At 33.1% G+C, this 71,900-nt stretch overlaps 6 protein-coding genes and 1 non-coding gene across 11 annotated transcripts; 4 read left to right on the top strand and 3 right to left on the bottom strand.

Moving 5' to 3' along the window:
* Window positions 1-1,611: 1,611 nt before the first annotated feature.
* LOC133695672 (disease resistance protein RPV1-like) lies at window positions 1,612-5,429 on the top strand (the record flags this gene model as incomplete). The annotated part of the gene is made up of 6 exons (XM_062117595.1): window positions 1,612-2,102; window positions 2,231-3,329; window positions 3,431-3,700; window positions 3,805-3,926; window positions 3,978-4,563; window positions 4,839-5,429. Coding segments are annotated over exons 1-6 (3,159 nt in total), but the record flags the coding sequence as incomplete, so codon positions are not given.
* Window positions 5,430-7,510: 2,081 nt separating this feature from the next.
* LOC133696514 (major allergen Pru ar 1-like) lies at window positions 7,511-8,343 on the bottom strand. The gene is made up of 2 exons (XM_062118724.1): window positions 8,033-8,343; window positions 7,511-7,933 (listed from the first exon to the last, which is right to left on the bottom strand). The coding sequence occupies exons 1-2, from the start codon at window positions 8,214-8,216 to the stop codon at window positions 7,641-7,643; spliced, it is 477 nt and encodes a 158-aa protein (XP_061974708.1). The 5' UTR covers window positions 8,217-8,343; the 3' UTR covers window positions 7,511-7,640.
* A 22,072-nt stretch (window positions 8,344-30,415) lies between these two features.
* On the top strand, window positions 30,416-34,910 carry LOC133697003 (uncharacterized). Of its 3 annotated transcripts, none has more exons than XM_062119321.1 (5): window positions 30,416-30,932; window positions 31,584-31,798; window positions 33,487-33,772; window positions 33,875-34,052; window positions 34,146-34,910. In XM_062119321.1, exons 1-5 carry the CDS (start codon window positions 30,639-30,641, stop codon window positions 34,403-34,405), a joined length of 1,233 nt encoding a protein of 410 aa, XP_061975305.1. In that variant the 5' UTR covers window positions 30,416-30,638; the 3' UTR covers window positions 34,406-34,910. The 3 variants fall into 3 exon arrangements, with proteins under 3 accessions (XP_061975305.1, XP_061975304.1, XP_061975302.1); XM_062119320.1 differs by having other exon boundaries at window positions 31,581-31,798; window positions 33,490-33,772; XM_062119318.1 differs by having other exon boundaries at window positions 31,581-31,798.
* A 945-nt stretch (window positions 34,911-35,855) lies between these two features.
* Window positions 35,856-38,577, bottom strand: LOC133697004 (protein DEHYDRATION-INDUCED 19 homolog 4-like). Its single transcript, XM_062119322.1, has 5 exons — window positions 38,357-38,577; window positions 38,128-38,261; window positions 37,685-37,762; window positions 36,995-37,257; window positions 35,856-36,143 (listed from the first exon to the last, which is right to left on the bottom strand). Exons 1-5 carry the CDS (start codon window positions 38,418-38,420, stop codon window positions 36,035-36,037), a joined length of 648 nt encoding a protein of 215 aa, XP_061975306.1. The 5' UTR covers window positions 38,421-38,577; the 3' UTR covers window positions 35,856-36,034.
* A 2,693-nt stretch (window positions 38,578-41,270) lies between these two features.
* TRNAT-AGU (transfer RNA threonine (anticodon AGU)) lies at window positions 41,271-41,344 on the top strand. Its single transcript has one exon. It is a non-coding gene; the product is annotated as a tRNA-Thr (tRNA).
* An 8,908-nt stretch (window positions 41,345-50,252) lies between these two features.
* On the top strand, window positions 50,253-54,388 carry LOC133697267 (two-component response regulator ARR2-like). 3 transcript variants are annotated; one of them, XM_062119731.1, is made up of 6 exons: window positions 50,253-50,681; window positions 51,128-51,280; window positions 51,383-51,766; window positions 52,151-52,227; window positions 52,377-53,561; window positions 53,672-54,388. In XM_062119731.1, exons 1-6 carry the CDS (start codon window positions 50,525-50,527, stop codon window positions 53,753-53,755), a joined length of 2,040 nt encoding a protein of 679 aa, XP_061975715.1. In that variant the 5' UTR covers window positions 50,253-50,524; the 3' UTR covers window positions 53,756-54,388. The 3 variants fall into 3 exon arrangements, with proteins under 3 accessions (XP_061975715.1, XP_061975716.1, XP_061975714.1); XM_062119732.1 differs by having other exon boundaries at window positions 50,254-50,681; window positions 53,681-54,388; XM_062119730.1 differs by having other exon boundaries at window positions 50,255-50,681; window positions 53,669-54,388.
* A 1,106-nt stretch (window positions 54,389-55,494) lies between these two features.
* Window positions 55,495-58,667, bottom strand: LOC133697268 (COBRA-like protein 7). Its single transcript, XM_062119733.1, has 2 exons — window positions 57,949-58,667; window positions 55,495-57,168 (listed from the first exon to the last, which is right to left on the bottom strand). The coding sequence occupies exons 1-2, from the start codon at window positions 58,478-58,480 to the stop codon at window positions 55,748-55,750; spliced, it is 1,953 nt and encodes a 650-aa protein (XP_061975717.1). The 5' UTR covers window positions 58,481-58,667; the 3' UTR covers window positions 55,495-55,747.
* Window positions 58,668-71,900: the final 13,233 nt, after the last annotated feature.

Raw genomic sequence — 71,900 nt, 5'->3', positions numbered from 1 at the left:
CTTTTATATGTTGCCGACTGGGTAGAAGCAAAATAGAAAAAAAAAAGAAAAAGCAAGAGAGAAAGAGAGAAAAGTAAGGGAAAAACATAAAAAAAAATTCCAAGGAAAAAAATAAGAAAAGTGAGAGAATAACCTTATAAACTTACAAAGTTCAATTTATAAAATACTAATCTAAGGAAGAATCAAGTGAAGGAAAAAGGAATTGAGAGAGGAAAAAAATTTAATTACTTTGTTTTTCAATTGACATAAGATTGTTATTTTATCCCGGATGAGAGATTGTTACAATATCGATTCAAATTCGATTATAGATGAATTATATTCCACAAAATATCGAATGATGTAACTTTAATAGTGAGTTTATTTTTAGTTTCACTTTAATTTTATATACTTTCAAAATTATTTTTTAATATTTTGGGTAGTGTATTTGAATTAAACGTTACTGTTAACTTTAAAAATTCATATACATGAGTTAATAATTTATTATTAAAAAAATTTATATATTTATTTAATAGCCTAGTGCAGGAAAAATTCATGGCTTCACCCTTGCATAGAGTGATTCACAGTGTAAACACTAAATAAAAACCTTTTAAAATAACCTAAATAACACTTTGTAATTTGGAGGATAGGAAATGTTTGTGTCAGGAGCTTATTATACTAAAATCATCAAAATATCAAAGTCTATTTCCTAATACTATTTCTACAGTTTATATATATATATATATATATATATATATATATATAAACAACTAAATAGAAAAATTATAATTTTTTAAATAGTAAAACTACAAAAGCCTGATAATATAGAATAAAAAATAAAATAGAAATTTAATCAATAATAATTTCTCATCTTCAATAGAAATTTGAGTTTATCATTCAGGTAAGACAAACCCTGTATTTTAAAATACTATTGCCAAAAGATCCTTTTATATATGGACCAAGACAACAGCATCATTCCAATTTTAGTAGCTGTTTTGTATAAATTCTAAAGTTAAGGGTTCTTTTGTGCTTGGTAAAATACCTCACACTAAAGTTAATAAATACTAACACAAGAAACAACCATAGTTAATAAATAATAGCATGCACGAAACTTGATGAAAGCCGGTCAGTTTTAATTTTTTTAATATTTAACTTTTTTTGTTGAAGTTTTAATATTTAACTTTCTCTTATTTGCTTCTTTCTCGTTTTAGTTTCTTGTCTTGCTCATAACGATAACTTGAAAGCCTTACGTTCAGATAGATAATATCATTGACCAGTTCACCCTATATCATTCTATTTAATTTAGAAATGCAGAAAGAAAAACGCAAGCAATCCAAAGATGAAGAAAACGATTCATCCTCGTGAAAGAGAAGAAAAGCTGACCTCAGTAAGCCTGTCAGTTTTGTCTCCACATGTAAGGCAGATGCGTGTGTCTATATATATGTAGGAACTGCTGGTTTGATTTGAATATATTATTTGATTAGTCTGATCATAGGATAGGTTGAGTCTACTACTACTTCTGCCTTGCTTTGACTCGAAATTCTGGTGCTTTCTCCTGCAAATGAATAGAAATCATATCCTTTCTCTTTCATTGTCCCATTGGTAAATCATTGTCCCTTAATTTCTGCAGCTGCCATGACAGAGCCAGAGTCTTCTCGATCGAGACCAGAAGGGGCCTATGATGTCTTCTTGAGTTTTAAAGGAGAAGATACTCGCAAGACATTTACAGATCATCTCTATACTGCCTTAGTCCAAGCAGGAATCCACACTTTTCGAGATGATGATGAACTTCCGAGGGGAGAAGAAATCCCCGATCATCTCCTCAGGGCAATTCAAGAATCAAAGATATCCATAGTTGTTTTCTCAAAAGGATATGCTTCTTCTAGATGGTGTCTCAATGAACTTGTAGAGATTCTTAAGTGCAAAAATGGGAAAACGGGTCAGATTGTTCTTCCTATATTTTATGACATTGATCCTTCAGATGTGAGAAAACAGAATGACAGTTTTGCAGAAGCATATATTAAACATGAAAAGCGTTTTGAAGAGAAGTTGGTGAAGGAGTGGAGAAAAGCTCTTGAGGAGGCTGGAAATCTATCTGGATGGAATCTCGATGATATGGCAAATGGGTATGCCTTTTTTCTCTAAGATTCACTTGCACACATTTATAGAGTCATTATACTTTACATTTTTCAATGTGAAACAATAAAATACTTAATTGACTCGCTATCAATGACTTGCTTTTGTCTATGAGCAGGCATGAAGCAAAATTTATCAAAGAGATTATCAAGGATGTGTTGAATAAATTAGATCCCAGGTACTTATATGTTCCTGAGCACCTAGTAGGTATGGATCGGCGTGCTCACAATATTTTTTACTTTCTAAGTACTGCAAGAGATGATGTACGCATTGCGGGCATACATGGGATGCCAGGAATAGGAAAGACGACTATAGCAAAAGTCGTATTTAATCAACTCTGCTATGGATTCGAGGGAAGCTGTTTTCTTTTGAATATCAATGAAACATCAAAACAATTTAATGGTCTGGCTCTTTTACAAAAGCAGCTTCTTCACGATATTTTAAAACAGGATGCTGCAAACATCAATTGTGATGATAGAGGAAAGGTTCTGATCAAAGAACGACTTTGTCTCAAAAGAGTTCTTGTTGTTGCTGATGATGTGGCTCGTCAGGACCAGCTAAATGCTTTGATGGGAGAGCGAAGTTGGTTTGGTCCCGGAAGTAGAGTAATTATTACAACAAGAGATTCAAATCTTCTTCGTAAAGCGGATCGAACATATCAAATTGAAGAATTGACAAGAGATCAGTCCCTTCAGCTTTTCAGCTGGCATGCCTTTAAGGACACCAAGCCAGCAGAAGATTATATTGAGCTTTCGAAGAATGTAGTTGATTACTGTGGAGGACTTCCTTTAGCTCTCGAGGTTATAGGAGCTTGTCTTTCCGGGGAAGAAAAATATATATGGAAAAGTGAAATTGACAAATTGAGAAGAATTCCAAAACACGATATTCAAGGAAAGCTTAGAATAAGTTTTGACGCACTGGACGGTGAAGAACTACAAAATGCATTCCTTGATATTGCATGCTTCTTTATTGATATAAAGAAAGAGTATGTCGCAAAAGTGCTAGGAGCCCGTTGCGGTTACGATCCAGAAGTTGATTTGGAAACTCTCCGTAAAAGGTCTCTGATTAAAGTTAATTCCATTGGGGAGATAACCATGCATGATCTATTACGAGACATGGGAAGGGAGGTCGTTCGTGAATCGTCTCCAAAAGAACCTGGAAAGAGGACCAGAATTTGGAATCAAGAGGATGCATGGAATGTACTTGAGCAGCAGAAGGTAGGAGCTCAATGCGTACACGAAAGCATAGTCATGTGTATTTTCTAGTCAAACTTATTACAAATAATTGTATGAAAGTTGTATTGATTTTCTTTTTTTAGGGTACGGATGTTGTAGAGGGTCTAGCACTCAGAGCATCAGAAGCTAAATCAATTAGCGCCGGATCATTTGCAAAAATGAAAAGCTTAAATTTACTCCAAATCAATGGAGTACATCTCATCGGATCCTTCAAATTGCTTTCTAAAGAGTTGATGTGGATTTATTGGCTTCAATGTCCTTTGGATTATTTACCATCTGATTTTACCTTTTACAATCTAGCTGTTCTTGATATGCAGTATAGTAACCTCAAAGAACTATGGAAGGGAGAAAAGGTGCGAAACATGTTACAATCCCCAAAATTTCTCTGATATGTAATTTACATGTTATAACTTCTTATGATTAATATTTTTCATTATTTTGCTCTCTATTATGACAGATTCTCAATAAGCTAAAAATCATTAATCTCAGTCATTCTCAGAATCTTATTAAAACACCAAACTTGCACAGTTCAAGTCTAGAGAAACTAATTCTAGAAGGTTGCTCGAGTTTAGTTGAGGTGCATCAATCAATTGAAAATTTGACGAGCCTCGTTTTCTTGAATCTAAAAAGATGTTGGAGTCTGAAGATTCTTCCTGAAAGCATTGGCAATGTAAAGTCTCTTGAGAGTTTGAATATTTCTGGATGTTCACAACTTGAGAAATTACCAGAACGCATGGGTGATATGGAATTCTTAACTGAGCTGCTAGCGGATGAGATTGAAAATGAGCAATTTCTCTCTTTAATTGGACAATTAAAGTATGTCAGAAGGTTATCATTGTGTGGATACAGTTTCCGCCAGGACTCACCATCACCTATATCCTGGGTTTCCCAAATTTCATCATGGCTTTCACCGTCGTCTACATCAATTTCTTCTTTTATTTCAGCTTTCGTCGATTGGAGATCAGTGAAAAGTCTTAAACTTCCTGATGGTGGTTTGTCTGATCGCGCAACTAACCGTGTTGATTTTAGAGGTTTGTCCGCTCTAGAAGTATTGGATCTATCAGGAAACAAATTATCTAGCCTGCCTTATGGGATCGGCTTCCTTGCCAAGCTAGAGACATTGATTGTTCAGGGATGCAAATATCTTGTATCAATCCTAGATCTTCCCTCAAATTTAGACCATTTGATTGCGAATGGTTGCAGATCATTGGAAAGAGTAAGAATACCAATCGAGTCAAAAAAAGAACTAGATATAGAACTATCTTATTGTTATTTATTAGAAGAGATTCAAGACATCGAAGGTCAAAGTAATATTTCCTGGACTATTTGGGTTGATTACCGCAGTCATTCACCAAATAAATTACAGAAGAGCGTTGTTGAGGTACTATTTCTTTCAGTCTCTCTTGCACAAAAATAAACACACACAATTGACACATACATTAATTAATGTCTAAAATTTCAGCATTTCTTGAAATCAATATCTATATACAGGCATTGTGCAGCGGTCGTTGCCGGTATTTTATTTACTCAATTCCTGGTGAGATGCCAAATTGGTTGAGCCACCTTGGAGAAGGATGTTCATTGTCATTCCATATACCTCCAGTCTTCCAAGGCTTAGTTGTTTGGTTTGTCTGTTCACTTGAGAAGGAAGATTATTATTACTTACAGACTGACATTATTATTATTATAAGAAATAAAAGCAACGGTATTCAATTGTTTGAAGATGATCGAACACCAGAAACTGGGGGATTGATGAGATACTTAAGTAGAAGTGAAATGGCAATGGAAGATTACCGTGGAGATGACGGATTGGAACTATACATATATTCAGAGCCAACAAAGATTAAAGAATGTGGGGTCCATGTGATCGCAAGGAAATCAGATTCATTTGAAGAGTCAGAAGTGGGAAGAGATACGGTGATGCCTTCACCACCGCCATATCATCTGCTTCCTCATCCCCTTTGTGGTTCAATTACAGCGTCTACACCTAAGCAATGGAGTGACTATTTATTTCCGAAGCTGCAAAAACATAACCTCCATTTAAGGCTTGATGGTAAAAACAAATATTTCCTTATTTTATTCCATTTAATTTATGAGATTAAATATTATCTTTAATAATTTTATAGTTGAGAATAATTAGAAGGTTTAACCTATTGGTTAACCAACCTTTTATATATATATATATATATATATATATATATAAAAGACAATATATAATAGTAATGGTGGAAGTTACAATATAAAAATATGACTATAATATTTTTTATATAATATGCTTACAATATTTTCTATATAGGTATATTCTATAATATTCATTATTATTATTATTATTTAATTTTAAAAAATAAATATCATCTTTAATAATATTTTTTTATTAAATATTTAGAGTATGTTTGATTTTATTGTTTATTTTTTTTATTTTATGATAATATTTTTATTATTAAATTTAAAAAATTAAATGTTTTATAATTAAATCTATCGAATCTCACTTAATTAATTAAATCATTATTTTATTGATATCAACTTATGAGTCTTTTAAGTCAAAAGAATAGTAGGAAGAGCTAAAATTAGCAAGGAATATTTAAAGTCTATTTGATTTTATTGTTTATTCTTTGATTTCATGATAAAAATTTTAAATTTTGAAAATCAAAAATTTTAAATAGTAGGAAGAGCAATAGGTCAGCAATTGATGCGAGAGCCTTAAAAGATAAATCATTGATTATTTACCGAGAGATGCCTGAAGTTACTCTAGATAAATATTGGACCTTTCAGATTTCTTTCTACAACTTATCCATGATATAATTTATATTTTCAAGTTACAACTTATATTTTCAAGTTACAACTTTTGACTAATACTTTTTCATTCTTTTTATCACTTCTCGATATACTCAACAAAAGATGAAAATCCTTGATCTTAGTTAGAAATAAATTGGTTTTTCAAGAAGATATTATTGATTGACATACGGTATTTGAGTTAGTTCTTCACCTTTTAGTGTTATAGCTCAAGACAATTGATAAAAACTACCTATACATAAAAAAAGGTACTTGTTGAGAGGTTCAAAAGGCATTTTAATTGGTATAATAAGTAAAGTCTTGTTAGTTTTGGCTATAAGTTCTTTCTATATATTACTGCATGATTTTTAATATTTTTAACTTTTTTGTTTTTTGCATATACAACTTTTGTTTTTAAACTCTAGTTTGTCATTAGTTTTATAACACGGATTAATAATAAATCTTTGACTATTATTAAAAAAAAAAGAACATTGTTAAAAAATCAAACTTGCATAGTTCAAATCTAAAAAAACTCGTGCTTGAAGGGTGCTCAAGTTTAACTTAGTGATAACACCCATGATGAACTTGGAGTTGTCAAAACAATCGAATGGAGAGAAATGAAATGGGAAGACGGTGAAAAGACTGATTTTGTCGAGCCTTTGTGTAGGAGAAATGTGACAACAATATATGAAGCCTAAAACTTTTCTTACTGTGGAAATATCGTTGTTTTCTAAGTTAGAAGCCGGCAGAAATACCAATGAAATGGTTTTGTATTTTACCAATAACATGTCATTCAATTAAAAAGATTCTTAAGAACCAAACAACTGGAAAAAGTTCACATTGTCTTCTAAATACACACTATTTATTAAACATGACATTTTAGTAAGTCAGAAGCTATGAATTTGCATGGTGTGATTTACATCTTGTTCAATGTAAAACAGCATTATCATTGAATGTTGATCAACAGGCCCCAAGTTCACATGAAGAAACTGAGTAGAGTAGCATGCCAATTCAAATTGTTGCTATATATATGTGCAAAGAAATATCAAGGTTATCGTATCATATGAAGAAAAGGGGCAGATAATGCATTGGCTCAACATCAAACAGACTTTCCTAGAGGTAAATCTTCATTGGCCTTGAATACTCCCATCCCATGGACATTTTTTTTGTTAGCCTTAATTTCCTCTGCTTTGCTTCTCTATATCATTTGCTATTGTACAAAACTACAGAATTCGCTCATGCATATTCAACAGCAGCCGGATTTATTAATGGTCAAACTTCTGCCATTGGTATCTAGCAGTTCGCTTTTGGCTGCTTTAAAATGATAGTTCTATGCAGTTATATAATAAAATACAGGGGGGAGGGGGGGCAATCAGCCCATCACACATTAATTTTAGATATAAAATCAGACAGCAAGAGATGTGATTACAACAATAAATAACTTATTCATCTTACAGAAGTTACAGGGACCCGAAAATCTTGCCCAGAAAACCCTTATTTCTTTGACTTGAACAGGCTAATTTAAGCATCAGGATTTGCCAAAAGGTAGGCTTCAATGGCCTTGAAGAGTCCCATTTGCTTTTCTTTAAAAGCGTCTATTTCCTCTTCATTGACCTTAATATCACCAATAGTGTAGTACTTGCTGCTGCCCTTGCAGATGGATCCTCCATCAGGCGAGGCCTCAAATTTAACCACATTGGACACTTTCTCAAATTCACTCCCCAAGACATCACCTTCTATCATAGTGTATTCATAAATGCAGTTCTCCTTGTCTATCACATCAATCCTCTCCTTCACATACTTGTATCCAGTACCTGTAAGGATTAATTTACAGCACTTTTGTTAGTCCTTCTGGTTCATATGAAAGACACCACTATTAAAAACTAAAGATTATAGTTAGTTTTGTAACTGACCTTCACCAAAATTAACTTGCTTGATGGATCCAGGCCCTCCATCTCCTTCAAGAAGGGCTAAACTCTCAATAACCCCTGGCACAGCCTTAGGAATGAGATGGTTACCATCAAGGACAAAAGCCTTGAATATTTTGGCTGGAGGGATTGATAAAGCTATCTCTTTTTCACAAGTGATGACACCCATTATTCACCTGGACTTTGAAAATGAGCCAATAAAGAGAAAAAATAAATTGAAGATAATGTGAGAAGCAGAGCTGGTACTTATAGATTAGATGGTGTTAACATCACCTATAACACTAAATAAGTGCACGATTATTATGTGAAGGGCTAAGAAAGTGAGTATTTTAAGCAAAATATCATTATGATGTGAAATTCGAGGATTTTATTGATGTTTTAAACTTACCTAACGAGTTCTTGTCGTGTTGTGATGGTTTTCATGGTGGTTCATGCACCATTGAACATGTACAAAGTACAAAGATACACGTGTTTGTGCTTGAAGCAGAAAAACTGTCTGCAGCACGAGAAATAAATAATATCAGATATAATGCTCGCGCACTATCACAGGCTTTTGATATACTTATGTGTTGTCATAAATTTATAAAAAAACATTAAAAAAATTATATTGTAAAATATTGTCTCAATCTACAATATTTTTAAAAAAAACTACAAAAATAATTTTAGAAAAAAAACATTAAAAACAAACGAAAAGAAAAAAAACTATGTAGAGAAACACTGTAGCAATTTATAGCGTTTTGTGAGGAAATATACAGTTGTAATTCTCAACTAGCTCAATATTAAAAAAAAATTGACAAAGACAATTTTGAAAAAAAATCATAACAAAAAAACCATGTGAAGAATGATTGTAGCAATCCACAATGTTTTAAAGAAAAAAAATATAAAGCTAAATTCTCAACCACCTTAATATTAAAAAAATAGAAGCAACAAAGGCAATTTTAAAAAAATCATATAAAAAAAACAAAATAAAACAAAATAAAAAATACTCATGTAGGGAAACACAATAACAATCCATGATTTTTTGTGAGGAAAGCTACAGTTGTAATTTTCAACCAGCTCAATATTAAAAAAATAAAATCGACAAAAATAATTTTGAAAAAAATCATAAAAAAAAACATAAAAACCATGTGGGGAAACACTATACCAATCCACAATGTTTTAAAGAAGAAAACTACAAAGCTAAATTCTTAATCATCTCGATATTAAAAAAATAAATTCGACAAAGATAATTTTAGAAAAAAACATGTGAAAAAATATTGTAGCAAAACAAAAACCATATGGGGAAACACTATAACAATCAACAATATTTCAAAAAAAAAACTATAAATCTAAATTTTCAACCAGTTCAATAGTAAAAAAAAAATCAACAAAGATAAAAAAAAAACACACACAAAAAAATGAAAAAAAAGATAATTTTGGGAAAAAAATTAAAAAAAATATGTGGGGAAAGCTACAGTACTTTCCCCATACGTTTTAGAGTATTAGTTAATAAATTAAATTGTATCACTCATAACTTATTTGTAAATTATTCCTTAAATTTTATCTTTTTTCCTTCCCCATAAAAAAATAAATAATAAATAATGTAAAACCCGGGAAAAATAATAAATAAATAAAAGTGAAAGAATTCATGCATATGATTAAATAAAAACAGAAATTCAAAAATTTTTGAATATAAATTTCCGGGCGAAATAATTCGAGACATTATAATAAACCCGGTACTGTTGAGGGTTAGATTTAATTGAAGAGAATAATGCACTTAAAGGAAAAGGGGGGTCTAAATGCAAATAAGGGAAAATATAGAGTATAAATACTCTCTCCTCACCAAGACAATCGGTAGGAACCATAAGGAGAGAAAATAGGGAGTTTTATACCCATTCTCGAGAAATCAAGAGAGAGACACTAAAATTTCAAGAACCCATCCAAGATTAAGAGCTTAAAGATGGGATAAACACTTGAGAGCAAAGGATTACCAAGAAATTGAACAAGAAGAAAAGACAGGAGGGAAATTGAACAAGAAGAAAAGAAAGGAGGGAGTTGAAAATCTTCAACTGGTTGAAGATCAAAATCTTAATTTGTACCGGGTAAGGTATTCTAAACATGATCTTAAAAAAATTCATTTTTAAATTCGATGAAGAATTAATGCCTTGATATTGAATCATAGGTTAGGGTTCTTAGACTTAAATTGGGGAAAAAGTACTTATTGTTGAGATTAAGTTAATTCATGTGTGTGGTACGTAGTTTATGAAAGTATTGTGTGAAGGGGAGGGGGAGACGAATCTGGACAGACTTGTCTCCTAACTTTCGATGAGATTTCGGGTAGGAGGATGAGGGGATTAGGATCGGGTTCCCCATAGAAATTGTAGATTTGAATGTTAGCTAACTAAGGAAACTGGTCTTGCTCAATTTGGAAATATAGAACTCCAGTTATGGGTTACCAATTGAGATTGAGTCGTGACTGATTATGTAAGGCAGTAGGACTAATTAGTAAATGAACAATTTTGACTATCTTGGAGACAAAATTGGGTTCTCCTCCCTTAAAGAACTAGTAGCATTGTGTCTTAACTTTCTAACGAGATCAATCTCAGTTAAAATGGAGTTTTAGAACTTTAGATATAGTTAAAAATCTGATGAGTGTTCAGACAGTAACAGTTGGAAATTGGACAGTAACAGTTCAAAGTCAAACAGTAACAGTTCAAAGTCAAACAGTAACGGTTGGAAAAGTCAAACAGTAACAATAGGAAAAGTCAAACAGTAACAGTTCAAAGTCAGACAGTAACAGTTGAAAATTGGACAGTAACAGTTGGAAATTAGACAGTAACAGTTGGAAATTGGACAGTAACGGTTCAAAGTTAGACAGTAACAGTAGACTTTCATGTGAATACTATAAATAAGAATATAAAAGAATTGAGTCATACGAACACTTGTATATTGAGATATTAACTCTGAAAATATACATGATATATGTATGTATGTTATTATGAGGAAATGAACATGCATAGAAAGTAACATATGAGTAATGGATGAATATGAATTCTCTATAATATCGGCTTGAAAGAATCATAACAAAAAAAAAATCTTCCTTGTGATTCAGGAGGAGCAACCAGGATTGGATCTTCTGTTAAGGGAGGTCGCGAGACAGGCGAAGCAGGTGTGTGATTTTCCCTCCTATTTGCACTTATACAATTTAGAATCCTTCTGGTGAATGCAATTATAATAAATATCGTGTTCAATGTAAATAAAGCCTAGTGTATTTACAAGATTAGCTTCGGCTAATGGCATCCGTGATAGGATTGCCGGGATATGATTTACAGGATTGCCGGGATATGATTTACACGATTAGCTTCGGCTAATGGCATCCGTGATAGGATTGTCGGGAAATGATTTACATGATTTGCTTCGGCTAATGGCATCCGTGATAGGATTGCCGGAATATGATTTACAGGATTAAACCTTGCAATGTCACCCAGTTTATGCAAGTAAATAAGATTATTCAATTAAGAATATACAAATGAGTGTTAATTGGGTTTAAAAGATTTACAAGCAAAATATAAGTTTTTGTTAGAGTTCTCATGGAGTCGATAGAAAGCTAATACTTCATTCGTATTCATTACATGAGCATACATATATTCTTTATCAACATAATGGTATGTTTATTTATGTTACAGGTCCATCAAACATCCAGGAAGATCATTAGTTTAGGACTCTACTTTGTGAAACTTATGTAAATATTTAACTTGAAACAAAAAGGAATTAACGTGTTTAGGTAGTATACTTTTGTGCAAACCTTGATGTATTTATAAAGGTTCAGCTTAGCATGTAGTATCTTAGTTATCGTGTAATCAACCCTTTTGAAATATTTAAGAACACTTCTTATTTTGTAAATACTTTCTTTGCATGTTAGTACTCCTTTTCCTTTAAATTTTATAATATAATGTGTTGGACTATGTTCATATTGAACTTACTCGTAGGATATATATATATATATTATGTGGATTGTATGAGGTGTGGCATTATGAGGTTTGATATAAGGTCTGGAATTAAGGGACCTTGTGATGATGGGTTGATTGAGTCAACTGATAGTAGTCGATAACTTGGGATGTCCTAAATGCAAACGAAACTCTGACGATTTTTGAAAAAAAAAATTACCCTCAAATAAAGAGGATATATTGGAATCTTTTAACATTGATCGAGTCGTACAGTCGGACAATTACAAATAATAATAGCTAGAAGACTGGCAATGTGGCAAAAACGGGTTGAATCGGATTTCATAAATATAAAAAATCAAGTTGCAATTTTGAATAGAGTTGGGAGCCTAATTGTATCCTATTATACTCAAAATTAGAGAGACAGTGTAGATTCAAATGTAAAATTAAATCATTATTTGATGAATTTGCATAAAAATTAAGTCTAAGGATATAATTCAATTTTTAATATGCCAATTTGATTTAATTATGGGCCAAATTAAAAGTTCAATTATGTTTAAGAATTAATTTGGGTCCAATTAAAGGATTTAATGAGATGCAAAGACTTATTTATACTTTAAATAGGTCAAATTAATTTTATTAGGAGCTTAAATGGTGAAAATTTAAGTTTGGGAGCTCAATTTGGGCTTAATTGTGATGGGCTTAATTGTGAAGATTGAAATTTTAAGAGACCAAATTTAATTTTTATAAAGTAAGTTGGTTGAAATCAGGGGTAAAATCACAAAAAATTATAAGTTTGGGGTCAATTAAAGGCTAAATTGAAGAAATTCACAACTAAGAACTTTTTAGCAAAAGGTGTCGAACCCTAGGGACCCAATTGGTTGAAATCAGGGGTGAAATTGAAGAGAATTGAAAGTTTGATAGTCGATTGAGGGTCAAATTGCATAAATCAGATGCCAATGACCAAAATAAAAAAGGCGCTAAAATCCATGGCTAACATTAAAGTTTGACAAGGGCAAAATTTCACAAAATTAAAAGTCTGAAGTCAATCAGTGATGTAATTGAGAAAAATCACAAATCAATGGACTAAATTGAACTTTACCAAAACGGCGTCGTTTTGGTTACTGTTCATCTTCATCTTCATTTTGCTTGAAAAAACTGTCCAGGAGACTACTTTTAAGAGGCATTTAATGCTTCTTCTCTTTATCAAATTTGACAAAACATAAACCAAAATGATAGCCTAACATTTGACTACACCCTGGTATAGTCCTTCATGGCTGATTGACACCACAGACGCGATGGTGCTACCCTAAAGAGGCCAACTCAGGCAATCTTGAGTTGTTAAAATCTGATAGTTCATGATGGCAACTTTGAACTTACGGTTGGGATCCTTCCAGTTCGAATCAAGAGCCAAGATTTGGCACTAGTGAAGACAAAATATCCCTCTTTCATCCCTCTATAAATAGAAGTGGATTCCATGTCCGGAGGAGGAAGAAATGAGAGCCCAAATATGGTAAAAAAAAATCAACCCTCATCCCAGGTTATTCTCACCAGTCAACCTTTTTTTTCTCTCCGTTGTTTTCTCCAACCACCACCACCTCTGCACCATCATGATTGTCAGCTCCTCCTCTAACAAATGCCAACCTCCACCATCATGCACAACTAGCAACACCACCTAACTCCGGTAACTTTCTTCTTCTTTCTTCTTTCTTCTTTCTTCTTTCTTCTTTTCCCCCCCTACTTCTGCAGGTGTTGCATGTAGAATTCATTCTGCATGCAACAGCAAAGTTAATTAATATAGTTGTTGGTCCGGGCCTAGGATAAACCCGTTTTGGCCTAACCCAGGCCCTAAAAAATAAAAAGTTCAGGTTTGTTGGGCTACTTGTCAGCCCAACCTAACCCGATTGGGTTCAGCCTAGATGGCTGGGTTGAGTTTAGCCCAATATATATAATAAAATATTAAAATAAAAACTTTAAATTTTTCAAAGGGCATTTGAAAAATATTTATGGTTCCCCGCATGTTTTCTAATAATTTTGCATACTATCGAGTTATATATTTACATTGTAAGATACAGATCCAATATTAAAATACTCGATTTTCTCCCAAAAGTTTCTTAAAAAATAAAAATTGAAAAAAAAATAAAAAAATTAAATTAATTTCCTCTTTCAAAAAAAATATTTTGTTTTCATGTATACGACCAAATCTTAGAAGGTTTTTCATGCATATTTTCTAAAAGATAAAAATCACATTTTTATCATGTTTTAAAAAATACAAAAATAAATATCGTAACCAGTTTATTATTATTCATTAGGGTTTGGTCAAAATATCAAAAATCCTTCAACAATTATTTTGCTTAACTAATACTTGGGGTATAAAATTACATTGTAAAGTATGCCCTCGGGTATTAAAAATACAAAGTACAAAGTAAATGCAATGCTAAAATTTAAAACCTTAGAACAGTTAGGATTTAACCCGATAAGGTAAAAACTTCCTCACGAAGGGAAGATTTGTCTTGAACCTTAGACGAGACCAACAAATAGAAACTTGACCTAGAAAAACAATCAAGCAACAATGTAGCTTACCTCAGGTAGGGTACACTGGGGGTGATGTGTCTTTTCCTTGCATAACCAATCTTTTACTCAAACTCTCGCAGACCATGGGTTTCCTAGTAACCCTAAATACTAGGTAGCGACTCATGAATCTTATAATCTTAATTTTATGATTATATCCAAAACCCATCTTCACACATATCTCAGGAGGCGGGCCCGTCATGCGCGTCCATCGACAACTAACATTGTAATTTTATTAAAAATATGGCTTAATTTAAAACTGAGTGTATGTTTTAAAGAAGATGTAGAGGGAGTGTTTCAATGTAAATTCACCTCAATATTATTACTATGATTTGGTGTCTAATTTATACAGATTTTATACTCTAATTGAGGAATTACAGTAGGTTAAATATAGAAGAATACAAGTTTGTTGGCTAGAATTATGCAACTCAGATTATGGTAATCAATAGTACTAGTTTTGGTAAGAATTTACATGATTGTAGGCTAAGAATCTTGTGGATTTGCTTGAAAGTAATCTGCCTCGATACACCCCCTTAAAATTGAGCTGCTATCAACAAAGGCAATTTTGCCTCTGATTAGTTCTATTCATTGCCGAGAAATATGCTTTGTCAATCAATTTGGCATCTAGTCTTAAGTGTGTATATGTCTAACTTGAAGAGTGCCTCTTGGAACCAAATCGCGGACAAAATAGAGATCAACTTGGATATGCTTCATCCTTGAATGTTGAACAGGATTGAAACTCAGGTGTGTAGCTCTAAGATTGTCATATAGCAGTAATGGATGGGAGTGGAACTTGAAGTGTAGTTCTTAAAGAAGGGAATGTATCCACATAGTTTCAGAGGTTGTAGTAGCAAGGACCCTATACTTAGCTTCAGTTGATGACTATGCCACAGCACGTTGTTTCTTTGAGCTTCATGAGATTGGATTAGAACCTAGAAAGCTGATGTAAACGAAGTGGAGGTTTAATCATCAAGGTTGCTTGCCCAGTCAACATAGAAAAAAATGGTAAGGCTGGGATATATCTTGCGAGTTAGCTTAAGACCATGAAATATGGTTTGCTTCAAATGGCACAACATTCTCTTAGTTGTTATTCAGTGGGTTTGAGTTGGTTTGTGCATGAATTGGGACATCTTATTCGTGATGAATGACATGTCTAGTCGAGTAAGGGAGAGGTATTGAAGGCTTCCCAAAACCATTCTGTATTCAATGCCATCAAAGGAAGCAATACCATCATGGAGCTTGAAAAGCAAGCTTGTGGAAAGAGGAGTACAAATTTCTTTAGCACCATTCATCTTTATATTATGCAATAAATCATGAATGTACTTATGTTGGGATAAGAATATGTCATCCTGAGTGGGTAAGACTTCCACTCCTAAGAAATAATGTAATGTACCGATATCTTTCAATGAAAATTTCCAGCCAAGTTGGTCAATAATGGAACACATAAATTGTGAGATATTGCCAATGATAACAAGGTCATCCATATATATTAGAGAGTAGTATATAGTGTTATTATGAGAATAAACAAACAAAAGAGGAATTTACTTTTGAATTAGCAAAACTAAATTGACGCAGAGTAGTTTTTAGAGCTAAATACCATGTTGAGGGGCTTGTTTAAAACCATAAATAGCTTTGTTGTGTTCACAAACATGGTTAGGTTTAGATAAATCCTTAAATCCTGGTGGTTGCAACATTTAAATTATCTCACTAAGTTTCCCATGTAGAAAAGCATTGTTCATGTCCATTTGACAAAAATCCTATCCATTCATCACAACAATTGACAAAAAAATCTAATTATAACTAGTTTAATGACAGGACTAAAGGTCTCCTTGTAATCAACTCTCAATTGTTGGTGGTAGCCTTTAGCTATAAGTCTAGCATTAAACATATCCAATGACCTACCAGTTTTGCGTTTCACCCTTAGAAACCATTTACAACTAACTAGATGGCAATTATTTGGTGGGGAGACTAATTCCCAAGTCTTATATCGCATAAGGGTAGTGAGCTCGTGAGAACACTAGTGAGGTTCAAAGACAGCTTGACTCACACATGTGGGTTAAATGATCTCAGGTGAGGGATGTTTGGTGATAGAATGCAATTGTTTAGGCTTGTAGATTTGGTTAATGGACCGAGTGGTCATGTTGTAGGGTTTTAAAGGTGGAATGGTATTGAGGTTGTGTGGGATGATGGGGAGGAGGGTATAAATAATATGTTGAACTATTACCAAGGTTTGAAGATGGGATGATGGTAAAATTCTGATTCGGTAATAAAACAAGATAAGTAGGGTGTGGAGGCCCTGAAGGTGTAGCATGGGAACCCAAATTCAATGGACAAGATAAATCAAAAAATAAAAAGATACAAGGAGAACTTAGAGTTGTAATGACAGTGGTGGCAAAATTTGTCGAAGGCACTGATGGCGAAGAGAGCATCATGGGTGGCACAAGGACAGGAGGTGTGTATAAAGTCTAAGAGAGAATTAAGGGAGGGTAGTGACCTGGAGAGGAATGGGCTTTGGTTAATAGGTTTTAGGCCTCATCAAATAGAACATATCGTGAAGTATAGACACAACGTGTTTTTGGATCAAAGCACCAGTATGCATTTTAAGATAAGGAATAGCCTAGAAAGATGCAGGGATTGGATTTGGGCTTTATCTTATGTTTTTTGTATGGTTTAGTAAGAGGATAGCATAGTTAGCCAAATTTTCTCAATTTGAGATAATTTGGCTTCTAGTCATAAAGAGTTTGGTATGGGGATTTATTTTGGAGTAACGAAGTGGGTTGATGATTTATAAGATACATGATCGTTTTAAAGGCATGTAGCCAATAAGAGAGAGGTAAATGGCATCATGAAGTAATATGAGATCGGTTTTCATAAGATGACAATGATGTCGTTCAAAGATGCCCTTTTATTAAGGTATGTGTGGAGTGGTAATAAAATGACTAATACCAAGTTGAGAGAGAAAATATTTTAAGCTCACATGTTCACCCCTATTATCTTAGTATATGGTTTTAATTTTGCATTGGAACCGGTTTTCTACTAGTTTTTAAATTATGGAAAAATTATCATAATCCTGACCTTTGTTTCCATGGAATAAAACCATATGTATTTAGTGTGATGGTCAATAAAAAGTAGATAATAATGAGAACCATCGAGACCAACACAATGAACAGGATCCCAAATATTTATATAAGTGAGTTCAAAAGGTGCATTGCTTGAGAGACTAGTGAAACCAAATGGAAGTTTATGAGCTTTATTGATTGAACATGAGGAACATAAAAAAGACTATTTGTTTGGTGTGACCAAAAGTGAAAAATTATGAACAACGTTGTGAACAATATTTTAGGACGGATGACCAAGATGTTTATGCCACTCATCGATAAAGGTTCTTTCGTGAACGTTAGCAACCATTTAAAGGGAAAATGCCACCAATGATTCCGAGAAGACATAAACATCATTTTTATATTCACCTTTTACTAGAGTCTCCCATGATATCTTGTCCTTCAGAAGAAAAAAAAAAGTGAAACTTAATCAATGCATTATTTTGTGATGTAAAGTGATGCATAGAAATAAGATTTTTGTAAAGATTTGGGACACATAGTGTATCTTTGAGAATGAAAGTTTTTTTAGGTGATTTTAGAGCTAAAGATCATATGTGTGAGACAGTTAAACTTGAACCATCACTAAGCATAACTTTATTAGTAGCATCATATTCTGAATGAATGGATAGATTATTAAGATCACTAATGATGTTGTGGGACACTGCGGAATCCATGAGCCATTTATTGTCTGTGACATTTGAAAGAATATGGAATTCTGTAATTTGTATTGATGTCAAAGAAACTGTAATGTATAAGCTTTCTACATATTGCAAATTATATTCTAAGTAAATAGGAAATCTATTCTAAGTAAGTCAATCACAATAGCTGTGATTGACTCAATCTTAGCTAATTACTGGAAATCTACTAATTATAATAGCTGACCAATTTCTTTCCTTAAACACTCCCCCTCAAATTGGAGTGTGAATGTCTATTACACCCAACTTGCCAAGATGGGATTGGAACAAGGGTACAGGCAACAGCTTAATGAAAATATCAGCAACTTGATATTTTGTTTGCACATGAGCTGTTTGGATTTCTTCATTTTGAATTTTCTTACGAATAGTATGCCAATCCAATTCAATGTGCTTGGTTCGTTCATGATAAATTGGGTTGGTTGTAATGTAAAGGGTTGCCTTGCGCCCTTGGCTTCATGTCTTGGAGATCTTTGTCATGGAAAACTGCTGAAGAAAAGACGTCGCGTAACTGCGTAGTTGCCTGGCCCTCATGGGCGGGAGAAGCAACAATGGAACGAAGTTCAGTGTCACAAAGTAAGGTGGTTGGTTGGCGATGCTCCACTTGTAGGTCCTGTAAAAGGTATCGCAACCAAGTGAGTTCACAAGTGGTAGTTGTCATGGAGCGATACTCAACTTCTGTAGATGACCTTGAAACAGTAACTTGCTTCTTATTTTTCCATGATATAAATGACCTACTAAGAAAGATACAGTATCTAGTAACCGAGCTCATTGGAAAAGGACATCATGCCTAGTTCACATCACAATATACAGTCAAGTGCAGTGGCCCATTCGAAGAGAATAATAACCTTTGGTTAGAAGCTCCTTTGAGGTAGTGAAGGAGCCGACATGCTGTGTTAAAAAAGTGCTTTCTAGGGCTTATGCATAAACTGACTAAGTGTATTTATTGCATATATGATTTCCAGTCTTGTTATTGTCAAATAGATTAATCTTCCAATAAGTCTTCGATAACGAGTAGGATCTTTAAGAGGGTCACTTCCAGTAGGCATGAGGGCAACATTGGCTTCCATAGGAATTTTTTCAGGCTTAGCACCAAGTTCGCATCTTCCAAGATATCTGGTGTATACTTCTGTTGACAAAAAGAAATGCCAGACTTGGACCATGTAATTTCAACTCCAATAAAGTACTATAAAGGTCCAAGGTCTTCGATTTTGAAACAGGTGTTGAAAAAATGTTTAAGGTCTTGTATGGCATTATTGTCATTTCCAGTTATTATCATATCATCAATATATAACAATATAATAGTGAAAGAGTGATCATGTCTTTGTGTAAACATAAAATCATCTGCTTTGGATTGAAAGAAACTAATATTCTGTATAGTAGATAAAAACTTACAGAACCAGCTTCGAGACACCTGTTTGAGACCATATAAAGATTTATGAAGATGACACACGGTATGCTCCATCTGTCGTCGATACCCTAATATAGATTTCTACATGAAGGTCACCATGAAGAAAAGCATTGTGCACGTCCATCTGATGAAGCAGCCAATTACCGACAGATGCAAGAGTTAGAAGACAGCGGACAATGATAAGTTTGGCAACATGAGCAAATGTCTCAGTATAATCAATGCCTTCACATTAGGTGAATCCTTAGACGACCAAGTGAGCTTTGTATCTCTTAATGAAACTGTCATAATTGTATTTAATTTTGAAAACCCATATACATCCAATCAGACGATAACCAACGAGTAATGGAACTAAAGACCAAGTGTTGTTCTCCTTCAAAGCTATAATTTCAGAATTCATGGCCTTAATCCAGTATGGGTTATGTCGTGCCTCCTCATAAATGTAGGGTTCAACCAATTGAGAGATATTGTTAACAAAAATTCTATGATGCTCAGAAAAATTAGAGTGAGATACATATCGAGTAATGGGGTAGCAAGTGTCAGACGTGATTGGGAAAAGAGCGTCAAAAGCAAGCAGGGTAGCATGGTTAGTAATCTTTGAAGTGGGAAGGGGGTTTGGTAGGGCGGGTGGATTTGCGAATAAGTGGAGGGTGGATGTCCATGGAAAGTGAGGAGGGAATAAGGGGAAGATGTGATATGATGGGTGGAGACGACGACTCTGAGGCATCAAAGGATGAAGAAGGGGTGTTGTCTATTGCCACATCAGAGGGATGTGGGGAGGTAGTTGGCGAATCAGAGATGGTGAGGTCTGGAGTTGCTTGGGTCTGGGGATCATGGGCTGGATGGGGATGGTGGGCCAAATAGGGTTTTGGTAGAGATAATGGGTCATGGGATGAAGTGGGTAGGACAATAGTGTCATCTTGATTTTTGAATAGGGATGTAGAAATAGGAATATATTTTTGTGAAAAACCACATCTCGAGAGGAAAGAATTTTTTTGTGTACTAAGATCATAAAGACGATAACTCTTTTGACCAAATGGATAACCAAAGAAAACATATCGATGAGCTCGTGCATCAAACTTATGTTTAGGAAGAAGATTGGTAGCATAACACAAACAACCAAAAACCCGTAAATTAGAATAATCAGGAAATTTGTTGTGTAAGAGTTCATATGGTGATTTGTGTTTGATTAAGGGTGTAAAGAGGTTATTTATGAGATAGCATGCAGTTTGTAAACTTTCCCCCAAAAAACATAAAGGAATGTTGGCCTGGAAATGGAGTGCTCTGCCCACATTTAAAAGATGTCGATATTTCTCCTCAACGATGCCATTTTGTTAGGGTGTATATAGACATGAGTGTTGGAAAAGGGTGCCTTTGTTTCTACAAAAGGATTACAGAGATAGAAATTTTCTCCCATTATCGGCACACAAGGTTTTGACAGGAAGATTGAATTGGGTTTGGACCCAAGAGCAAATTGATTTTATCACCCCTTGTTTCTCCGATTTAAAATTTAAGAGATGGATCCATGTAAATCGGGTAAAATCATCCATAATAATTAGAAAATATCATCCACCAGTGTGAGTGTGAATTTTATATGACCTCTAAATGTCACAATGAATTAAATCAAAAGGTGCATTGGATGACATTGAAGTCTGTCGCAGGGTGCGTGAGTGCTGACGCGACGTCGTCTGGCGACGGCGGAGGCTCCTGTCGTGCCTCTTGTTGTGAGGTATGGTGTGTTAGGAAGGTTTTGTGGGTTTAATCATAAAGTTATGATTAATTTTAGGAGTCGCCACCTAATATTATGGTCACTAGGAACCTATGGTCTGCGAGAGTCTAGATAAGGGACTAGTTGTGCAAGGGGAAGACGCATCACCCCTAGTGCACCCTACCTAAGGTAAGCTGCATTGTTGTTTGATTGTTTTTTTCTAAGTCGGGTTTCTATTCGTTGGTCTTTTCTAAGGTTTAAGGCATATCTCTCTTCATGAGAGAGTCTCTACCTTATCAGGTTAAATCCTAACCATTCTAAAGTCTGAATTTTAGCATTGCATTTTTACACCTTATATCTTTAATGCTTGAGGGTGTACTTTATCATGTAATTTTACACCCCACAAATATTAAAGTCTACATCTGGATCCTAAAAATATATTGGAAAAAGAGTTTTGACATGTTGGCCAAATCATAGTGGATAATCATAAACTGATTATGATATCTATTTTTGGATTTTTTAAATAAAAAAACATGAAAAAGATGCAATTTTTTTTTTGAAAAATATGCTTGGAAAAATTTTAGGATTTGGTCGTATGCAACAAAAAAAATTTTCTTTTTGAAAATGTTTTGAAATATTTTTATTTTTATTTTTATTTTGAGATATTCCGGAGAAAATCGGGTATTTTAATACTGGATTTGTATTTTACAGTGTAAATATACAACCCGATATTATGCAAAATTGATAGAAAAATATGCGAGAAAAATCACAAATTATTTTTAAATGATTTTTGAAATTTTTAGATTTTTTTATTTAAAAAAATAAGGGTCGGGCCTGATCCAGCCCAGCCATTTAGGTGGGGCCAAAACTGGCCCGACCTGAGGCCGAAGTTAATTAATCAGCCTCTGCATGCATAAATGAATTCTGCATGCAGCGACCTCGATGAAGAAAGAGGCAAAACGGGGAGGAGAAAGTTGCCTAGCTTGGGGGTTATGGATGTGCTGAGGATGTCTGGCCGGTGGCTCAGGAGGCGTCGGCTGAGGTGATGGTGGCCGGAGTCGGCTATGGGAGGAAGAAGAAAACATTGCAGAGGAGAGAGAAAGGCTAGAAGGAGAAGAGGGAGAAAGTCACGATGGCTGTTTGGTGGCCGGTTGGTGGTTGTGCTGGCTTCCTATGGTGGAGCTGGTGTTCGGGGTAGGAATGGTGGTGGCCGAAGGCCACGGTGGAGAGAGAGGGAAGAAGGAACGTCTTGTAGAGGAGAGAAAGAGTTCACAGTGGCTTATTACAGACACAGTGGTGGCTGGCCAGTGGTCTTGGCAACGCTTGGTGGTGCTGGTTGCTCAAGACGGAGCTGGAGGAAGAAATGGTGACGGCGTTGGTTTCTTGTGGCGGAGGAAGAAAGAAGAAGAAGCAGAAGAAGAAAATCTGCAGCAGGGAAAGGGAGGAAGGCTGGTTTTTTGTCTTACTTTGGACCCGATTTTATCCTCCCTCAGGTCATCAATGGAGCCTCTATTTATAGACGGTGGAAGAGGGTAATCTTGTCTACACCAGGGTAAAATTTCAACCCTTGATTCTTTTGGAAAGGATCCCAACCATTGGCTCAAAGTAGGCATGGTGCACTGTCAAATCTGCAGAAAAAACTACTTGAGTTGGCATATTTAGGCCGGAGCCAGCGCTGATGGGTTGTCAATCAGATTGAACTATTCACATGACGATGTAGAGGAACTGCAGAGGATCATTTTCGTGCAAGTTTGGTTAAATTTGGTGGACGTTAGTTGCATTAAATGCACCTGCAAACTAGGTAACCGGACCAGCTTTACCTAGGTAAAAGAAGAAGACAATGAACAGTGACCAGACGACTCGTCGTCTGGTTCTTTTTTTTCTCAAAACGACGCCATTTTGGGTTTGAATTAGGGATTTAAACTGATTTTCAATTTAGTCCTCCAGCTTTCAATTTCTTTCAATTGAACCCCTAATTGTCCCTAAACTTTTGATTTGATGCAATTAAGTCCCTGATGAACTTCAATTGGAACCCCGAAGTTACGTGCATTTTACAATATAGTCCTTGGTCTCAGATTTTCTCAATTTAACCCCTAATTGACCATTAAACTTTCAATTTCTTCAATTTCACCCCCGGGTTTTGTCAATTTCACCCCTATAGTTTGGCACCTTTTACATAAACATCCTTGGCTGTCAATTTCTTCAATTTAACCCCTAATTGACCCCAAAAGTTCAATTTTCTTGCAATTTGACCCCTAATTTCAATCAATTAACTTAGTAAAAATTAAATTTGGTCTCTTAAAATTCCAATCTCCTCAATTAAGCCCAAATTAGGCTCCCAAACTTAAGTTTTCACCAATTAAGCCCCAAATAAAATTAATTTGACCCATTTAAAGTATAATTAAGTCCTTGCACTTAATTAAATCCTTCAATTGGATCCAAATTAATTCTTAAACATAATTAAAATTTATTTTGGCCCGTGATTAAATCAAATTGGCCTATTAAAAATTTAATTATGTCATTGGACTTAATTTTTATGCAAATTCGTCCAATAATCATTTAATTGAACCTTGAATTTGCATCTTTTCCCCATTCTTGGGCATAATGGGGTACAATTAGGCCTTGAATTTTCTCTAAAAAATTGCAGCTTGATTCCCTGACCTGCTTTCTCCATGTTGCTAGCCTTTATTTTATTTTTTTATTTTTATTTTGAAAAAAAATAAATTTTGATGAATAACCCAGAATTGGGTTATGACAAAGTCGATGGAGAGAAAAATAAGCGAGTTTGTTTTGCTAAAGGAAAAATATCATAAACATGATTTAGATCACAGATAATTTCTGAAATTTTATTGGAAAGGAATTGAATAGGTGCGTTGGATGGGTGCCCCAGATGTTAATGTTAGAGATGGGAGGTGTGGTGAATATGATGTGTTAAATATGGATTTTGGGTAGCTTTAAGGTAGTAGAGCCTATTAAAATGCTTGCCCAAGCCAATCATCCTCCCCGTGTTCACGTCTTGCACAATATAAAACTTATCAAAGAAAATCACAATACACTTCAATCCTCATGTCAATTTTCTCATAGGTAATAAGTTCATATTGAATTGTGGTACATAAAGAACACCATCAAAAGTTAAGGCTTCATACAATTTAATAGACCCAATATTTTTTATTATTGTTTTTACTTCATGGGGTTAACCAACAAAATCATGTTGAGTATTGATCGTGTTGTGTGTAGGTGCAAAACAAGAAATATGATTTGAGGCTCCACTGTCCATTATCCAATATGATTTGATTATGGGTTATGTTATGAAACATTGCAGATGGATGTAATAATACTTGTTGCATTTACAAGTGGAAAATTACCAAGTTGATTGTGCAAAAGAGCGATCAATTTATTGTATTCTTTGGTAGTGAAAGTTGGGCTTTCGTTGGATTTGTTGTCATGTTCTGGAATTGGATCTTTTTCGGCAGTGTAGGCAGCAAGCCTTTTGTTTTTGGGCTTGATATTTTTGCCATGCAATTTGTGGTCCACAAGAAAACCATTGAGATAATAGCAACTTTCAATTGTGTGAGTGTCTTCATCGCAATAAGAACACTTCAGAGACCTCCTTGAGTTGGAGTTGTGCTTACCATCCCCAACACCAGGGGGTTTCGCCGTCGCTGAGTTGCTAAAGCTTTGCCACCCTTGGTGGTTGTATAATGACCGGTTTGCATAACATGGGATCCGATCTGATAGTTTTCCACGTCTATTTGCTGCTCGCGTTGGAGGATCAAGCCATAAACACGACGTGTGTCGAGGATCGACAACATCATCATAATCGACCCACATACAATTGAATAAGGTTTGTTAAGACCCATTAAAAATTGCATAACTCTCCCCTTCTCTTCTCTTAAAGCATGTGTTTTGGAACCCTCGCAAGTGCAGATGATGGGTTCATGATAGGAATCTAATTCATCCTATAGGGCCTTGAGTTTGGTGTAATATTCTGAAATCATAAGGTGCCCTTGTCGATGTTCAGCAATTTCTTGGTGGATTTGGAAAATCCTGGAATCGTTGCTTTGTAAGAACCGATCCTTTAAATCATTCCATACCATGGATGCACTTGTGCAGTAAAGCACACTGCTTGCGATATCAGGATGTAATGATTGTAGAATCCACGAAAACACTATGTCGTTGCATCTCTACCAAATAACATATTTGGCATCGGTGCTTGCTGAGGATTTGATGGTTCAGTCAATGAATCCTAGTTTGTTTTTAGCACTTAAAACAATTCGCATCGAACGACTCTATTGACCATAATTATGTCCTTTGAAAGGCTTGGAAATGAGAATAAGGTCGAGTGAGTCTGAATGGTGTAGGGTGAGTGGGTCGAATATGTTGATTTTAGATTCAAATGATTTTTATAACCTATGTTGGTGATTTGTGTTGGTTGGTTATTTATGGTGGTGGAAAACGTTTGGGCAGAGTCACTAATATTAGTGCTCTGATACCATTAAAGAATATGAAATTCTATGGTTTGTATTGATGTGAAAGAGACTGTAATGTGCAAGCTTTTATAAAGATTGCAAATTATATTCTAAGTAAATAAAAAATCTATTCTAAGTAAATCACAATAGCTGTGATTGACTCAATCTCAGCTAATTATTGGAAATCTACTAATTACAATAGGTGACCAATTTATCTCCTTTAACATGAGGTGGATGTGCAATTAGCAGTGACGGCATGAGACTTCAGTTGGGGACACAATTTGGTCGTGATTTGGTCACGTGACCAATTTGGTCACAGAATTAACATTTGGGTTGGTGTCATTTTTTATTATTATTGGGTTGGCCCAATCTTTTGTATTGAGACCTTAAGTCTCTATTTTGGCCCTGATTATGTAAGGACCAAAAAGGCTTGCCATTATCCTTCTGGTATGAACTCTTAAAAGAGGTCCTGCAGTTGGTGTAGTTTGCCATCACCATAAGTTGTTGGGTGGTGGTTTGTAGTCGTCGAAGATAACTATCATGACCCACTAAAAGGTCATAGAGTTCTTCGAAAGACAACGATTTTCCCCTCTTACGAATTGATGCAGTTATGTCCCTGAAATCAAAACTCAAACCATTAAGAATGTAAAGGGTTAGATCATCATCAGATATGGGGTGTTCTATCAAAGTTATCTTGTCAGCTAATGCCTTTACAGCATGAAGATACTCTAGAATTGAACAATTTTTCCTTTTAATCAAGGTAATTTCTTCCTTGAATTGCATAGCTCTCATTTGAGATCTGCTAGCATACATGTGATTTAATTTTGTCCATGACTCGTGGGATGTTTTAGCGATAGTTATTAGAGGAGTGATGGTGGTGGAGGTTGAGGCAAGAATGGCACTGAGGATTAGTCTGTCCTGTCGAACCCAATGGGTATTTGTTAGGGTAGATGTGGGAGTGTCATCAAGGGAGAAGAGCTTCGAATTAGGAATGCCACTGTAGGAAGATGGAGGGAGTTATTTTCTCACTTATTTTGTGCTATGATGTTGAGATCAACCAGTGTTGTTTCGGTTGGAGAGGGAGGTTGGTTGTTTGGATGTTGAGAGGAAGACATAGCGGATGCGAGGATCGTAATCTCATTGGAGTGGTGGTGCTCTGATACTATAAAAAAGATGCAAAGAGAGTGTTTCAATGGAAATTCACCTCAATATTATTGTTATGATTTGGTGTCTAATATATACAGATTGTATACTCTGATGGAGGAATTACAGTAGGCTAAATATAGAAGAATACAAGTTTGGTGGCTCGAATTATGCAACACGGGTAATCAGTAGTGCTAGTTTTGGTAAGAATCTACATGATTGTAGACTAGGAAGCTGGTGGATTTACTTGAGAGTAATCTTCCTTGATATATGTTTATTAAATTTAGAATAAAATAATTTTAAAATATATCTACATGATATTATATATTACCGATACATATTCAATTTAATTTCTTAATTTTTAGTTAAAAGATTCTATTGTATGAATTCAGAATTTTAGTAGCAAAAGGTTTGAATTAAAGTAATAAGAGAATAAATGACATGATTTAGCTATTGTAATGTCAGAAATTTTTAAATAATTTAAGAGATCTATGATATAGTTGATTTAGAATTATAAGATTCTTTTTCTTCATTATGATCTTATGGCGCTCACAAAAAAAATACACGAAGTGCATGTTAAATTAAAGCTTATAAAATGAACTTTAAAGTGGTTTAAGTGAAAACAACAATAATAAATATATTATAATAAATTCTGATTCAAATTGTTTTGCTAGAAGCTATTTTTCTCTCTTTCTGTCCTAAATACTTATAAATTTTATATTTTTTTATTTACACATATGGCAAGAGATATTCATTTTATATTCTTAATTTTTAATATAAGACATGTTTCTGTTAGATGGCACATAAGGATATTCCCCTAGCAAATTAACCATAAAACTATAATTAATTAATTAATTAATATCAGTTGATCATCTTAGTACTATCCTCCTATTAAAAAGAAAGAAGACAGAAAACTTGGCATCCAGAATCTCTGGTTTATTGGTTGAGGATATTCTCTCCAACAAAATTCCAGAACAACCAAACAGACCATAAAACAAAAGGGGCTCCCACTTGGACCGAATTCATCTTCAACAATCCTTACCCGAAACCCAAATCCACCTCAACAAAGTCAACAAAATCCTAAACCTACCATCTAAAAATTATTTAATCTTGAACTGGTTTGGTAATTAAGAAAATATGTCTTCATCATTAATTTATTTATTCGATCAGAACTTGGAACTTTAATACTAATATATATATATATATATATATATATATATATATATATATATAGAGAGAGAGAGAGAGAGAGGGGGGGTTACCGTCTATCCTTGATATTTTTTAACAAGAATTTAATGTACTAATTCATCCAAAATAGTTCGTTCATTGGTATGCACTACGACGCTTTGCATGTAGTAGGGGGGAAATTGAGAGCAAAAAATAATATTTAGATATTGGTAATGTATTTTCTAAAAAAATTAATTTTAATCATTAATTGAATGATATTTTGGATCTAATACTAAAATGAAAAACATTTTATTCACTTAAATTAACTTGGGCTGACCTATAAAATTCACGATGATAATCTTGCAAGAAAAAGTACAAAGCTCATTCTCAAATTAATTTAATGTTAAATGATGAAATTGATGAAAAATATTTAATTAAAATAACAGAGTGAATGCGAGTCAACCTAGGAAGCTCGGGAAGAAAGACATGCATGTCACCATTTAATAATTTTTTTATCTCATAAATTATTTTACATTTAATTATACGACAATAAAGTACATGGTACTTTTTTGTATGTGAAACAACATATTTTTAAAAAAGTAAAAAAAAAAAAACCATTATAGACACATGGGGTTAAGATAGCAAAGGTAGGTCATCGACAACAAAGTATGAAATTACGTACTTTTAATTTCAAGTTAAATTTTAAAAAAAAATCATTAACAACAAATGGTAAAATTGTATTTTTTTTAATTGATGGACAAGAAAAGCATTAAAAAATAAATAATATCCCAGATGTCATTGATTAACCCATTCAAAAATAATAAAAGAGTCCACCCGCGTGGATCTAGGCATTAAAAAGAAGCAACCTAGGTGCATAGGCCTTCCAACCAAACTTGTGCACCTGGGTTGTCTTTTATTATTGTTATTATTATTATTATTTCTTAATGGGATAACAATCCACCCCTATTTCTTTTTTTCAAAGACAGTAAATGACACATTGTCTGTTTTCTACAGATTCCAACGACCCCTAGTCATCGAAAAATCAAGGATTTGGTTTTTTTGCAATTTAAAACACATTTTTTAACCTTTTTTTTATCAAAACACCATAAACATCTTAATGAATCTGTTTATTTCCACAAAAAAACAATTCAAAAAACCAAAATTAACCTGAAGCCAAAATGATTCTGCAATCAGATCTACCTTCTCAGGCAAGGAGAAGTAAAAAAACACCTATGTCAAACTCCCCTCATGAAATGAAAAACATTGACACCAAAATTGACTATATTCGATGGTTGGAATCATCATCAACAACGAATTTCTCTCTCTATGCTAGAATCTGACGAGTTTTTCTCTCTTCTCACCAAAAAAAAAAGTGAAAAACGAGTGAAATGAAGTTTAGGACTAAAAACTTGTCAAACAAAATTCTAAAACATCATTTTTAAAACATCATTTATTTTACATGCCTTTTGCATTTTAGTTCTCTATATTTTAATTTAACCCTTTATCAAAAAAAATTACAATTAGGTGTTAAATTGGACTCAAAAGAGTAAAAAAAAAGTTCAATAATCAAATTGAAAGTTTTAAAAAATTTAACTATTCCAATCCAATGAATAGTGGAAATTAGAAACTTGTCAAATGAATGAAGTGTAGGGCTAAAAACTTGTCAAATAAAATTCTAAAATATCATTTATTTTACTAGTTTTTTGCATTTTAGTTCTATGTCTTCTAATTCAACCTTTTATTAAAAAAATATATGATTAGGTGTTAAATTGGACTTAAAAGAGTAAAAAAATTGTTCGATACTCAAATTGAAAGTTTTTAAAATTTGACTAATAAATAGTGGAAATTACTATGGCCAGATGACTTTTATCATCAAGTAAAATGATAATAATAATAATAAAAAAATTACTATTTTAACTTTACTTTTTATTTGAAATGTAAATGATAGTAGTAATAGTACTAATAGTAATATAAATATTAAAAAAATGTTTGTTATAGTTTTTATTGTTATTTTTATATATATATTTAAAATAATTTTAACTTGAAAAAATATTAAATTAATATTTATTTTTGATGTTTTTAATAATTTTAAAATATTAATATAAAAAACAAAAAAATATTTTATTATATTTTCAAATAAAAGAACTATTTGAAAAAGCATGCTGTAATTTATTATCCGACACCCCTAGACCAACACGTAAAAGAGAGAAGAAAAAAAAAATCTCTCGAGTCTTCTCGTCCCTCTCTCCCCACTCTCTCATATTGATTTGCCTATTTCACAGTCACACACACAAATTAAAATCTGAAGCAAAAATAGCACACGAGCAATAAATATCTAGTTCAACTTTGTCTCTAAAACATAAAAACCCCAAAAGCTTTCTTCGTTTTTTCTTTTGTTTTCAACTTCATACAATGTCAGGCTCCGGTGGTGTTTCAATTGCTCGAAACCGTGGAGAGAATCGGTTCTATGTTTCACCCGGGATCCGAAAACAACAACAATTACAGCAACTGAAGCAGCAGCAGCAACAGCAGAAGCCATCGATCTCGAAGAATTCAACAGTGGAGATTGAGAAGAGGAAGGAATCCGATCAATGCGGGTCAAATTGTTCTGTCTCAGGTCGGGTTGGGCCCGAGAGTAACTCAACGAATTTGGATCGATTCTTGGAGTATACCACTCCAATTGTACCTGCTCAGTTTCTGCCCAAGGTAATTAGTGAGACTTTTATGGGTTTTTGTTGATTTTTGGTTTTTTGTAATAAAGTTAAGGTTTTTATGCTTTTTGCTGTGTGGGTTTTTTTTTTTTTTGGCGGCCTAATTTGCCTTAATATTTGTATAAGGTTTTAAATTGTGAAGAACATGACTAATTTAATGGATTAGATTAGGGTGTTTAATTAGTTAATTAAATTGGGATAATGTAGGGTTATGACTTGAGTTAATTAATCAAGCCAATGATTGTTGACACTTTTTAATTTTGAACGGAATCATCGATAATTAATCAGGGTCTTCATTATAAACGACTTCATTGGACAATTAATTAGCTTTTTTTTTCAATTTGATTTACTATGTTGTTTGTTTAATGACATGTGTTGTTTTATAGGTGTTATTATTGATTGAAGGTCTTAAATTCTAAAGGTTTAGGGTTTAGAATTCAGTTTATTACTCTAGAAACAATTGTTGAAAATGTTTAATTTTGTTTCCAAGTAATAATTGTTATGGTTTTGATTTTAGAGGAATCTTTGGGAAAATTGTTTTCGCTGTTATTGAGTTTGCTTTAGATTGAAAATGAGTTGAATGTCTTTATTTTTTAGTAAGATATGCATGTTCTTTTAATGGTGGTGTTTGTGGGTTGTATAGAAGAGTGTTAGAGAATGGAGAACATGTGAAGTGCAGCATCACCAGAACTTCTATTTTGTGCTTGGGGATTTATGGGAATCTTTCAAGGAGTGGAGTGCATATGGGGCAGGTGTTCCTCTTCTGTTGAATGGGAGCGAGACTGTTGTGCAGTATTATGTTCCCTATTTGTCTGGCATTCAACTATATTTAGATCCATCACAAACCTCCCTAAGGCTGAGGTGAGCCATTCTCTTGGCTTCTTATTTGGTTGTATTTTTCATTTTATTAATGTGCCCCGTTCAATAATTATCTTGGCATGGTTTTGATGGATTTATTGATGTGAACTTAGGATGTATGACCACCCTGCAATATTGTAATCTTAAATTCAAATTGTATGCATCGAGTTTAGGTAATTGATTAATTTTCTGACTTACTTAGTTTCAATTTGTTTTTTTTTTTTTTTGTTTACGGTTTGGACACACTGGAAGGCATGGAATCGACTTTTTATTAAGGCAGTGATTGGTTTGTAGTATTCTTGGTGAAGATCCGCATTTTAGATGATTTAAACTACTAGTGCTGTCAATATGCTTCTATGGATATCTGTCGTTTGATGATGCCAGTTTGTCCTTTTAATATATAGAGTTTGATGGATATGCCATTGTGTGGATGACTGTTTTATCCAAATCGCAAAGTCATTATTCCAATTAAGAAACAGTGCCAAATTCTACGAACTTGGTTTTGTTGGAGAGAAGTTGTGGTTTCTTATTTGTTTTCTGTAATTTTTTTTATTTTCAGTGTATTACATTCTTAGGTTAGGTCCATATCACAGTCAGTTCCTCCTTGTGCTTTCTATTATAGATAGATGGATCATGGACTGTGATAGATGAAGAGAAATAGGAGGCTCTAATTGATGAGGGGGGTTTTAACCTTTATTTCGTAGTTGATTGTTTTGCCTGCCTTTTGCTAGGTGTCTTTTCTTAACGACTTTCTGAGAAACATAAAGACTATTTTCTTAAACAGAAAAATAGAAGCAAATTCTGCATCCTAGGGCTGTGTGATGTAATATCTTGTGCCCATATTCCTTTGTCAAGTTGGATCCAAAGTCTACTGGGGCCACCCGCCTATGAATTATCTAAGGTTTAAATGATCATCTTTTGGTGTCGCCACTACCCTAAAAACCCTTAATGCAAATATGGTCATTTTAATACCGGATCTGGGAGGCCAAGACTGCTTCCTTGTGGCTGCAAGTGCAAGACTAGAAATAATTGTTAATACTGTTTGGAAAATTTTGAGCTGCTAGTTTCCTGGTAGTAGTGATTACTTGAATAATTCACAGTTTATGCTTGGTATACTTTTTCCAGAAAATGCCAAATTTAACCTTTCAAGAGGTAATCCGTCATTGGAATGGCTAGGCCATGTACTGTTACTTCAGTTGACATGAATGAATCACAGAGATACTATGCAGGACTGTTGGAAGAGGAAGAATAAGTTTTATCCATATGAATTTCTTTGTTAGTTTTATTGTGTTCCTAGTTTCTTGAGTGTGGTTCCAGACAGGTACGTTTACTGCCTCCTGGAGCGTTTGCTTTCTGAAACTGTTATGTTTAATCATGATGAAAAGTTTCTCAGTGGTCCAGATAGCAAGTATGACTGAAAGTAACAGTATAATTTTCTTGAATATGTTGTGCTGCTGCAAAAAGGAATTTGCCAGCCGTACTGACAGGCTACTTCCATTTTAAATTGTACTGCTAGATTGTTACTTTTGGTACTTGGGCCTATGCAGTGCAGCAAGTTTTGGTAGTCCTTCCAATGGAAAGAATGATAAAGTAAAGTGAACAGTCTAGATGTTTGAAATTATTTAGCTTTACCTATCAGTTGGCTAGTATGCTTGTTGCATTACATTGTCATTGCTTCCATCTTCTGACAGAAGGCCTGGCGAGGAGAGCGATACGGAGTCATCCAGGGACACGTGTAGTGATGGTAGCAGTGACTATGGAGCAGAGAGAGTAGCAAGCAATGGTGTTTGGCAGCCCTGGAACCAGCTCAATGTTACAGATGCAAATATTAAGAGTTTGAATAGACTCTCTCTGAGAAATAAACCCTTCAGGGGTTCATCTAGTGATGAATGCGAGATTTCCAATCCACCAGGTCGGCTTATTTTTGAATACATGGAGTATGCTTCACCATTTACACGCCAACCTTTGGCTGACCAGGCAGGTTCATTGTCTTTAATTGGCTTAAAATTTTGAGCTTGTGGGTTTTTTTTCCTTGTTTATGTTTTCCCCTTGTTCATCAATAGTCTTGCATCCCTGCAGATTTTGGTTCTTGCATCTCAGTTTCCAGAACTCAAGACATTTAGGAGTTGTGATCTATCACCCTCAAGTTGGATTTCTGTGGCTTGGTATCCCATATATAGGATACCCATGGGTCCAACACTGCAGAATCTGGATGCCTGCTTTCTAACCTATCATTCACTGTCAACATCCATTCAAAGTACATCTCTTTACTTGCATGTTTGTATGTCCATGGTGGGCTTTTATATTTGCCTGCAGTCTTATGTGTTTGTTGCTCTTCTTGTTGGGACAGGTCAAAGCAGTGAGAGGATGCAACTTCACGGCGCTACTGTTAGGGAGCTTCACCTTTCTGACATGTCCCTCAAGCTACCTTTGCCTACATTTGGGCTTGCTTCGTATAAGTTTAAAGTTTCATTTTGGAATCCCAATGGAGTCTATGAATGCCAAAAGGCCAGTTCATTGCTAAGAGCTGCTGACAACTGGCTTAGGCTTTTGCAAGTTAATCATCCTGACTACAGGTTCTTTGTTTCCCACAACACAAGCCCAAGGTGAAAAGGATTCCTTTATAAATGAGTTATTAAAGAGAACTGGCACCTTCAGTCCTGTAAGAGCCCCAATTTCAGCTCATACTAAATATCCATCATTATTTTGATGTTGTATGGAGTGGTATGGAGTGGTATTTCTTCAGGATTCTCAGACTAGTGTGTCATGTCCTGGCTATGCCAGCACATCTCCTTAAAGAAGTCCAAGAATGATCCACTTCTTGCTTGTTCGCAACCTTTTGCATGCGCTTGAAGGAGTTTTCTGATAATTATCTTGGTGCTTTGGCTTTAATGTGAGGTGTTGCAGATTAGGAGCCTTATGATCATAAATGGTGTTTTGATCTTATGGACAGTTTTCCAGGCCTGAAAGCTTTAGTTTTTGCAACTGTTTAATGACGTTGTCCTATAAAACTACTGACTTTTGTATATGGTTGTTTCTGAGGTAGAATGTTCAATACACGTTTTGTAAGCAGCAGTTTCTGAAATATGATCTTACTTATGCTGTGTTCCTTTAACCAAGATTCTCTTGCTGATCTGAAGATGTGAACTCCCTCGTCTAGTGTATATAACTGTAAAAGAAAATGCATCTAAGCCTTCTATAGCTCAACTGAAGTCGAAAACAGCTATTGTCATTTTGTCAGACAAAAAGAGGCAACCTAAGTATCGTTTGGTATTCGTTCGTTGCATTTTCTGTTTTTACATAAAACTAGTTTGTTTTTGTCTTGTTTTTTAAAACATAAGATACCACCACTGGTTGTTAAACAACCCTAGAGTTTTCATTGCCCTTGCTCTTCTTGTCTGCTTCTATAACCGTCTAGGAATAAGGAAATCCTTGTTTACAAGTTGCTATTTGCCGAGAGGAGAAACGGCACAATAGATGGATGATGGTGCCAGAGACACGTGAACATGAAAAGAATGGAATCCTGCACAAACTACAAACAAGTAGAAGTTTTAGATGGGATTCTGAAGGTGTTGGCATTTTGCATTTTACAATGTTTAGGTAGACAAATGAGCACCAATCATTTTGACATAACCACTTATTTTAACCATATGCACAGAATATAACGAGGAATGGTGGGGAGACGCTGAGTGAAGATCTCCATGGCACACTCGTGTCAAGGAAACCTGCAGTTTGATAAATCGTGAGGTGGAAAAATAGGAATTGAATATACAGATAAACAAAGTTGGATCATTTTTTTTTTAAAAAAAAAAAAAAGAGTTTCAGGAATTAAGTTATCCTGACCGCTGAAAATGATTGCTGACAGAAAAATTGAGTCCGGTCTGCAACACACTTGTCGAACCAAAAACCAAAAATGGTAACCTCGAAATGGGATTGAAGATGTCATGTACAGTTCCACTGACCAAACAATTTCCTCTGGGAAGAAAAATGGTGCATCAGTTGCGTATAATAAGCTAAAATTATTATTTGTGCGAAAAGCAAAGCAAATAAGGTATAGAGGTAGGCTTATAAATTTATTTTTTCCATTATGCACATGAGCTGTAAATACAAATAGTTGCACATAATAGTTCATGGGACCTATCTAATACAAACATGTGTCACAAATTGAACAGCTTTCCTCTTCACTTTGCTCATACTCCTAACATTATATTAACAATCCATCACAGTTACCGCCCACACTCATAACTCATCATCAAGAATGGTGGAGAGCAACAGTCCTCGGACAAACTCTGATTTCCGGGATTTCTCCTCTTGGTCCTTGTCTGATAGATATGGCTGTTGGACTTTCCTGTTGGCACCAAACTGAAGTTAGAAATCTTGAAAAAAGAAAAATTCCACTACATACCGGCCTCGCTAGAAAGCCTCAAAAGGGGAGCAGTTGCAGATGAAGTACAGGTTACGTGGTTCAAGTTGCATTTATTCCATTTAACTACCTTGCTGACAGAGTGATAATCTTCTCCAACAACACTAAATTGGTGAATATCATGTACAGGTAATGACCAAAGGATCATTAACAGCGCAAGTTTCTTGCTCAAACTATGGAAACAGTTCCATACAAGCTTCAATATCTTTGGATTCAATCTTCTTAGACCATAATAACAGAGTATAGGATCCTAAAACATAGTCGACACAAATTCTAGGCCGTCAGTAAACCTCAAACTCCACAAATCATTACCTATTCATACAGAGAAGATTTTCCATGGCATCAGCTCTACAAAAGTTCCATCCTTACCTTCAATTTTTCAAGAACAGAGGAGACCAATCTTCTGAATCTAAACCAACTAAAAAGCAACAAAATCGTACAACTATACAAATTGCATACTGATCCTAAAACATCAAACTCCATGCATCATTACCTATTAGTGTTTGAAGATGTTCTTATACTATACATTCATTAAGAGAATAGTAACATCAAAGTGATAGGAACCAGGCAGATTTGCAATAGTCAATCTTATTTTTGGTCTTGTTACCAAGATAGATTAATGATCAGGGAAGTGGCTAACAAATTCAAACTAATTTACCAAGAAAAACAAGCAGACTTTTATTTCATATATCGGGGGCCAAAATACAGAAGCTTCTTTTAATAAATTAAGATCAAATGCAGTGACTTGAATGGGAAAAGGATGCGAGTAATCAAACCTTTCTAGAAACTCCTCAGTTGTACTCCCCTTCACTGAGCTTGCTTCAACAGAAGGAAGAGGTTTTGCATTCAGTGCTTCATCAAAACCAGGTGGATTAAATATGAAAGGTGAAAGCAATGGATCAGGTTCTGTATTGGAGGAAGAAACAAAGCATGAAGATCCACCGAGAAGGGATTGTAAGCTTCCTTCTCGCAGTTCTTTTCTCAATATAGAAAATGCAGAGTTAGCTCCCCCCTTTCGCAATCTTCTCTTACGCTGAACGTAATCTCCAGTCAAGGAACTCAATGGACTACTGTGACCATACAGAAAAACTAACAAACAAATAAAATAAATAGGGGCATAAACTGGAGGGTGTCATAGATATGTGATTAGATTGTTCAACTCGAAAGAATAAAAGCGCAAAAAAAGACTGCTTTCGAAACAAAGTTGAAGCACTAACCCAGGAAGCAAATGAAAGAAGTACCAACATGATAAGTGATTCATGATCCCCCCCCCCCTGAAAATTTCCTTTGAACCTCAAGAGATTCATTAGAAAGATTTTCAACTAGCAACAAAACCTAGTTCACTTGCCATTAACATTGAAACACATAAATATGCATGTTCGCTTGCACATACACAACCAGATTATACAAAAAATCTGAACCAAAACGTTGAATGTGACTAAGTCAAATTTGAGATAAAAGGATATCTTAAAGAAGTTCCCATGCTGCCCAGTAATGTGACTAACAATGTCCATCCCCACCCTTTTAGCACAAACTGGACACACCTGAAAACAAACAATTCAGACATCATCTCAGTAGCAGTCTCCAAGCAACACGTAACTAGGAAAGTGCACCTAATATTGCGTTAGGCACAAAAGAGACCAATTTGTACTCTAGGATACAATTAAAGTCCTCAAAAACAAGGCGACAAGTTCACAGTTAACCAAATAATCTCATTAAAAATCAAACCCCGTAAATTTAACTAAAACCCCTTTTCCAAAATCACAATTTAACACTAAAGGACTAAACCCATAAATATAACTAAAACCCTTCACAGTTTAACACTAAAGAACTAAACTTTTTAATCGACATCCATCAAAAGAAGTTGAAATTTTTTTAAAAAAAAGAGCAAATGATAAAAATATGATACCCCATTTTTGGCTTCAACAGGATGGTCTTCATCGATGTGGCAAAAGAGACCAACAACATCAAAATCCTCAGCACAAAACGGACACAAATACTCAGCTTTCAAATCCTCTTCTGCTTCAGTCTCTTCATGCAGATCTAACACGACAAGCCCAACAAAAAAGACTACTTTCACACAACATTTCTTATAAAACTATGAACATTATAAAAGAAGTGAAAGATATTAAACAAACCAGATCGAGTCTGATATCTTCTTGAAGAAGTTGAGAAGCGAGAAACCCATGAATCAGAAGCCATATTTTTTTTTATTGGTTTCTCTGTTTTGTGATCAAAAGTTGTGGTTTTTATGATGATAAACGAATGTTGAACAAGAGAAGTAAGAGAGAGGAAAGGAAAGGAAGAGGAAATTGCAAGAGAGAGAGCAGAGAAACACTTCACCAAACTCACTTGTACGTGTTTCAGTCTGTCTTTATTGAAAGTTTTGTTTGCAAATATGGGCTTAGATGGTTTGTTGGATTGCAGAAATGGACCTCTCTTTTTGTACCGTAGTGTAGGGGAACGTGGATCAAACACCTTAAAAAAAATGTACATTCAAACACCTTAAAAAAAAACACCTTAGAAATTATTAAGAATATAAAAATTCTTTTAATAGTATCATTAAATCAATTAAACAAATTGATTTTAAAACTTTCCAACTTAATTTATTTTCTAACTCGAGTTCTAAATTAACTAATATGAAAGTTGATCTAAAATAAATTATTTAATTTGAACCAGATCGAAAACAATTTGAATAATTTGTAAAAATATAGTATAGCTTTTAAAAAAAACTTTAAGACAAAAAAAAATTTATATTGAAACAATGTCAAATTAGATTAATCCGGTTACCCTGCGACCTGAATCATGGACTTCAATAACTTTTTTGTTTTTATAAATTATTTTTATTTAATTCCATGATAACATTGAATGCTTTCAAAATCGAGCATCAATTCTAAAAAAGATATTTATTTAAGATCATGATAACCCTATAAAAAATAAAAATAAAAAATCATGAATTCTATTTCTCAACCAATTCAATATTGAAGAAGAGCAAAATAAACTCGTGAATTGGGTAAGCTCGTTAAACTAAAAAAAAACCATATCAACTTTGATGGGTAAACTCGTTAAACTCCTGAATTGGATAATTCAAGTCAACACATCAAACTCGCAAACCGGGTAATGAACTCCATTGAGATTAATAACTTGTTTTTTTAAACTGTTTTTTATTTAACTATATGATAACAAAAATAGACGATCGTAAAATCGAGCGTCAAGTCAATATTGACACTTTTAAAAAAAATTATGATAACCTTATATAAAGCAAAATGAAATAAATTATAAAATTCAATTCTCAAATAGTTCAATATCAAATGATAAAATTAAAAACTAAATTTAAAAAAAAATAAAAAAAAAGAAGAAGAAGAAAACTTAAACTTGTCATGCCTATTAACAAGTCATGGACTTTCAAAAATTTCATAACATATTTTTTTCAAGACTAATTTTTTAACTATATTATATAAAAAAATAAATGATCACGTGATCGAATTCAATTAGAAAGGAAAAAAATTTTTTCTATGCTAAATCCATAAACTGGAACAATCAGGATTACCTCGCCAAACTCACAAACAAGGTCATTGTTTCACAAAGTTTAATAATCTTTTTTTAAATCATTTTTTATTTAACTAAATGTTTTTAAAAAATAGACTATACCGCAATATATTGATATTTTCCTGATACTGACCCAATGTTGGGATATTTTTTTTATATTGTGATAACCATATATAAGGCAAATTAAAATAAATTATCAACTTTAATTCCTCATAAACACATCATATAAGAACTAAATTCAAAACAAAAAACAACCAGATGGCAAAAAGGGTCAAAATAAAAGGAAAAAAACATTGTAGATTACTATTGTAATCTACAGTTGTAATAGGTGTGGGGATGCAATATTTTCCCCATACCTTTTAGCTTCATATTTAATTTAAATATTTTTTTGTTTAAAATTATATTTTTAATAATTTTTTGGTTGTTTTTAACATCAGTACATCAAAATAATTCACAAAACATTAAAAATATTTAATTTAAAGCAAAAACAATTCAAGTGTTTTTTAAAAGCACGAACCACCGCTAAATCAAACACATCTTGGATTGAAAAGAGTGTTTGTTTTGTGGTATAATTTTTTATATTTTTTATTTAAAAAATATAATTATTTTGATATATTTTCAATTAAAAATAGTTTTTAAAAAATATACTAAATAAATACTAACTAAGATTAAGTTTTTTCAAACGAACTTAAGAATATGTATTCCATATCAACCTAGTGCATTAAAAAAAAATCATCAATTCTCTCTAAATACTAATCTAAGAATTAAAACTTTAAAAATCAAGAAGATAAGCAATCTTTTTAATTATCAATGTAATCATTTAAAATTAGATATTTGTTTTCGCCAAGGGAAGGGAACATGTTGGGATTTCTATTTTTGAAGTGCCAATGTGTAAGTGTAACTATTTTGGTGACTTGTTTGGTAAACTTTAAACTATATCAATGTAATCTTTTTATTTTTTTAGTTTAACGTGGGTGTCCGGATCAGTTTGTGTGCACCTTAACTAATTCCATGGATCCTGAAGTTAACGACCATATAAGTCTCCAGTGACCATCATATGAATAACCACAGGGCTCGAACCTAAGACTATAAAGGGAGTAAATCTCTTGGTCCCAAACTTTTACCACTGGACCACCACCTAGATAGTTATAAATGACTTATTTTAGTTAATTAGCTATTTAGTTAATTAGACAAGTTTAGACAGTAAATGTTAATTGTCTTATTATATTTTCTAACTAGTTATTACGTATACTGTCTCAGGAATTAAAATAAATGACTTATTTTCTAAATAGTAAATATGACATTATTAAATTATTTCTAGTTATGAGATGATCATTTATTTCCCTTTTTTTATTTGAAAACTCTTTCCAATTCATTCTTTGAGACAATTTTTAATATAAATAAAATATATTTAGTAGCATTTAGCATGCATATTTAGCGATCAGACTCGATTTGAGGTATTGTCAGAAAGGTAGTAGTTGGGGGAAGACGATTAACAGGTAGGCTCTCGTAGCTCAGTTGGTTAGAGCACCCGTTTAGTAAGCGGGAGGTCTTGAGTTCGACTCTCAACGAGAGCATGGCTAATCAATTATATATCTTCTGTTTTTCCCTCTCGTTATTTTACCCTGGAGATGAGGAAAGAATGCATATAACTGGTATTATTAGCTGCTTAGAAGAATTAAGATTTAGACTATGTCATGTTTAGATTGAGTTTGGTCGATTCTCAAACCCTGGATAGATTGTGGAACACCAGTTCTAGGTCCGGTTTAATGGGCTAATGATGAGAGAGGGAGTAGTTCTTTTTGCGGCCACCTGCAGCAATGGGCTCTGATTCAGCATTTGGAAGCATCCACATTATCGATTGACCTCTGGGATAGCAAGCGACCACAGTTTTTGCCCTTTTCACTTTCACGATGGAAGGAGACTGGTCTGTACTATCCAATTATGGGTGTTTTGAGTTCCTAAAAAAATTATCATAAATGCTTTCAATGCTATGAAATAAAATTATTTGGAAGTTTTTAGAATTTTATTAGATATATTTAGAATTTTTTAGATATTTATTACTTGAAAATTTAATTATTTTTTTGTTTTGAATAATTCCTTAAATGTTGAGTTTTCGTAAATTATAAGGCATTTAATTGTCCGGTCTCTAATGGTAATTCACACGAATCACTCATGAGAAATCTTCTAAATTTCTATTTAGAAAAGAAGGATTATTATGCCTATAGTGTTAGCTCTAATATTATATTTACGTAGTTTTTTTATCTAACAAACAACCACTCCTTAAAAAAAAAAAAGGGCATAGCTTATAATTTATAGAAAATCTAAAAAACCCTATAAATTGATAAAATATCAATCTTCCCCCTAAACAATATGCATGTATTAATTTAGGAGTATTTAAGAAATTAACTCAATTAAATCCTTACTTGATTTTTCTAGGTCTAGAAATATAATCCTTGTATTAATTATAATCGAGTTCTTAATTTCTAAAATATATTTTAATTAAATTATACTTAATTTAAATATTTCAATTTAGTTTCTTACTAATGGTTCTTAATGTGTGTGACCCATCAGGTTCTAATATGTTGGTCCAAATATAAATTATAATTAAATAAATTAAACAATTTAATTTATTATTAATTCAACAATTAATTAATTTATGTTTGAAGATCAGGTGCATCGTCTAACAATGCGTGTCATAATCTCCTAAATATTAGAAAAGTCATTAGTAGTTTGACTTAACCTTGCAGTGACTAGGTTTTCACTGTAATTAATATCTTTTTATCTATAATGTTCTGATTTATCATTAAAGTATGGAGTATGTCTCTCATGTTAAATCATGTTTGTTCTTTACATAATAGTCATTGATTGTGTGAATAAGATTTGAAACCCTTTTCAAATTTCATTCCACCTTAGCCAATGATTTCTCAATCAATATTATTTGAGAACATATGAAATATTTGCTCTAATTCATCTAAGATGATGAATCCTTTCTTGACCACTCAAGTACCTTCATATAGTTCAAGCTCCACTAAATGTCTGCCCTTTTGTTATCTCAATTAAGATAACATATAACAATATCAAAAAATTCTCTATATAAGATGACTTAGTGATGTCAAGTCTAAGGATCACTTATACAACCGTCACGTGAGCCTTTCCATAGACATTGGTGATTTATTCATAAAAAATTCTCATATGGGCCAGTTTAGTGTGCATATCTTATAACAAATATCTACATATTAGATCTAGGTATTTTTCATACCTCAGCTTATGAGAACAACTGCTTCCTTTCATATAAAAAAACATAATTTGTACCAGTCTTTACGACTCTAATGAATATTCAGTATTTAAGAGAGTATCGACCAGAAACATTTTAGGAACAATGCTTTGGTGCAATAAGAATATCATAATTATAATAATTTTATAATTTTTTTTGTAAAGCATTTTTGTCCCATGAACTTTATCTTTACTCTAGATTTATTAATATAATATTATATGAATATTAAAGATAAATTAAGCATTTATTAATAATAAATATATATTTACATGAATATAATAATATCACATGTAATAAACCGATTGACTACAAAATATATTAAATTAACAGGGTGTGATTTAATAATCATGCTTCCTTATTTCTCCTTTCCAACCATCTATTTAACTCGTATAAAAAGATCCTTCTATCTTTTCAAAAATTACAACCAAAATCAATGTTTTTTTTAATAATATTTTAACTTTTTGTTTGTTAATCCAAAGTAAGTTTGTTTTTAAATAAATATCCCCTATATTGCCTTCAAAAAAATTTAATAAATCTTTATAAGAATTGGCCCTAAAATTTGAACATTTGAGAATCAAGAAAATAATACAGAGGTTCTCGAGTATTTGAATGAACAAAATAACTAGCAGATGAGGTCTAAACATATCAAACAATTTTTTTTTTAATAAAAGAATGGATATAATTTTTATTTGATTATTGGACTGAGCTTAAATTTTGATAACAAGTTCTACAAGTTTTAATTTATAAAGTATAGGAAGGTTCTCAAATCAAACCCAACAAATTATGTTTTTTTTTTCAATTTTAGTGTTTTTTTTTTCTAGTTAATATTAGATTTTTACCTTTTATTTTTCCTATCTACTTGAAGTTTTCTTTTCCTTATTGGATTATGTCAATAAGGGATCTATTTAAACTATTATAAGCCTTTTTCCAAAAAGATATGTTTGCATGTTGTTTTTTTTAAAAAAATAAATAGTAACAAATCTCTTTACCACCAAAATTATCAAAGCTATATTTGTGTCACTTCAAATATATTTTTTTAATATTTAATTAAGCAATTAATTAGTTTTATAATAAACCCCATCGCTAATTAATTAGTCTTTTCCATTTTATGTATTTTTTTATTATTATGTATTTTTTGATTATTATGTATTTTTTAAAGAAAACATTTCCCAAAACAATTTATTGGATGATCCATGTTTTCTCTTATCGTACAATTCAATAAGAAATTTCAATCATTCATGACTAGCACTTCAATCTGAATAATTAAACACTTGTGAAGCAAATACAGTAGTACGTAGCATTATGTGTGATACAGTAGTGGCACTTCAACTTAATAGATTTTATCTCTGGACTACCATGTTCTTGCAAGTATTACTTCCCTGCTTGATTTGACAGTTAAAATAAATCAAGAACCCTTTAAAAAATCATTTGAAACAAAACATATAATTTTGTATGATTGTTTTGGGATTCTAACAGGATTCGAGACCATTCGAATTAACTATATATCTTCTATATATATATATTCTTTGCAATTTTGTTAATATTTAGTGTTTAAGAGAGACTAAAAGGAGTCTCTTGACCTCAAAAGCTTTTGAAAGTAGAGTGGGTTTATGTTGGCAGGCATATGTGGAGAATATTAGCTAGCTCAAGGCCTCAAGAATTAATTGAATTTTATATATAAAGGGATCGAGTCTTGCAGAGTCAAGATCGCCAGGCATCCATTTATAAGAATAACAACAATAATAAAAAGAGCACATCAAATGCAATTCCAAGAATGGTGTCTAGGAGGATCCATTACACGCATGAGCTAATGAAACAAAATCCTTCCGTAGAGACAGGACTCAGGAATCAATGATAGGGCCGCAGTGGGCACGAATCATATATGCATGCACCAACTTGTAAGGTATCGATCTCTTCTTTGGTAAAATCGATATAGCCATGAGGATTACAGTCTGATTACATTCTTGGTGGTCCTTGGTCAGTACACAGACCACACCGACTGTCAAATTGGCTGGGCCCACTCACTATCTTGCAAGCCTGGCAAAGCAGCCATATGTGGATCTAATTCCACCTAGTACACACCCCTTTTTTTATTATAAAACAGCTATGGATGCAGCTCCGAGCTTCGCTTCAATTATTGTCATGATTGAGAGAGAGATTTCTTCTAGTTGGATGGATGTCGAGGAGCAAGGCCTTCCACTCCCACCTGCTCAATTATCCATCTCCCCCCCAGCTTGTCTTATTGAAACATCTCAACCTTCCTAGCTATAAATGGAGTTGAATCTTGGAAAGCAACCATTCGTAACTAATCCTTCATGACTCCTCGATCGTCCACAATATATATGTTCTATACATGCCAGCTGATATATCCCAGACCTAGACGTCGCAGAGCCAAATATCTATCGATATATTAGTTTTCTTCGATCTTTTATTATGAAAAAAGGGCAGCTCAATGGCAATAATAAATTCATGAGATTTTTGGGGATACAAGGACGAAACAAATGCCATTTGAATTCGTAGACATTGTAGTTTTATTATTAATTATACAATCTACACACGCTGTACGTACGTGTTATTGCACTACGTACGTACTATATATGCTACTCTTACGTACACCGAGTGAAAAAGAATAATTAGTAAACTAATTTAATTGGTTTAATTCAGCTTTCGCTCCTCATCCTACAGCTACAAGATATGATCAGCAGTCGTTCTTTATTTTGTTCCCTTTCCAAAGTAGATTATTAATTACGTACACCTCTAGACAATTAAAAAAAAAATCACTTCCCGTCCGACATGATGATATTATTCATTCGTTTCATGCTATTTAAAATCTTATTTTATATACTGCAAGATGATCCAAAACCATAACGGACTGGAACAGTACTCTCTAGCACTTCGGTGTGGCCATTTTATTCCACTAGCTAGTCAATATATAATTAAATAATGATTTTTTTAAAATCTTTCATTAGTACGTACTTGTGATATTGTTTACATTAAATATTGATCCAAATTAATTATTTATAATCTTTATTAGATCTTATTAATTACTTGATATGCAGGCAAATTTTATATGTTTATAATCAAATAATAACACCCTCTTTACGTTCTTAAGTGATCTTGAATATCTTTAAAACATTCTTAATATTTCTTATATTATTAATGCCACACACACACGCACATATAGGTATTAGTTTAATAATATTACACATGGTAAATATTTATTTAGTTAAGTAATTAAGCATTATATATGTACAACAACAAATTAATGAATTTATCAAAAATATTAAATACATGTAAACATATACATAAAATTTATAATATTAATTCTGAAGCGAGATTTCGAATCAATATTGAAACTCGTCGTTCCAGTTGAAAATAAAAATAGCTTCCAAATCGCTATTGAGGATTTAATTATATATATATATATATATATATATATATATATAAAGAAATTTTCATTATCTAATCTTGTCACCCAAAAATATTAAGATAGGTGTTTTGAATTTATTATTATAATAGTGGTTGTTTTTTAAAATATTAAATATTTTTAAATATTTTTTTTTAAAAAAATGTGTTTATAATATCAATATTTAAAAAAAATAATAAATTTTAAAAAATAATTTTTTTATTAAAATACAAAAACGAATAGTGTCTAACCTAACTCTCTCTCTCTCCCTCCCCCTCGCAGCCCTGTATGTATTTTATAGCCAGGTCAACACAAGGACAAGATATGTGAGTATGAGGCGTGCACGTACACCACAGAGTGGGTCCCAGATCCCTTTTCACCGCTATGGGGTTTTGAGTTTAGAAGGGCTCATGTGTGGGCCCCTCTCCCTTCCTCCAATTGAGGTCCAAACTCCGTAAGTAATAATATATTGGCTTTTTCCCTCCCCGGGACCCACTTCAGCACTAAGGACATCACCACGTGTCCATTTGATTGTGAGTTCAAGATCGCCTAACACACGTCACCGTCGGCTGATGCGGACCAGTTGAAAGTGGGTTTGATGGGTCCCTCCCTTTTCAACTCTTAGCTCATTCATCTTGGCCTAGCCTAGCTGGCTCTTCGCCTCCACTACTGGTTAAGCAAAATAAAACTCAATCGGCACTTAGTTTCTGGATTTAAATCTTATCATTAATGTTTAATAAGATTTATTATTTTCTTATAAATGCATTATTATCATCATTAAAATGATGTAAAGGGTATTATTTAAAAAAGATTATTTAAAATGAGACTTGAATTATTTTTAAAATATGAATTTACAAATTGATTTAAAAAAAAAAATTGACTTGAAGAAAGAGTTTGTAAGAAGATGGAGTAAAGATTTTAATTTAATGTTGTACCATGTTCTTATTGCAACTTGTATAAAAAAAAAAAGAAGCAATTTTTTATTAGAATTAAAGGAATCGCAAGAATTCAACGAGTCTTCACTACATGAGATCAGGGTAAATTAAGGGAATGGCAACATCACCGCATGAAGCTATCCCATCAAATTATTATAGAGTTGGGGATCATGTGCTTGGCACATGCAATGAAGGCCCTCGACCTTGTTTGTTGCAGAGGGGAAGGAATGGATAGCCGGAAAATGACTAACTTTACCGGAAGTTATTTTCTTCTTTTTTGCAGAAGGGCACTGAGGTGATCTGTAGATGACCACCACAGCCGGTGTTGAGTTCTGTTATTATCCAGCGGAGAAAGACATTGTGCAGACTATCAAAATCCAGGTTGGAACTCGCCGTTCAAAAGGGATGATGGCAAAGGAGATGGAAGGGCCTTTTCTCCAACTTCAATGAGATGCCACGTGTCGAGGGTCCAATCACCTGAAACCTACCAGGAAAGCGTAAGCTATCATAAGAGCGTGTCGCGCAAATCATAATTTAATGCGAGCGTGAAGGATAATGCTGCGCAGTTACCACACAAATAATATTCGATTTCCCTTGAAAGCATCATCTCCCTTGCACCAAAAAAGCTAAAAACCCTCAAACAGTTGCTTTAATCTGCTTGCTCGGGTTTTTTATTGGGCTCTGAGGCTTCAAGCAAGGGGTGTCAATACATTATATTAAATTTGAAAAATCATCACAGTTTTCACGGTGGCGATCAAAGTGAATGACATTAACATCTATATATATATATATTCATCGTAAAAGATAAAAAAAAAGGTCTCAGAGAATATACATCTGCAGTCTGCCCTCCTTTAGTAGCGAGGTCACGGCTTTTCTTGCAGTGAAAAAGCAAGCTATCTATTTTTTTACCATGTAAACACAAAAAACACTGGATAAAACCAAAAACATTCTGTAATCTTATTGAGATGCCCAACACAGCATCATATGATAAGAAAACAAAAAAGAAATCTTCTAGTAGGTATTACAGTGATAAAAACTTGGAATTAAAAGGTTTGTTTTTCCTGTGATCTTAAATTCGAGTCTCGTGATTATTAATATTATAGCTACCAGAGTCTTACATGATCGTTAACTTCAGGACAAGTAGAATTAGTCGAGATGCGCGCAAGCTGACCCGAACATCCACGTTAATCAAAGAAAAAAAAGTGATTGCTATCAATAAGGCTACATGTTCTTTTGTTTTTCCCTTTCAATAATGAGAAATTATAACCAGGAACTTAACATTCTGGATGGAGGTAGACAATGGCTTCCTAAATTAAACGGTAATTATTTTTGGGTTTAATTTCTGCTTTCTTGCTTGCTAATATGATCAGAATTACTCGGCTGATATGCAATCTCTTTTTGGGCTTAGAACTTGTTTATCTAAGAGAAAATCAAAGTACAATGTTTTAGGAGATCAAAAGGAGATGAATTTTTTTTTTATTAAAAAAAAATACGTTATCTATGATAACTTAACGGTAGAGAGTAACATGATCAGAGCTTTTGATTAGGATTAGCATTGAAGAATATTCAGCTATAAAGGTTGAAATGAAATAATTCTAAAATTATAGGGAATAAAATGTACTCAAGGAAATATGTTGGACTGGTTTACGTGTTTTCATGAGTTGCGTTTTTGTGATGCTGTCACGGGAATCAGTGAGGACCAGTTGGTTGTTTTTACCAAAAGAAAGAATGACAAATAGCAGAGAGCTTTTGTTCGAAGAAAACATAAAAAAGGAAAAAGTGACAAAGGAGATGGCCACTCTCGGAACTTGAAAGTGGAAGCCTAAACCACCCCACAACGCAAGTGGCTGCTGCCGTGCCATACATTGCTTTGTAACATAAAAATATCACCAGCTTGTGCGTGCATGAGAGAGTCTTCATAAAAAAATAGGCTCAACATGCCCCCCCTTTCTCTTCTTGTATGCATAGAAAGATGTAATTTATATTGGAGCTAGCAAGCTTAGCAAGTAAATCAAATCATGCTTAGAAAATGAAATTAGAGACTCGAGTAAAGGGTCGTGTAATTTACAATTTAATAAGCGAACATCCTTGAATTGGTTACATGTTTCTACAGGTAATTCAATGGCATGATGAGGCAACAAATGTAACTGATAGTACATTCATGAAGTGGCTGCCTTTATGTAGAAGACATCCCCAAATTAATTAAACACTCTTGGATTCAAGTATAAAGAAGACATCCCAAACACATTAATGGCATTTGTACCACTACAGAGGAAACAAAATGTTGAGTTTTTGTTTTCAAGTGGCTGCCTTTTTAAAATTTACTGCATTTCTCCTTTGTCTTTGACTCTATTTCTTAGTTCAATGTTGAGTTCTAGATAGTATACTCGAATAAAATACAAAAGAAATATATTTGTCTGAAGGGATAAAAATATAATTTACTAAATAACCACCAAAACAAGTGATTATCCACTAAAATATCTTGTAATCTTGACTTGAAATTTGAAATTTAAAAGATGGATAAACCATGGATAAGTCCATTTTGTTTCAACTAAACCCGAATGCACCAACATTTGCAACAGACTTTCAAATTCGTGCAACAAAATTTGACCCATCAAAGAAGAGAAGTTTTGTCCACGGGTAGAAACAAAAACCTACGAAGAAGAAGTGAAAAAAGCAAAGACAGCAACACAAACATGCTACAGAACAACAGTAAAAAAACTTTTAACGTTAGGGGTTTTCTGTTAGAGTAGATTTAGATACGCGGTGGAGTTAGTTAACTTCAGGAGTGAGCTGGATCCACTCTTCAAGGACTGACCCACTTTTGAATAAAATAATCCTTACTTAAAATAATAAATTATTAATACTGAAAGAAAGCAGAGATTTTTAGAGCTTCAATTGAAGAAGCTGAAGCTACATGTCTCTTTTATAATTATCAATATTTTTTTCCCTTTTTCTGTCTCTCTTCTAATAATCCAAAACTTCCCTTCTTTCCTTCAAATTCTCGTGTATCTCGACTGGGTTCTTTTAGTTTTTGACTCTTTTATGGAAAGTTGAAGTCTTTCAAACATGTGAATTTAGTAGTGTCTCTCTTTTGTTTAGTTGCTGGGTTTGGACATCAAAGTTTTTGTTTGCAGCCATGTTGAATCTCGGTTACTGTAAAGGATCAATGTCAACGGCTAGTTCTGGTGGTGTTTCAGATCAGTTCCCGGCAGGGTTACGTGTGTTGGTTGTTGATGATGATCCAACATGTCTTTTGATCTTGGAGAAGATGCTTAGGACCTGCCTTTATGAAGGTATTTATGGAGATTTATGTGAATTATACTTCCAAAGATCAAGTATAGTTTCCTTGAATTTGTTGATTTTTATGCTCAACACATGAATTGGGTTTCATTTTGGGTGTGTTATGATTTGTGTGACATATAATTGGTCATTTCTTCTGTTCCTTTAGTGATTTTGCTTGTGAAGTTATGTGGCAGTGTTGAGATTCCAGGGGTGGTGTCACATCTGTGCTATGATTATGTAATGAATTGGAGTTCTAAATTCGGTTTAAGATTTATAGGAATTTGGATGTTATTACTCTTCTTGTCTTGGAGATTTGTTTGAATTTGTGATGTCTGATGCTTTCCTCTTGGTCACTGATTGGTAAGCTCCCGTTGAGGTCTGTGGATGTGTGTTAAAAGACATTTTTGTTTGTGTAAATTGATTGATTGATTGATTTGGTCTGTGTGGGAATTTTCAGTCACAAAGTGTAACCGAGCAGAGATTGCGTTGTCTTTACTTCGAGAGAACAGAAACGGGTACGATATTGTTATAAGTGATGTCCACATGCCAGATATGGATGGATTTAAACTTCTCGAGCTTATTGGGCTAGAGATGGATCTGCCTGTTATCAGTAAGTTTCCTTTCGCAGTTGCTTCAGATGGATTTAATGATCTTTCTTGTTAAAGAGCTAACATTAATGTGATGTCTGGTGCATAATTTATGAACTGTGCAGTGATGTCAGCTGATGATGGGAAAAATGTGGTCATGAAAGGTGTAACTCATGGTGCTTGTGATTACCTGATTAAACCGATTCGCATTGAGGCACTTAAGAACATATGGCAGCACGTGGTTCGGAAGAGAAAGAACGAGTGGAAGGATTTGGAGCAATCAGGGAGTGTAGAAGAGGGAGGAGATAGGCAGCAGAAACAATCTGAAGATGCAGATTACTCATCCTCTGCAAACGAAGGAAGTTGGAAAAACTCAAAGAGGAGAAAAGATGAGGAAGAAGAAGCAGACGAGAGGGATGATACATCCACATTAAAGAAACCACGTGTGGTTTGGTCAGTTGAACTTCACCAACAGTTTGTTGCAGCAGTTAATCAACTAGGAATTGACAGTAAGTATCCTAACCATTTCTTTCAATAGCTAATACCGTTATACTTCCTAATTTACAAGCACCAAAATGCAGCACCTTGTGTTTAGAGAAGCATTCGGTGGATATTAGAACAATCTTGGTGGATGTGTAAGCAATAAACATGCTTCCTGGTTGCCTTTTTGCTCACCATCAGCTCGTAGTGTTGACTAGATTTATCTTACATTTGCATCACTTACAGATCTCTATGCTGTGCCTTGATATTTTTTTACCATTCAATCCTGTCATTCGAATGTAATTTGACGTTAGCTTGAACCTTACACCTTCATAGTTGTCTCTATTGGACTATGTACATTTACTCCCAATATTTCTGCCCTCTTATATGTTATTTTTCTTCTGTTGATGCAGAGGCAGTTCCCAAGAAAATTCTGGAGTTGATGAATGTTCCTGGGCTCACCAGAGAAAATGTTGCCAGCCACCTCCAGGTATGGAACATATTTGCTTAGCATGGAATGTTTAATGTAGAATACGATGTATATGTTTCTATTATTTTTTCTGTTCTAGGTTAATTCATACACACCTCTTGTGACACTTTGCCACCCAAATTTGCTCACTATCCAACTATATGGTGCAGAAATATCGCTTGTATCTTAGAAGGTTAAGTGGGGTTTCACAGAACCAGAGCGGTATGGGCAACTCTTTTATCAGCCCACAAGAAGCAACATATGGTCCATTGTCCTCGCTTAATGGGCTTGACCTTCAAACTCTTGCTGCTGCTGGTCAAATCCCTGCACAAAGTCTCGCCACACTGCAAGCAGCCGGACTTGGTCGATCAACAGCAAAGCCTAGAATGCCCATGCCAATTGTTGATCAGAGGAACCTTTTCAGCTTTGAAAACCCAAAATTAAGATTTGGGGAGGGGCAACAGCAACATGTGAACAATGGTAAGCAAATAAACTTACTTCATGGAATCCCAACCACAATGGAGCCGAAGCAGCTAGCCCATTCAGCTCAGTCCCTTGGGAGCATGAATATGCAACTCAATGCCCATGGAGACCAGAGTGGTCAGAGTGGTTCTTTGCTGATGCAGATGTCTCAACAGCAGTCTAGGGGCCAGATACTAAATGAAACTACCAGCAGCCAAGTTCCCAGACTCCCATCGTCCATAGGGCAGCCTATTGTAACTAATGCAATTGCCAGTGGGGTCTTGGCAAGAAATGGATTAGCTGAAAATGGCAGAGGAACAGGATTCAATCCAGTTTCACAATCATCTCCAACGTTGAATTTCCCCTTGAACACCACAGCTGAATTGACAGCCACTAGTTTTGCTCTTGGAAGTGCTCCTGGGGTGCCTAGTCTCACATCCAAGGGGACATTTCCCGAAGATATTAGCTCAGAAATGAAAGGACCTGGAGGATTCATCATGCCAAGTTATGATATTTTTAGTGACTTGCAACACCATAGATCCCATGATTGGGAGTTGCAGAATGTAGGCATGGCCTTCAATGGTTCTCAGCAATCCAACTCTCTGCAAAGCAATGTCGATGTGGCATCATCAGTTTTAGCTCATCAGGGCTTCTCTTCTAGCCAAAGTAATGGACAGGGCAGGAATGTATCTGCTGTCAGCAAGCCAATATTTTCAGCAGGAGATGCAACGGGCCATGTGAATGCACAAAGTCTCGGACAACCTCTCAACACCTTTTTTGCCGAGAATTTAGTGAGAGTTAAGACTGAAAGAGTCCCTGATGCAAACCTTCAAACTACCCTCTTTAATGAACAGTTTGGTCAGGAAGATCTCATGAGTGCGCTTCTCAAACAAGTTGGTTTCTGTTTCCACATTAATTTTATGTTGGGTTTTGGAAAGTTGCCTTTGATTTCAATTACCAAGGTTTCTAATAATTTGTGCCAATTTTTCTTCCTTTGCAGCAGCAGCAGCAGCAGCAGGCAGGCATTGGACCAGCTGAAATTGAATTCGACTTCGATGGGTATTCCCTGGATAATATTCCTGTGTAGGACATACCCCGTGCTCGGTTCTCTTAGCTATTGCAGTTTCTAATGTACATATCTGCTGCTACAGATGAATTTGATTTCTCTCTGTGCAACTTGAGGGTGGCAATTCAAGTCAGTGTTTTGTTAGAAAAAAAAAAAACAGAAAGGATTGTTTGGTTTCTCTTAGCCACATTTCTCTTGTGATTATCATGTTCTTGCTGTTTCAGTTTGGAACATTAAAAAAATTCAGGCAAATGGAAGTCGAGGTGGATAAATTCCAAATGGAAGAAAATTGGGAAGCTCATAAGATACAATTGCATGGCATGCAAAGGCTTACCTGCCAAGTTTTGTCTGCATTTCATTGGAAAAGCCAGCAAGAAGCAACTCATTATAGGGTGCTCGTGCGAAGTTTTCGGTGGCTTGGGTTGTGGAAAGTTGGAATCAACTTCTTAGACATCTGCAGAATTCTAGGAACCTTTCTAACTCTAATAATAGATCAAGTTTGATTTTGTTTTCAACTCCTTGTTTTTTTATTTATATTTATTAATTAAGGGATTGACCTTGATGTACATATTCTATTTGATTGCTCTAGACACAAGTCTGAGTATGTCTTTCCCTGGATTTTTCTAGTAATTTTAGGAGGTCCTCGTTTTCATCTCTCTTGATCTGCAATTTCATAATGAAACCTCAATTTTGTGATGTGCTATTTGACGTTGCATGGAGCGTGAGCGTTTGTTGCAAGTAACAGCCAGCATTCTGGATTAGTAGGATTCTTCGACGAGTATGCACAAGCTGTAAAATGTAGAGAGCTCTGCATTTAGGATGCAGGAACTTTTTCACCATCATTTGCTAGAATGCATTTAGGGAGCATGTGAGACTGAAGGAGACAAGAAATAGACGGAGGGGGGATATAAATCAGTTTGTGGGATAAATAGCACCAGTGATGCTGTCATGTGCCAACCTAGATATTCTCTATTAATAAAGTTGCCTCATGTTTCTAGGTACAAGAAAAGGTGGCTCATTGGTTGAGAAACAAGATAAAGAACTTGTAAGATCATGATTAAAGTCCACCTTTTACAATGTACAAAAATCCTCCTCTCATCATTCTAGGCTCATCGGCCCTGATCTGTGTTTATCTAGTTTTGACCCTAGATAATGGAAGGCCAAACCAGCTGTAGCCAGAATAATTCGCCAGTTTTTTCATGCTGGCAACTAAAATAAGATAGTGTTGGTTTGCAACAAGTTGGTCAAAATAAGAACCATCGTTGTGTGAACTTGAAGGGACCAAGTTGATCATATAAGAGCGCAGACAATGGCTTCTATTGAAGAAATAATGTGAATCAGTGGTGTAGATATACCAAGGCTAGAAAAACTTGTCCTGCCAATAGACGGAATTCACACTTGAGAGAAATATTGACCTGGTTTACGTAGGCTGTCAAATATTGGAAGATTTGCAAGCGAAGAGCCACCACTAGAGGTAAGTATCAATTCAATCCAGCCAAAACAAATATACAACACTAACAGATATTAGCAAAGGTGTTTCTCATGAAATCTAACAAACATTCAAACCAAGAGATCTAAACCAAATTTCCCGAGGCAGCAATTCATCTCTGGCAAATAAGATGGAACCTCCAGAGTATGAACACGATAGAAAAGATGCATATGAACAAATAGGTAGTTTATGTGTAACAAAGGTATCTAGAGTCTAGAATAGAGATGGTAGATGAAATATAGCAGAAAAAATCAAACCAAACAAACAATCATGTTCAATAAGAACTAGATATATAATCGAATTGTACATTAGCATTATAAAATTGATGTCATGGAGTCGTATATAACACCAACCAGATACAATGAAATCAACACCTGCCCTTTATGTACCAAGCTCTGCAAGCATATCTTCTAGTGATTCTGGTAAATGTCAAAGCTCCTGGTCAAGCATGCATCCATCAAAGCAATGAAAGAATGAAAAGAATCAGAAGCCGCTACAAAATCAAGCAATCTCACATATGACAACTATTGCTGTATCAACAACACCACCACAGCTGCCAGGAGAATTGATAATATCATGGTCGATCCCTTTCCATTGCTGTTGCTTGTTGGGTATATCGAAGGGAGTGAGCACTCTTCCCCATTGAAGAACACTTTTGTAGGAAACCCATCTCCAGCAGCAATATTTACTCCTGGTATATTTTTCTTAGTGAATGAGATCACTGTCTGTTGTTTTCCAGGAACCCTGGGATCCTTTTGTGGGTTGGCTCCATCAGTCTCTGCCACAAGATAGTTCAACCCTGGAAGTCCCTCCATTAATATGGTGTTGTTGACACCATCCATCTCCAACATGCTTCCATTGAATGAGTACATAGCTTCAAAACCAGCAGCAGCTTTGTCCAATTGCACTGCAGCAAACCAATCAGGGAATGAAGTTTCTTGCCAATTGAAGAGTGTGATTCTTGCACTCCATCCACGGTTATAATCAGTAAACAAGTGCCAGTTGATACTAACTCCACAATTATCTGCACAAGGAAATGGGTTTGGCACAGCCCGATGTTTGAGAGCAGACCAAGCTACAGACATGGCAGTCCGATTCTCATAAGGAACGAGAAGTGCCTGTGGTGGAAGAAGAACAGCTGGAGCAGTAGCACTACAAGTACGGGCAGTATTACTAGGGCACCCACAAGCACAAGTGTTGCAAGGGATAACAGAATCATTGTAGTAAGCAGAAAATGAAACACAACATCTAGGGCTTACTCCCTTGGGATGGGTGATATTACACACCACCTGCCAGCTGGCAACTGCAGTTTTATTTGCTGGTAAGCCAGATGGATCAGGGAATTGGCTAGGGCTCACCCTAACTGGAGGTCCACATTGATAATCAGGGTTAAGTGTGCCATTGATCTTCCAGTTCTGTGGTGGTGAGATCTGAGAGCGATTGAGATCTGGAGGCATTTTAAAAACCTGAAGCTGGAAAGCTGAAGTCGACTTGCTTGGATCCATGGATGGTGGCAAGATAGTACCATTTCGGCAACAAAAAGGGATCAATCCAAGGGTTGTGTCATTAGCCTTTGTTGGAGGCAAATCAACTATCGTTGGCCTTCTCTCACAGTTTAATACATCGGAAAAGTCTAGCTTTTCGTAGTATTTACCTTGAGGACCATATATGCAGTCAGTTGAATCAAGAATGTAAGGATAAGCCCCTTTCATGGAATAGATAAATTCATCCTTCATCCAGTCCCAGCTCAATTTCCAGTTATCAAGTCGACCAAGAGGATTATGGTTTGCAATAGAAACCTGTGCCCAATAACTCGAGTCGTATGTTCTGATCACGTCATACATGATTGTAAGATCTCCATTCTGGCGGGGCAAGAACTCTTCATCTAAAGTGATGTTCGTTTTAAATTTTGAGTCTCTAGTGCAGCAAACAAACATGACACTTCCTGCGAAAACCCAAAAAAAATTCCATCAATAGATGTAACAGCACATGAATTTCCCAATTCAGATGAGAAGCGATATCATGTGATCTTTTAATTCTGATAATCATATATCGATAGGTAAGTAGCTATCACATGAATGAAAAGGAAAATAATCTCACAAATAACAAATTCCAAATCTCATAACAATCTCTACCATTCCTGACTTCATTTTGTCCAAGCAATATTGACTCAACATGATGAAACAAATTTCCCAAATTGCAAGTCAGATGGTTAGCTTTCATTTCATTAACCAACTTGACACAAATGACCAACATTTGAACTAAAACCACAATCAACCAGAAGTTGCCCGACAGCTTTAATTCATAAAATAAGCTAGTGGTGTTGGTGTCCAGCCACAAAAATCAAATTGATACGCTAAAGAGTGACTTTGGCAGCACCAGCTTCTCAACAACCTTAGTAACAATGCATACCACCATTTCAGCTATATAAATAGCACAAATTTCCCACTTTAGATCAAGAATTTTATTCAATTTATTCATAATTCTTGCAAAAAAAAAAATTAAAACCCATGTAATCTTCTCTTATCTTCCAAGAATACAAGATCCATTTTTTTAAGGAGCAGCTAATATTAGATCCAACCACCAAAAAAAGAATCAAAACAAAAATCCCACCCACTAAATAAAACACCAATATCATTTTAAACTAAAAAACCCACATCACAAAATTTATATAAAAAAAGACCACATATATAAAACTCCCAAGAGATGAAAACTTTAAACTGACCTTCTTTAGCAGTGGCAGGGCAAACAAAGCCATCATTAGTAAGAGAAATATTAGAAGGCCAAGGCACATCCTTCAAAGGAACTCCAAACTGAGTCCCTAAAAACTGAACCTGGACACTAGTTTGAGTGTCATCGCCAGCAGTCTCAATAGCAGTTTTCAAATCAGTCATTGGGAAACCAGCGAAAACAGTACCATTCCCAACAGCAGCAGGCAAGGTAGTACCATCGGCGAGAACAGCATTAGAAGCAGAAACTAAAAGCTCATCATTTTGAAAACCCACAAAAACCTTCCATGATTTAAGTTCATCACGGCCGTTGTTTTGCACAGTTAGCGTCGATTTAAATCTGTAAGGTTGGAGTGTGGGGTCAGTTGGTTTTATCTGTGATCCCCCATTATACTGGTATGATAAGAAGATGCCATTGCAAGTACTGGATGCTGGAGCTGGTGCTTCTGGTGTTGGTGTTTGGGAGTTGGCGAAGGGTATTGTTGCAAAGATGAAGAAAAACAGGAGATTTAAGGTTAAAGACAACATTTCTTTGAGGTTTTGTGAGAGGAGAAACAAAAGGATCTGGTTTTTTTGTATGTTTATAAAGAGTATTTCAGGGGAGGGGGGAGTGAAAGAGGGCAATCGCGTGAAGGGGTGTTCGGTTTTGTACAGCTTAGAGAAAGCTGTTTTCTTTTGATTTGATTTTTTTAATTTTGTAGCGTCAAGGAATTGAATTTCAAAGAACGGTATTTTAATGGAAAAGAAAACTGTTGGTGGGGCCGGGGGAGGGTAGAGGAAGGATCCGTTGTATTTATGGAAGGCTCCCCTCTCTTCCTATTTTGAACTCACAAGGCTACGTTGTTTTTTAAAATTTACTTTTAAAAAAATTATTTTAAAAATTTTTATGTATTTATTTGATATTAAAAAAAATTAGTCAATAAAAAACACTTTTCAGTTAAAAAAAAAATTAGCTTGATTTTTAAAAAAGTGTTTTCCTGAAAAATTTAAGCGAAAAATACTTTTCGGAAGTTGTGAAAATTTTAGAAATGTCATATTATTTGCTGATTATATCAAATTTGGGTCTCAAACTTTTGATTGCTATATATATTTTGTTTTGAATGTTTATTTTTCAATTTTATCTTTTAAATTTTAATTTTTATATTAACTTTGGTCTTCATTTGTATAATTGTTATTTGTTTTTCCCTTATCATTTTTTATTAAAAATTTTTATCTATCAAATTTGGTCCTCATTCTTTTGATTGTTACTTATTTTTTTAAAAATAATTTATGAAATGTTAATTATTATTATTTTAATTTCTTCATCTTTTAATTTTTTAATTTTTTAGATTTGATCTCTATTATTTTGATTATTATTTATTTTATTTGAGATAATTTATGAAATTATATATTTTTTTTAATTTCATTCTCATTCAAATTTTTAATTTGTAAGATTTATTTCTCATTATTTTAATAAACTTGAGAAAAATAAAATATTAATAAGTTATTTTCCAACTCATTTTTCATGACATAACTAAACACTGAAAAATATTTTCCAACTTATTTTTTATTACACTACCAAACATAAAAAAAAATTCACTTTTCTGAAATTTATTTTTTAAAAAAAAATTAATTTTCAACAAACAAACAGGTCAGAGTAAATCCTAGATTGAATTGATTGTATACGGTAATGACCATGTGTGGAGGAGTGATTGTAAGAAAAATATACATATAGATAATTAGATCATAATTTTCAAATGGGATTCAATTATAGGTAACAAATCATATTTATTCTGAGAAGAAATTTGAAATTTCTCATCGTAGTTTCTTATTGGTTAATAATACTGCCAATAATAATTAAAATAAAGGGCAGCCTCATCTCTCACCTTGGGTCCAAATCAAATCATATCATTACGGTCACAGCAAGAAATTTCACAGCTTCCTGTGGGTAGGAAGAGGGGTGGGTGCACTATTGGGTCCAAATTATAATAATGTTTTATATATATATATATATATATATATATATATATATATATATATAAACGAAAGAGAAGGTTAAATTATGGAGGAGAGAGCGGTGTGTATGAAAGAATATGAACACGACCCCTCGCTGATTGAGGGGCACAAAATCAGGCTGATGTTGCGGCCACGTCTTTTGTTGTCTGTCTGCTAGAGAGGGAGGGACGTGCGCGTTAGGGGAGTCGCTTTCTTTCCCACCAATCACCGTTAAAGAGCCCGAGTTATTTTAATGATTTTCAAAGATTTTATTTTAAAATATATTTTTTATGTTTTTAAATCATTTTAATATATTAATATTAAAAATAAAATTTAAAAAATAAAAAATATATTTTTTTATATTTTTAAATCGTTTTAATATATTAAAAATAAAATTTAAAAAATAAAAAATATATTATTTAAATTATTTTTTCAAGTAAAAAATATTTTAAAAAACAACTGCTATTAGAGTAGTAAAAAATTTAACTTTAGGTAAAGGACTAGCATAATGTTTTATTGTTTTTTTTTAATTTTGGAAGCTTAGATTTTATTTTAAAAAAATTATTAAATCTTCGTAGATAATTCTAATTAATATAAGAGTACATTTTTAAAATCATTCAATACAAGATTTAATCTTGATTTGACATGTAAAATGACTCACTGGTACCCTTATTATTGAAAATAAAGAATTACATACCAATTTTGGATTTGAAAAGAAAAGAGATTTATGCTAAAATAAAACATTTGGAGGTTGGAGTCTGTCAACTAAAATAAAACACGCTTTTATCGTTAATTATTGTTTATCACAAATGACTGCGGAGTTCGTCTATATATAGGTGGTTTAGATTTTTCATCTCACAGGAAAAAAAATGATTAGGCTTTTAATTCAGTTTAGTTTTGAGTTTGTAGACTAATTAAACTATATTTTAAGTTAAAATAGGTTTAGCAAGGCCCATATAAATTATTTTATATATATATATATATATATATATATATATGTTTACAGTTGAGAATGAATTTTTAGGATATAAAAATATTAGAGCCTGGTTTTGTAGCCACCATGGATTGTTACAATTTGAATGAGCAGAGGATGATGCTTCATCTATCCACGCAAGCAGTACTTTGTTCGTATTGTCATTCGTCTATTTAAAACTTAAAACAGGAAAAAAAAAAAAAAGACAAGTGCAGGTGTCTTACCCAGCCACTAATCATGTACTTATAGAAAAGCAATTGTACGACTTGTCTTGATACTTCTTAAGAAAACTAAAGTCAGGTGCAGCATGTGCCTTGTTTTATAGTCCCATTAATACTTGGGCCTTTTTTATTTAATTTGCTCAAGACATTTTGAGCAAACTTGAGAAAAAATTAAAAATTTGATTAAACCAAATTAACAGAAAAAAAAATAACTCAAAAATTAAATAGTAAAAACAACTTATTAAATCGATTAGAAAAATTAAAAAATAATTTGGTTTGGTTACATTCGATTCCAGTAGTACTATAAATAGCTTTCAAATCCATCTACTTAGTTTTTTCTTTTAATCCTAGCAAACCCAACCCCCCCTTCACTTACTCCTTGTTCAATCTCTCGATCAAATCTTCATCTCTCAATCTTTCTGCCCCCAGCAACCCATTCCTACTTGTTCCATCTCTCGGTCTTTCTATCTTTAAAATCAAAGCTAGTAGTCGTTCCTTCAAGCTTTTTGTCTCTTCAAGTTTGATTAGAAATTTAATGTTATCTATTTTCTTTTCTAAATTGTTTTTTTTTCTTTTTATTTTTTATCCATTTATATTAATCTATTTTGTCAGACTTTTCAGGTGAATTATTCAAGAGAACCAGATACAGTTTTAATGTCTATGTCTACGCGCCTCGATAGTTATTTTTTTCCTCTACAGTTTCTTCTCAATTGGTTTACGAGAAAATACAAGTAATAAAATGTTAAAAGCATATGGTTTAGTTAAAAATAATATTAAAATAGCAGTAGCTTTCCTTTTGTTTTGTTTTTGTGGATACTAAGATAAAGATAATTGATGTGTTTTATTCCAATTTCAAGAGACTCCTGCAAATTGTATTTCTTTAATTTTATCATGGGCATTGTTTTATTGATCTAAGCCCATTGTTTTCAAGGTCCTGGGTGTAATTTTATTTTTAATTTTGATTAGAGTTGATTGGTTTGAGAAAACCACCGGGTGCAAATTAAAAGATATTTTTTCTGTCATTCGATTTGAAATGAATTCTGGTAAAGAAAAGCTAAACAATGAATATAGGTTTTTTATATTAACTACAAGCCTTTTAAATGACCCCGTCAAAAACCCATTAGAAGTAACAAAAAAAAAATTAAACCAGTTTTTCTTTTTGGTTTTCCCCTTCAATTAACCAAACCAAACTAAACTGAAACTGGTAGGTTTGAATCGATTTCAGTTCAGTTTTGATTTTTTTTTAAAAAAATGGCTTGGTTATTTTTTTAGATGAAAATCAGACCGAATCGAAAATGTTTACCCTTACCATGCATAGATGCTTGGCTTCTTTTTATAATATCCTTTTATTTATTTTTTTAGTAGAATTCATTACAAATAAAATAACTAAAATAATATTTCTATATTTCAATTTTTTACATGATTTTCTAAAGTTAATTATTTTTTTAATCATGTATAAATTATTGAATCATGATTTTTAATTTTTTTATTGGAATTTTATTTTTAGATCATGATAAGTTTGTATTTAAAAAACAATGTTTTCATATAAAAAACTATTTTAAAAAAATAAATACATGAATAAGAAAAGGAAGTTTCCCTTGAAGAGGCATTTTTTTTCCTTCTTACAAATGTGAATATTTATTTTAATTGTTGTTATTTTTTATTAAAAAATTGCTACTTAAAAAAAACATGTTTTTTTCTAAATAAAAAAAATACATCAATAAAAAAAAGAAAAATTCACTTAACAAGATACATGTGATTGCAGTTGCTTTTCAAAGTGCTTATCACTTGAAAATTCATCAAAATAATATTTTTTATTTTTTAAAAATTATTTTTAACATTAGCTCATAAAAATAATTTAAAAACACCAAAAACATATATTAATTCGAAACAAAAAAAAATTTAAAATTTTTTCAAAATATTTTTAAAACATAAAAATAAACAAAAAGTATTAGCATAAGAATGAAATTAACATCACTAGAAGAATCATTTAAGAGGCCCTGGAAGATTCGTTTGCTTTGTTACAGATATCTATTTTATTTATAGCATAACTAGATTTAAAAACATCTTTAAATTTATCTCGCAAACACAAAAAAAACTTAGATGGTTTTAGCCTTTAACCATTCAGAGACAACTTATAAAGTATTTTTTATTTGTTTTATTTTTTATTTTTTAGAGTAATTAGGTCGTGTGTTTAGAATTGAAAATAAAGTTTTTAAAATGTTTTATAAGTGTTTTTAAGTTTTATATAAGTGGAAAATTAGATTTTTATATCCATGCGCAAGTTTAGATTCTTAGGCTTAGTTAGGAAATCTTTTATTAATTTGTAATAGATGGATACTTAAATTAATAAATACAATGTCATTTAAAAATGTCATAGTTTTTAAATGAGATTATATATTTTTATGGTTATATTTGTGATAATATTATTTTATTAATTACATACAAAGTTATAGTGAAAGAATGAAATATAAATATTCAATTAGAATAAAATATATATTCTAATATAAATATAAAGATTTACTGCGCGGGCATAAAAATCTTATAAAAGAGAAGGATAAAAAGGAGTGAAGATTAGAAGAAGGGGAGTTTCAATTGCATGCGTTGTTGCCGTTTCTCACTCTTGACATGCGATGATTTTAATTCCAGGGTGGGTTCAATTTTACATCACAATTCGATATTTCGATATTGTTATTGTATGTTTGGAAGTATGGTTATGGTTATTTTTTAAAATATTTTTTATTTAAAAATATATTAAAATAATATTTTTTAAAAATTATTTTTTAATATTAACATATTAAAATAATCTAAAAATATTAATTTATAATAAAAAAAATTTAATTATTTTTAAAAATACTTTTATAATACAAAAACAAATAAGATTTTATGTTCTCATCTCGATTCCTTTTCTCCTTCAGATCTCTTTAATTCAAATCTCCCTGGAAAAAACCTTCACTGACAGGTTTGGAAAAGCCATCAACTGTGGCTGACGTGTCAGCAGGTAGCCGTTATTGAGGACCCTACAAGCACTGCTTTGGATTGATGCTTCCCCTACCCTACAAGCACCGCCCCCAGTCAATCTGTTTTAGACAGCACAAGACAGAGAGAAACCCATCCAATAGGCCCAACTTTACCAGCAGATCATGCCATAAATAAGTGGACATTCCAGACAATTTCTCCCACAGTTATTAAACTAGATCAGGCCTAGTGGTCGACTCCGTAACTGAACTGATCTGAATTTATTAAAAAACTGACCAATATAATAACTCAGTAAAACTTGATTGATTTAATAGGTAGATCCATAATGCAAGACCTGATATTTTTATTTCAAATGTGATTTTTTTTTATATCTTTTTTTTTTATATTTTTTTAGCTGGTTATTAACACTTTTTAATGTTTACTATATAAATATTAGGAATTATTTTTATTTTTCTAATATAAGATTTAAAACCCTTTATTATATATACTTTATATTACCAAAAAAATATTTATTTTTTCAATATGAGATTTGAAACTCTTTCATATACATGCTCCGTATTCACAAGAAAAAAATTATATTTTTTCAATGTGAGATTTGATATCATTTAGTATATATACTCTATATTCCTAAGAAAAAAAATTATTTTTTCAATGTGGAATTTGAAGTCTTTTCGTATTTATACTCTATATTCATAAGAAAAAAAGTTATGTTTTTTCAATGTAGGATAAAAAAACCTTTTGTTTTAAATACTTCAACTTAAAAGAATAATATAATATATTTTTAATGTGAGATTTGATGCCCTTTCATATATATACTATATGTTCACAAGAAAAAAGTTATGTTTTTTCAGTGTGAGATTTGAAATTCATTAGTATATATACTCTATGTTTTTTTTAAGTTATTTTTTTAATGTGGGATATGAAGCCCTTTCGTATATATACTCTATGTTCATAAAAAAAAAATTGTGTTTTTTCAATATAGAATAAAAAAAATTTTAGTTTAAATATTTCAATCTGTAGGTGAACTGGGTCCAACCCATACATAAAAAAATAGAAGGTTTGTGGGTTGGTTGTTAGCCCAACAAAAATCATATTGGGTTGGGCCTCAACCCAGCCTGTGTCATGCCTTGGCCCTTTAGCCTAATAGGTCCATCCTCATGTGGCTGGGCCTTTAGTATGTTTGGCACACCCTATATTTTTTTGTTAAGGTATAAAGCCTTGTTTGGTTTTTTTGGACGTGTTTAGCAAACACGTCATTAAGAAATTCTTTACGCTTTTAATTTTGGGCTAAGAGTGTGTTTGACAAATACATCATAAAAGCCTTTTTTTTAGTTTTAATTTATCTATAGTTGTGTGTCAAGCCAAAAAGACCTTTAAAATTTTCACAAAAAATATGAAAAAAATTTAGGGACCATTTTGAAATTATTTTTCGGTCCCTCGCATGTTTTCTTAATATTTTTGTCTAATATTGAGTTGTAGACTTACACTACAAGATACGAATCCAGTATTAAAAGTACTTGATTTTTCTTTAAAAAATTCAAAAAACATTAAAACAAATATAAAAAAAATTCTTTTATTTTAGAAAATACAAAAATTATATTTTTTTCAAGAATTTCATTTAATATTGGGTTGTAAACTTACATTGTAAGATAGAGATACAATATTAAAAATACATGCATTCTTTCTAAAAAAATAAAATCTGAATGATTCAAACAAAATGTCTCATTTCAAAAACATAAAAAATATGTTTTGTTTTCATGTATATGATCAAATTCTAAAAAATTATCATGCATTCTTTCTAAAAAATAAGAGCATTTTTATCATGTTTTAAAAATAAAAAATGGATATCATAACTAGTTTATGATCATTCATTATGATTTGGTCAAAATACTCAAAATCCCACAACAATTAATTTGTTTTATTAATATTTGAGGTATAAATTTTGCAACATAATGTATACTCACGACATTAAATTAAATGAATTAATAACAATAAATGTTAGGAATGACTGTATCTAGCAAATAATTGCGATGCTAAAATTTGAAAGTAATGCATTTTTTTTTGCACCAGTAGTTTCCTTACCAGAACTCTTGTATACCGTTGTAATCATAATATTAAGTGATAACTGCAACTTACGATTAAATCTAAAAAAAAACTTAACCAATACAAATAGGCCCAGGATAAAGGAGAGAAAGAGGAAAGAAGGTTAGCGCGGGAAAGAAGAGAAAGACATGCGTAGAAATCAAGGCAAAAAAGGAAAAATAAAGAAAGAAAGAGAAATTGGCCATCGGAGCACTACCAAAGATCCATTGTTGACTTGCATCGTCGCAAAAGTAAGTCCTACTAAGAAGAATTCGATGGAACCAAAGAAGGCCACTATCAGAGCAAACAATACACCTTATGCCGCCACAAGGTCACAAGCCCTTGTTCACATGTTGGATCATACAATACATGGGCCATACATTTTTCCTCTCTCTTTTTTTTTAAACCATTGATTCTTCAATAACTCTTTAATTAAATCCCTATTTAGGCCCAACTAATCCCAAATAAAGGGAAAGAGAAGATTAGGAATGGAAAGAAAGAGAAAAGATTAACCCAACCCATTCAAACCTAGCCGGAAACAAAAAAAAAAGAGGAAAATTTCATATGACCTTCTGCATGATATGTCCGCAACTTCACTCTGCATGAGACAATTTCATATGACCTATGATATATCAATATCTCAAGTCACTAGATACTAATATATATATATATATATATATATATATATATATATATATATATATATGTCATGATATAAAAGCACACACAACAATCACAACGCTCGCTCTTCCACGTTCTTGTTATTTTTATTAGACGCTACTTTTCCCCGACATACTTGTTAACTTTGAAATCAGGGGGTCTCACATCTCGACAACGGACTTATTCTGCGAAAAAATTGATGAGCCGCGGCCTAGCCTAAAAAAACACTCAAAGCCCGGTGCGCCTACCCAAAAAAAACCCAAGTTTAATCTGAAGTTTTTCCAATTTCAATGACGAAATTGGTTTAGATATTTTTATAATTCACAACCGACAAATTTAGTCTATTTAATTAATAATAAATTGGACAGCTGGGTCAAATTTTGGTAGCACACAAAACGGTAATTAACTATGCCTTTTATTTTTGTATTTGATTGGAGACAAATCCCAAGACTAAAGATGAGGACGTAGAACTCATTCGAGGAAGAAAACCACCCTCCTTGTTGAGTTTTAACACCAAAGAAGATAAACCATCCGAATTGGACTCAAGATGAGGATGTATATTAATTATATATAAATTCGCAATGGCAATTAGTTTTCGTTTGTCAATTTTTTTTCTAATAAATCAAGTATGGGAAGAAAAACACATACATATTAAAATAAAATAAAAACACTATTTATCGGAACATAATTGAAATGTTCCAGATGAAATGTGAACAAAATTTCTAAAATAAATTAAGATTCCTAATCAAATAAATGAAGAAACCATCAATAAATATAAAATTTATATATTGAAGCCACCGACACACCCCTCAATAAAATATATTCTAGTATATTTTATGTTTTAAATTAAAACAAGATATACCATATTTCCTAACAAAAATATAATAGAACTAGCAAAATTGATAATTTTGCCACATAGCTGCTCTCTTTCTCCCTCTCTCCGAGACAAAGACTAATTCATTAGACACTGGTAATTTACATGGAAACCAAACAACTCTTGCGGATTGGCACTTGATGAGGATGAACAAATAAATAAATTTTATTTATTTTAATACAATTAAATCAATGTATAGAATATATTTTTAAAATTGAATGAGTTAATGTTAGAGTTTGTTTGATAACCATTGTTTTTTAAAATGATTTCCACTTAAAAACATATTCAAATAATTTTTTTTATTTTTTTAATTTCAGTACATAAAAAAATTTAAAAAAATTTAAAAAATAATTTAAAAAATAAAAAATAATTTTACATTTAGTCAATTAACGACTTAAATACCTTTTATGTTGAATAAAAAAATATATTATAATTTGTACCGAGAGCCTGTCATGAGAGTGATTATGGTCCCTCCCATCACATCCCCATTGCTTTTTCCTAACAAAATCCGACTTCTTTTTCCCGCAGAGGGTGTCCTATATGGTCCTCTAGATTACAAGTCAATTACATGTATTCAATTCCTGCGCTTGCTTCATATGTAAACCATCAATTTCAAGTTATTTAAAGCTAATCATCATTCTGAAAACGAAATATGCACCTGAAGAAACAACAATCAATAGAAAAGGACTTGGATCAGCTCATCTTGTCTGGGTTTTTAGACACCCTTTTCAGGCTTTGTGAAAATAAATATTTGTATTTTATATTTTTTGAGTTTTTTTTCGTACCAGTATGTTATCCGCTCTATATATTTGGGTTTCAATAATTTATTGATCACATAGCTACTCAAAGCCTACGGGATGAGAATACAATCTCAAGGGCGTAGCGTGATGGCAAAAGGCTTGAAATCTACACAGCAGGTCTCGAGTTCGAGTCAGGGCGTGCACCTCTTGTAAGAGCCTGGGACAGCCGGGGTTTTACTCACTCACCTGGGCCCATAAAATGCCCTTTCCGGGAAGTGAGGTTTCCTCGAATCAAAAAAAAAAAAATACTTCGGATCGAAGCACCTGACAATAAAATCTATGATCATCATCTCGCAAAAAATTCCTTTAAAAATTGTTCGTACGTCAATCAATATTAATGTTGATTAGAAGAATTGATCTCATTAAAATTAATATCATGTGCAAACAAAATAGAGCCGTTTTTATAGGCATGTGGTACTCCTATCAACATTAATGTTTATGTAAAAAGACATTTACATGTTTATGTAAGGGTTTTCCTCCTCACTTGAATGTGAAGAAGAAAAAGATTTACGACTCCTCGAATAAGAAAAAGAAAGTTTAAGGTATAAAGATTATAAATACTCCACAAACAATCCAGGTAAGAGGTTCATAATCTTCATTCTCTTACAATATATTCTTAATATTTATCATACATGAACTAAAAATAAACATTATGATTTTTAGAATTTAATGCTTATTTACTATAACTCTTCACTAAAAAGTCATTGATTTAATTATAGAAAGGTCTCTAAATCTCATAAAAAAAAATTGCTTTGTAGGACTGTAGACCTTCTACACCAACTCTCTACACCCTCAATTATATAAAGAATAAAAGATTAACATTCAAATGTGATTATTCATGATCCAAACATTTTCAAGTTTCATGGCATATTGTATTATGGAGTGTATTCACCTGCTAAAAAGCTTGCAAATGTCAAGTCGATCAATTAACTGGGAGGAGAAAAGCCCAAAATATATTAAGTTCATCGTCTTTATAATGATGGTCAATTATTGTAATAATATGACTTTCCTTCTCTACTATTTAACACTAGCTTCTTTATTGTCTAACCATTGTTATCGACTCTAGAGAATCAATGGAAAAATAAATAAATAAATAAATAAACCCTCTTTGTTAAGATTAATTTCTTGTGATATATGTAGATAAAGTAAATTGTTAAATAGAATGCGAATGAGAAATTATGTAAAAGTAAGTTTAAAATAGAGTTATATGTGTTTAAAATACATAAAACAATTTATTTAAAGTTGTGTCTAGTTGAAATAAAATTGTTAATTTTTATATTTAAATAAAAAGGAATGATACACACACACAACACACACACACACAAGTATCAATTTTTAAAAAAGCTTCCATTATATAATTTCCTCTTGTAAAAAACACAAGTAAATTCTTGTTTCTTCATCTTGCTCTTTTATCGGTTATTGAAAGAGTTTTATTTACAAACTTTGGCTCATTATTTAATCTATTGAGGGTAAATAATTGAGTGGATCTGAAAACGATATTGCAAATAAATTCTACAAGTATCAGGGATAAATAATAAATTGTTTTAAGGTGAGATAATTGATTATATCTTCAAATTCATAAATTGTTAACATACACCACCAGAAAATCTACAAATACAAATGGAATCACCAACGGATTTTTTCTGTCGGTATTTTGGGGTAATATTTACTGACTAAATTTTATCCATCACTAACTTTGTTGGTATTTACTGACAGAAATATTATGTCGGTTTATATAGAAGGAATCCCAGTTGAAATAGATTGAATTAAAAAAAACCAAACAGTACGATGACTTGTAAGTTTTTATGGATGATTTTATTGACATAATTACAGTTGGATTCAAACAATAATTATATTTCCATACAAGTATTTTGTTTGATTTTTTACTTGTTTTATTGGTTTTTTCTCAAACAAAATTATTGTATGGATTTATAATTTTGTACATGTTATGGTTTATTTTAGATTTTATAAAATTATATTTGTTTGTAAATTATTGAAACTTATGTCGAATTACCGACTTAGTTATATTGTGATGAAATAAATAATTGATTGTTTAATGAGTCCATTTTAAATTTTGTTAATTTTATTATTGAGTTGTAAATTTAATAAATTAATGTGTACAAATTTATATATACGTAGATAATTTATAATGAATTAAGAGAAGTATGAAAATACGTTGGATAATCTTGAGCTAAACCAATATTTTTGCAAATTTATTTACTTAACATAGTTAATTAATATATGTTGTCATCATTATTTGATATAGGTTCGATAGAATTAATCATGGATGATTGTTCATGGATGTATCGAGATTCACCCCAAGGATTGCGGATGATAGATTATTGTAATGAGGTTCAGAGTTTTATTAATTACGCAACATCTATTCCAAGAAATATTAGTGAAGGCGGTATTAGGTATCCATGCAACAACTGTAAAAATAAGAGTTTTTTGATCCAAATATTGTAATGATACATTTTCTACATGAAGGGTTTATGGAGGAATACTTGTGTTGGTATGCACACGAAGAACTATTTGTTCCTCATGAGACCATGGTATAAAGGATGGTTGAGTCAACTTCTAGTGCTAACAACGTGCATGAAATTGTAAATAACAACAGTAATCCTTGCAGGACTATGGTTATGGATGCGATGAGAATGAATCAGGGTCATGCCAGTCAATGTTCAATTGTAGATGAAGAACCTAATGCAGACATGACTAGGTTTTTAGATCTTTTAAAAGATTCTAACAAACTATTCTGGGATAGCTGCGCAAATCACAATAAATTATCGACTGTTGCACATATGTTTACCATTAGGCCGCATAATGGGTTGAGTGAAGCCAGTTATGATAGAATTATCGAATGGATGAGAAGCAATTTATATAAAATGAGCATCTTGAAAGAGAATTTCTATACTGCTAAGTCCATGATGAAACCCCCTCGATTTAGAAAACTATAAAATTGACATGTGTCCAAACTTCTGCATGTTGTACTATGAAAATGTTGAGCTGACCGAGTGCAGGACATGTGAGCATTCCCCTTATAAATATAGAACTAGCAGGGGAAAGACTTTTGTTACCAAAAACTATTAAGCAAATAACATGGCACTGATTATATGTTGCGGTGGATAGAGTGATGATGCATCCATCCGATGGTGAAACATGAAAACACTTTAACAGTGAGCATCTTCACTTTTTAGCTGAATCAAGAAACGTGCATTTTGAGTTATGTGCAGACATATTCAATCCATTCGGGTCATTTATTGCTCATTCTTGTTCGCCGGTTATACTTATGATATACAACTTGCCACCGAGGATATGTATGAGACCGAAGTTCATGTTTTTATCTACAATCATACTTGTTCATAATAATCCGAGCTGAAATATA

This window comes from Populus nigra, chromosome 6 (assembly GCF_951802175.1).
Source record: "Populus nigra chromosome 6, ddPopNigr1.1, whole genome shotgun sequence".
NCBI lineage: Eukaryota > Viridiplantae > Streptophyta > Magnoliopsida > Malpighiales > Salicaceae > Populus > Populus nigra.
Note: the sequence above shows the minus strand (reverse complement) of the source record. Positions and strands in the feature narration are given on the sequence as shown.

Coding starts and splice junctions, on each gene's coding strand:
- LOC133696514 (XM_062118724.1), bottom strand. CDS start 8,216: ATGGGTGTCATCACTTGTGAAAAAGAGATAGCTTTATCAATCCCTCCA. Junction 7,934..8,032: donor GCAAGTTAATTTTGGTGAAG/GTCAGTTACAAA, acceptor TAATCCTTACAG/GTACTGGATACAAGTATGTG.
- LOC133697003 (XM_062119318.1), top strand. CDS start 30,639: ATGTCAGGCTCCGGTGGTGTTTCAATTGCTCGAAACCGTGGAGAGAAT. Junction 31,799..33,486: donor CAAACCTCCCTAAGGCTGAG/GTGAGCCATTCT, acceptor ATCTTCTGACAG/AAGGCCTGGCGAGGAGAGCG. Junction 34,053..34,145: donor ACTGTCAACATCCATTCAAA/GTACATCTCTTT, acceptor TTGTTGGGACAG/GTCAAAGCAGTGAGAGGATG.
- LOC133697004 (XM_062119322.1), bottom strand. CDS start 38,420: ATGGCTTCTGATTCATGGGTTTCTCGCTTCTCAACTTCTTCAAGAAGA. Junction 37,763..38,127: donor CTGTTGAAGCCAAAAATGGG/GTATCATATTTT, acceptor GTTTGTTTTCAG/GTGTGTCCAGTTTGTGCTAA. Junction 36,144..36,994: donor ACTGAGGAGTTTCTAGAAAG/GTTTGATTACTC, acceptor TGGTGCCAACAG/GAAAGTCCAACAGCCATATC.
- LOC133697267 (XM_062119730.1), top strand. CDS start 50,525: ATGTTGAATCTCGGTTACTGTAAAGGATCAATGTCAACGGCTAGTTCT. Junction 51,767..52,150: donor TAATCAACTAGGAATTGACA/GTAAGTATCCTA, acceptor CTGTTGATGCAG/AGGCAGTTCCCAAGAAAATT. Junction 52,228..52,376: donor ATGTTGCCAGCCACCTCCAG/GTATGGAACATA, acceptor TATATGGTGCAG/AAATATCGCTTGTATCTTAG.
- LOC133697268 (XM_062119733.1), bottom strand. CDS start 58,480: ATGTTGTCTTTAACCTTAAATCTCCTGTTTTTCTTCATCTTTGCAACA. Junction 57,169..57,948: donor CCCTGCCACTGCTAAAGAAG/GTCAGTTTAAAG, acceptor GGGTTTTCGCAG/GAAGTGTCATGTTTGTTTGC.